Here is a 72,089-nt window from a genome sequence, read left to right as displayed (position 1 = left end):
CACTTTATGGATATCATCCACCGTCCATCAAATCATCTTTAAAAGAAAATTCTAGGCTTCAAGCAGTGGAAGATCACATCGAGCATCAACAACAATTTATCAAACTCTTAAAGGATAACCTCATTTTGGCATAGAATAGAATGAAACAACAGGCAGATCAACATCGCAGTGAAAGAATGTTTGATGTAGGTGACTGGGTATTTCTACAATTACAACCATACAAACAAATTTCCCTCAAGCAAGCTAATAAGGATAATAAATTATCACCAAATTATTATGGTACTTACAAGGTGTTACAAAATATTGGTACTATGGAATACAAATTGGAGCTTCCTGCATCTTCTCGAGTGCACCCTATGTTCCATGTTTCATGCTTAAAGAAGGTTTCAGGTGAGAAGATCCCAGCTCAAACAATATTGTCAGAACTTGACAAGGAAGGAAAAAACATATTGGAACTGGAAGCAATCACAAAAACAAGAAATCGATAGCTGTGGAATCGATCAATTTTAGAGCATCTCATCAAGTGGAAGAACTTACCTCCTAAATATTTTGCATGGGAGGATGAGAATTTTATACAGAAGCATCGATAAATACTCAAGCATTGAGGACAACACTTTTTGAAGGAGAGGGGCATGTTAGGTCCCTATACTACTAGTGTAACCCCTTATTGTTATTAGTGTAACCCCCTTATTGTATTATTGTGCTCATATAGTCCCCATGTTGTTATTATTATGCCCCATAGAAGCCCACTATTGTTATTGTTGTGCCCCTACAATATTATTGTTATGTAGGCTTTGATTGTATTAGGACCCCTTAGACTCCTATATATAGAAAGGAGGTATTGTCATTTGTATCATCCAAGAGATTTTCATTTGTGTAATGTAAAGGAGGTTTCCCCCTCAACGAGGCTGATTTTTAAGACGTTGATCTATCTTTTCTATGTTTCTGTGAGCTGGTTTCAAAACAGTATAACTAATGCATTGGTTGCATGTTGAGATGTGGTGACAAAGAAAAACTCCAGAAATGGGTCGAGAGGGATGATTTATTTGATGATCTTTTGGGAGCCCATATCTGCAAGAGAGAATATGTAACACCATATGGGATAAGGACATACTCAATCAACACTACATATGTCAATGGTTCCTTTGTATTGTATAGCTCTTGATGGATAGTTCTTGAGGGGTTATGGGACCATCCTGAGGAGGCCAAATGTGTATATTGTAGGCCAAGCGCCTGATATTGGATTGGGATGCCAAATTCTAGTGGGGGCGTAAGGAATTCGATGCCTAGAGTATTGAGTTGGGTGCCTACCTTGGGGGAGATGAGGTCTAAGTTGGGTGCAGGCCTTGGGGCCAGCCTTAGGCTATGGTAGAGACCAATGAATCTTTATGCCTGGTTCAAAAAGTTGGGAAAAAGGACAGAGATCCCTTGGGATTTCCTTGGCAATGTGAAAACTTCCGCTGCCTACCAGTTATACTAATTCAGCAGAGGGTGTAGGGAAAATGTGAAGTAATAAATAACTAAACAAGATAAAATGTTAAATGATTCAACTTAACGTTGGGATGAAGTTCTTTAAAGAGAGGGAGTATGTAATACCCCTAACAATAGTAATAAATAATATAGTATAATCTAATACTAAAATATAAGTAAATAAATAATAAACAATAATAATAAAAATATAATAATAGTAAATAATAAAAAAAGATAATGATAGTAAATAAATAATAAATAATGAAGATAATATAATAATGATAAATAAATAAAATAGTGAATAATAAACTAGAGTCCTAAATAAATAAATATATATAAGTAAGCTATAAAAATAGTATGAATAAGTAAAGTTAACAAAAATTAAAAAGGAATAAAATAAGAAAGAGTTGAATTAATAGAAATATTAAATTAAGTAAAACTTAAAATAAAGAAATAAAATTTGCATGCTGACATATGGAATGTGTGCATGCGGATCCCTTTCCACTTTTTGGTTCTTTTTAATGTACAATGAGGAGGATGAGATTCATCAATTCCTTCATTCATTTTCTTGGGAGAAAAGTTTCGTGAAACAAAGAATTCTTTGGCAGGTACATTGATTGAGGGCTCGGGGGTTGCCAACTATAGAAATATTATGTGCAGCTGAGCCTATGGTTGGGTGGAGAGTCGTCCCCCAAAACTTTGTTATGGTTAGTGATATTCAAAGAATATTCAACTCTGAAATCACAAGTAAGAAATATCGTCGATAGAGGTAAGTCATCTCTACTCGTATTATTCGAAAATTCTAAGTGGCAACCCACAATTAACTATACAACTAATTATATAAATTATGGGATTAATTATCATCACAGAAAATATTCAACTACTTAGCATAGAAATTTCAGAAAATACGAGTAGAGATGACTTCCCTATAGCGACAATATGCCTTACTTGTGATTTCAGAGTGAACATTATTTGAATCTCGCTAACTGCAACAAAATTTTGTACTTACTTCATGATTTACTTAGTTAACATAATAATTAAGCACTACTTACAATTATAAGAATATTACCGAGACATTATAGTTTACCATACGAAATTTGTAAGAATAAATATTTAAACAAATATCGATACCCAAGTTTACATTTTCTATAACTTGGTTATTTGGATAGAGGGCTACGTTGGCAGGATTTGGGAATTTTAACATTAAACCTTTCTTCTCCACGAACTCATATTTTTTTTTTATAATTTTTTTATTTTCAACTATTAATTATTTATTAAATTTTAAGAATCATATTACATTTTTAAAATAATAATTAATATATAATAACAACCGTATAACATTACCTTTTTTTAATTATCAATAATTTTTTTTTCAGAGTGAAAATCCATATATGGCCGCAGCCCTCATGATTACATTATGGCCGAAGCCAGACAGATACAGCCGAAGCCGGCAGATACGACAGAGCCGTCACAATGTGCCGAAAGGGGGACCTCCACAGGGTTCGAACTCGGCTGGGGGGAGTGAAAGCCATCCGCCCCAGCCGTCTCATCATCTCCAATGTGTAGTTCATTTTTAAAATTATAATTAATATATAATAACAATCCTATTACATTATTTTTTTAAATTATCAATAATATTGATTAGAGAAAATATCTGACGTGAATTTTTACAAGATTGTGGGAAGATTCTCCACACGTTAGGACTAAATTTATACAAATTAAAAACAGTCAACTATTTATCATTAGATTGAAAAATAAATAAATACAATCCATTCAATTCCCACTTTGATGGTACAAACATGATCACAAAAGTGATTTTGTGATAGTGATGTTTAAGAATTATGAAAATGGAAAATTTTTGATTTAAAGTTACCGAGTAGTGCCTCGTTGAAATATTAATCCTTCTGGTGATGCATAACAACTGAAATTTACAGCTCCATCACAAATTGAAGTTGGATAAGCACAGAAGTTTAATCGAAATAAGTACAAAAATTTGATGCCAACGGAGGAGTGTGAGAATAGTTTAATCGTAGTTGGTGGTATTTATTATTACCCTGAGTTTGAATAGCAGCAATGTGGAGAGCGAGGGGAAGGTGGGATGGAAGGCATGGTAAGAGGTTCAAATTGAAGGTGGCGGTGGTGATCGCTACAACACATGGCATAGGGTTCGCCATTGCAAAACAACCCTCCTAACCATGACCAACTTGGAATGATGATGGTTAATAGTGGAAAAAGTTATAGAAAGACACTCTAATGGAATGAGTGGAAGTTTCGCCACAAGTATAAGAAGTCAATGACAATTAGTAAACTATCCTACCACATAATAGAAGTTCTTTGTATTTTTATTTACTTATTTGTTATGATAATGATGTTGTATGCTCATGATGGGTATGATATGCATAGGGATTATGATGCTATGATATGAGGTTATATTGACATGTTGTTAGTTTCTTATGTGATGTCATGATATATATTTGATACTAATATGGTGATGTTGTAACTTATGAGGGTTAACCACAATTTATGAGTTAAATTTCTCTTTTTTATGACTTGAAGTATAATGTTGTGATGATTTTTCATGATATAATGATTTTATGACATGCATGAGCATGCAATTTGTTATTATTTAGAATGTGCTGATTAACAATGATGCTATGTTTTCATGATAAGATGCAAGAGTTTGCATGTGGATTATTCCATGTGATACTATGATTATAACTAATGAATTACATGTATTTTGAGATCTAGTGACTAACAAGAACTCTACAAATGGGTTGAGAGGGTCAACTTATTTGATGATCTCATGGGAACCCATACCTGTGAGGGATAATATGTAACACCATATGGGTTCGGGACTTACTCATTCAAAACTACATATGCCAGTGATTCCTTTGTCTTGTATAGATCTTTATGGATAGCTCTTGAAGGGCTATGGACCATCTTGAGGAGGCCAAGTGCCTGATATTATAGGCTAGGTGTCTAATAATGGATTGGGATGATGAATTCTGGTGGGCGTGTATGGACTTTAATGCCTGGGGTTGTGCACCTTAGTGAGTGTGGAGGGAGTGGGCGAACCTTTTGAGATACCTGGAGTACTATTGCATGGAGAACTAAGTAAGGTGCCTTCCTTGGGGAATATGAGGTCTAAGCCAGGTGCGAACCTTGGGGCTAGCCTTGGGCTTTGGTACAGACCGATGAGGCTTTATGCCTAGTACCAAAAGTTTGGAAAAAATATAGAGATTCCTTGAGATTTCTCAAGTGTTGTGGAAACTTTCGATCCCTGCTAGTTATACCAGTTCAACAGATGGTGTAGGGAAAACATGAAGTAATATTACATGATTCAACTTAACTTTGGGACAAAGTTCCTTAAAGAGGGGAGTATGTAATGCCCCCTAATAATAATAATAATAATAATAATAATAATAATAAAATATAAGTAAATAAATAATAAACAATAAAGGAAAGATAATAATAATGAATAAATAGTAAACCATAAAGAAAAGATAATAATAGTAAATCAATAATAAAGATAAATAAAATATAATAATAGTAAATAAATAATGAAGAGAATATAATAATAATAAACAAATAAAATAATAAATAACAAACTTGAGTTCTAAATAAATATATATAAAAGTAAAAAATAAAAATAGTAAGAATAAGTAAAGTTAACAAAAAATAAAAAGGAATAAAATAAGAAAGAATTAAATTAAGTAGAACATAAAATAAAGAAATAAACGTTGGCATGTTGACACATGGAATGTGCGCATGCGGATCCCTATCCATTTTTGGAATTGTTTCATCTATTTAATGCACAATGAGGAGGGTGAGATTCATTCATGGATTCATCCATTCTCTTGGAAGAAAAGTGTTGTGGGACAAAGGATTCCCTGGTAGTAGTATGTTGATTGAAGGCTGAAGGGTGGCCAACTGTAGAAAGATTATGTGTGGCTACGCCTACGGTTGGGTGGAGAGGTGTCCCCAAATATTTTGTTGACGTTAGCGGGATTCAAATAACATTCTCTTTGAAATCACAAGTAAGGAATATTGTCGCTATAGGGAAGTTGTCTCTACTTATGTTTTTCGAAATTTCTATGCTAATTAGTTGAATAATTTATGTGATGATTATTAAATCCATAATTGATAATTAGTTGTATATTTAATTGTGGTTCATTACATATGGTTTACTTATAGTTAACTAAGTAAGGAATATCATCAATATAGGTAAGTCATCTCTCCTCACATTTTTCAAAAGTTCTATGTTAAATAGTTGAATAATTGTGTGTTGTTTCTTAATCACATAAATTGATACAATAAGTTATATATTTTAATTTTGGGTTGTTACACATGAGGAATGAGGTTTTGGTAAGTTTCACATGTAGGTGAATCTAGGACAAAGACGTTAGCCTATTGTGGCATCTTCTACTGCGTCAACTGGCTGGAAATAGAAGAGATTGATATATATGGAGACTCTAAGGTGAACATCGATTGTGCAAATCAACGTTCTTCTTTGCAAGATCCTACCCTTTTCCACTCAATTGGATATATATTTATTTCCAATATTTCATAGAATCTTTGTCTCCCACTTTTATAGAGAATAAAATGTTGAAGCAAAATAGTTATTTAAAGAAGGTTGCAGAGCATCTTTGGATAGGATTCACTTCCACGGTTTTTCCAATGGCAACCTTATGAGGGATGGTCACCTGGAATGTGAGGGGAACTCCTTCTCTGGTTTGTTTTTGTACATTTTTTTAGGATTGAATTCCTTTTGTTAGTTGAAATTCCTTGATTTTTGTTTCATTTTTATGCATGTTACTATGTTTATTTTTTCGGTTGCAATTTTGATCATCATGACAGAAAATGGGACAAAGGATGTAATTATTTTCTTTGGGTTGAAGGAGTTTCACATCCACTTTGTTGTATCTTCCAGGTATCATGCTATCAAATATATTGTATAGGCACATGAAGGGATGTGGTCGTTATTATACCCATGCATATTGTAGAGTTTTCATACATGAATGGAAAAATCCATTGTATCTCTCTTGAAGAGGAGAAAAAAAAGGTAGATGAATTTGTTGTCCTAATGTGAGGTCAGGAATAATTTACTAACAAATAAGTTTATTTCGTTACTATAGAATGCATGTTATATAGTTTAAGATTTTTTGAAGAAAAAACATACTTTAATATTTCAACATCGATCATCCGTAGCTAAATGAACTTTATACTATTTTTGTTTTCTCGAATTTTGTCCACCTATTTCCTTTTTTGATCGATAATATTATTGTAGATATATGCTTTGTGTTAAAAAGTTTAATTGAGCCAACATATTCAATAAATTTATTTATTTTTCATTAATTAGTTGACATGTATTTTTTAAAATTTTCTATTTTTATGTTACAAGACAACATCTACCTCACATATTGAGTTGTAGAGTGAGTCTTAGCACAATTATTATTATTATTATTATTAAAAGAAATTATATATAAGTTAAACACATATGAACCAGATTCTTGTCCATTGATATTTATGTCCACTTTATCATAGAAATTCTTAATTTATAAATATACCTTGTTATATTATTATGTCTTATCAATACCACATGCCCAAAAGAACCATAACTCATTTCATATGGCACTTGCTCATATGACCTTTTCTTAATTAATCAATTGAATTAAAAGAGGAAAAATGGTATAACTACTTTGTAGATAAATCTCAACCTTCAGTTTGTCTATACTAGTAAGAATATTCTATGGAGGTTAAATCCCTCCAATCCACCTAATAATTATTGATAACTAAATTAAAATTCTTGAAGCTCTATTCCAAAATAGATATGATATAAATATATCTTTAAAAATGAATGATAAGACGATCTTTAAAAATTATTGTGATTAATAAATTTAGATTAATTAGCCTAAGGGTCGGTTTAGTTTGTTTAGTCACCATAGCTAAAGAACCTTTGTTATTGAGAGTTCCAAGTTAAACTCCATGGTAGTGATCCTTTTTAATAAATTTGTGTAATACAATATTCATAGAAAAAAAAAATTATATTAATTTATTAACTATAAAAACATTTCTAAATTATTTTTCTATATTTTTAATTTATTTTTATAAATATACCTATTTTACTAATAAAATTAAAGCATTCGTAAATTTGTTATACATAATAAAAATTTTGAGGTGACTACATTTTTTAAATATAATTATTCTTATAATAAAATGCAATAATTAAAAACACAACTTTATGTGAGACACAAATTCTCTTTTTAAAACTACTTTTATTAATATTATTATATATATTCTTGCATTCACTCACTTGGAAATAGAATTTTGGAGATCTCTTGAGAAAGAGTCTAAGGTTTTTGGAAACCCTCATTCTAGTTATTAGTATTGATGTTGAAACTATACACCCTAGATAGTGTTGGAAGGTAATCACTTAGATTTCATAGAAGAAGATGTGACCAAAAAGGAGTAAGTCAATGATGTTATCAATTGATTTTATAGATTAACTTTTGGTATTCTATATTCTTATACAGGTTTTTCTCACAATATCCAAGAGGTTGAGTTATACAGCTCCATGAAGGTTGAGTTTTGTCATATATAAGGGACTGAGTTTATCTATTGTGTTGTTTTAGGGGTCGAGTTACCTTCGGTATTTGCAGGTTGAATGTTGTTTTTTCTATTGGATGATTTTATTCTTTTTGGGGGTCGAGCTACAACCATATTGAGGAGGTTAAGTAGCTAACTTAAATAGGGTTGAGACCCTTCATCGTATCCATTTTTGTTGCATATTGAGTGTCCATTTAAATTTATGTGGTTATATAATATTGTTGTTGTGTAACGGAGTGATCTTAGGGTTGCTATCCATCACTTGGGTGAGTTGATATTCATTGGATTACAGACGGATTCTTATATTGTAATGTTGGTACATTTCTCGGTTGTCTTATCAGTCACCTACAACCATATATATATACATAACATGTATGTTGATATTTATCATTTTATTTCTCATATATATTATTGGAGTATCTCTACTAGTGGTATGTACCCTATCAAAGTATAATCTAAATTACATGTTGTTGGGTTGAAGCATTTTCATGGTGTCTGTTATCACCCCAAGAAACTCTCCTAGGTTGTATATCAGAGATGCTTAGGAACATTACAAACTCAACAAAAATGTTGGAAAAATGGTGGATGAATGAAAGAAATGTTGTATATTCAAGCCAGATAACCACTCCTACTATGCTTTACCCCAGACATGGGTGAACACCCCCAGACTACAAGGCTTTAGACCACCAATTACTCACAGTTTTAAGAAAACGTGAAGATGGAGAAGACTGATCACACTAGCAGATGCACAGGACCTTGTGATGGCCAACTGCAACCAGTTAAAAGGTCTGTAAATCTGTTTTCTAATACACAGACAGGATGACAGCTCTCTGGCATTAAAACAAAAGAAACCTGCAAACAAATTCAATGATACATGCTAAATCCTAACACAGAGGTGGGATGACAGCCCCTCTAATGCTAAACATTAACAGCACATGAATAAATGAAAAATAGGCACAACCTGGAACAAGAAGAAGAATTGGACAATGAGCAATTAACATCAAAAGAAGCTTGCATTAGCTAAAAATGAAGACCAGACATTGCAGGTATCACAACAGTTACAATCTCCAGAAGTTGAACCTTACAGCAAAATAACACTCATCAACCTCATTACATCTATTTCCTGAATATATATAGAGCTTGTTCACAAAAGTCTCTGCAGACCCATGCGTGGAGGGGTCATAACTGACCACTAACCGCATTTACAGTTAGATATGGATCCTCTGCTACAATCTGAATGTTTTAATGGACAGAATGAAATTTACTGGTACTTTGTTGTCCTTCACAAATAGATGAATTATTATCTGAATAAATTTCAATAACTGTTGCAGTCATTGAGCTGCTCGAGGATCATCCTTCTTGTCCTTGACCGTGTTGTTCTTTAACTATGGTTGCTAGGAATTCAATGCATAGTGTACCAGATGATCTCTTCCTTATTCATGCGCACAAACACAGGCCAAAAACACAACAAAATACATCAAATATGGACAAAGAGCCGAGGAAGAATGCTGGTCGTTGGATGGAAAAATGGATGGCCTAGATCTGATGGCAGGAGGTGATGGAAGACACAGAGGAACAGGGATCAATAGCATCCGTCGGATCATGAAAACAAACGGTACATATTGGATTGGAGGGTGTTATCGGGGTTTATGGACGGAGACAGACTTGGGTCGTCAGATCGCAGTGGGAAAGATCGGATAGCTATCAGGAATGGGAGCTACGCATAGGTTAACGACCGGTGGACCGTACTGGAAGGGCGGTAAGCAGTTTCCCCCGCACCACTCTTGGTGCTCGGCGATTTACGTACAGGGTGGTGCGATGCAGTAATATGACGACGCATGGCAGGTAGGTCAGCGAGAGAAACCACTTTCCTGCGGGCTAATGAACGAGCGGTTAATGGGGTGAGGGCTTGCGAACACTGTCAGATGATAAGGCGGGATGATCAGATGGTTGAGAGTTAGCACACATGTTTGGGGTGATGTGACAGGTACGGGTCCACCAGGTTATAATTTTTTATTATATGTGCGTGTTATAAATTATATTACATGGACTTTAGAATTAAGCGGAAAAAAGGCTTTAAACAAATAAAGGGATCCACATGGATTTAATAGTGTTAAAACAAAAATGCGCGGGGACTAAAGGGAAAAGGGGTAAATGGGGTTTTAATAGGTTTTAAACCAAAATAAGCCTGGGAGCCTGAAAAAGGGTTTATGAGAGGTTTTGAGACAAAAATAGGAATAAAGGAGTCTAAAAGGAAATAAGGGGAATGAGGAAAGGGAGTTGCGAGAGTTATAAGGAGAAAAGGGAAAATGAAGGAGAATGATAAAGTAAACAGCTGCAAACCCTCTGCAACCCAAACCAACACCGTTTGACCTAATTTAATCCATCAAATGTTGCAAACTGTAGCAGAGCTAACACTGGCTCCTTCTGGGGATGAGATCCTCCCTGTGAGGTCTCAAGAACCTGTAGATCAATGCTTTTCCAGCTGAAAACAAATTAGCCAAAATTCCTAGTGTTCCATTGGGCATGGAGTCTACTGCACCTATATTTAAAACTGATAAAAACACAATATTTACAACTTTTAAGGCCAAAGACCTTAAACAACATAAACTTTCAAAAACTGCCCATTAACTGGTCCATCAAAACTATCTCTCCTCCCATACTTTTCAGTATGAAGGTGTTTTTCCCTTGAATCTGTGAAATAATGAAAGGCCCTGTCCAAAAAGCATCAAATTTTCCATGATTTCCTTTCTTTTCTTTCAATGCATCCCATTTCAAAACCAAGTCACCAATCTGAAAACTATCTATTTTTTCCTTTTTGTCAAAGGCTTCCTTGATCTTTCTTTGATGTGCTGCAACTTTTTCAATGAGCTGTTCTCTAATATGATGTAATTCTGCTAGATCAGTGATTCCCTTTGCCATTTCTTCTTTCTCATTCTGCTCTTCTTGAAGGAATTTTGCCACAGGGAGAATTAATTGAATTGGGAATACAGCCTTAGTGCCATATACCAGCTTGAAAGGAGAATTGCCTATGGGTTTTTTAATGGTCACTCTATCAGCCCACAGTGCATACTTGAGCTTTGAATCCCAATTCTCTTTATTGTCCTCTAACAGATTTTTAATTATCCTGATCAGTCTTTTATTAGAGGATTCCGCTAGACCATTTCCCTATGGATAATATGAGGTGGAATGAACAAGTTTGATACCCATTGAATCACACATTTCCACCAGTTCTTTTGCTCTGAAAGCTGCTGCATTTTCAGTGATTAGTTTATGTGGACAACCAAATCTGTTGAAGATATTTTCTGTCAAAATTTTCATTACTACATTATGATCAGCCTTCCTTGTAGGGACTGCCTCAATCCACTTAGTGAAATAATCAGTAGCTACTAATATCCATCTGTGCTGGCCACTGGAATGTGGACTGATTTCTCCAATAAAATCCAAACCCCACTGCTGAAAGGTCCTTTTGCCTGAATTGGTTTTAGGGGCAGGGATTTCAACTCCTATTTTCCTTCAAATCTTTGGCACCTGTCACAATATTTAACAAAAACAAATACATCAGAAAATAAAGTGGGCCAATAGTACCCAGCTCTGAGAATTTTATGTGTTGTGGTTTTCCAATAATGGTGTCCTCCACACATGCTGTTATGAAACTACTGCATAACCTCTTTTGATTGTTCTTTGTCCAAACACCTTAAAAATACTCCAGATGGATCCCTCTAGTAGAGCAGATTTTCCATAATGCAATACTTTGCTACTCTGAGTTTTAAAGTTCTGGCCTGACTTTGAGTAAATCCTAAAGGGATCTCTAGCTTCAGTAAGAAATTAATTATTGCAGCTTACAAGAAACTAGACTCTCAGCCACCAACTGCTTCCTCTATGGTTCAACTGTTTCTTCCTTTTCTGCCTGACCATTTTCTGCATTTGCATATAGGAAATCAATGTCTAAAGACCTGCAATTTTCTTCAGCTAATAGTTTGGCAAGACCCTGACCTCTAACTAGCTTGGTGGGCTTTCGCTCTATATTAAATTCTATCATTTTTGCGATCCATTTCGCCCTTCTTCCATCAGCATCAAGTTGTGTTAAGACATCTTTTATTGCAGCAGAAGGCACATATGCAATTATTTTTGAATGCAAGATATAGACTCTGAAAGCCTTCAAGGAGTTAATAAGAGCATATGCCTGTTTTTCCATAATATCATACCTTAGTTCAACATCCCTCAAATTCTTGCTAAAAAATGCTACTGGATGTTCTGAACCTCTTCATCTACCTACAATAAAACTGTTGCAATGGTGTCTTCAGAGGCAAAAGAAAATATATGAAACTACTTGCTGTAATCAGGGTTGATTAGTGTGGGAGCCTCCATAATAGCTTTTTTGATGGAATCAAATGATTTTCTTGCTACATCGGTCCACTTAACCTCTGATCCTTTCTTCAACGTGGAGGTCACATGCTTAACCAATTTTGCAAAATTTGGAACAAACCTCTTGACAAAATTAATTTTGCCCAAAAAAGACTGAATATCCTTCTTTGATCTAGGGACAGACAAAGTCTAGATTTCTTTGACTCTTTCTGGATCAATCTGAACACCTGCAGAAGACAAAGTATGTCCTAACAGCTTGCCTTCATTTAAAGCAAATTGAGACTTTTTTGGATTGACTGAAATTCCAAACCTTCTGCACTTCAAGAATACTTTTTTCAAATGTTGTAAATGATTTTGATGGCTACTAGAGTAAATTGTTATATCATCAAGGTACATAAGCACAAATTTGTCCTTCTCTCCCACAAAAGCTATATCCATAGCTCTCTGAAAGGTGGCTCCAGCATTCATCAATCCAAATGGCATTTTGGCATATATAAAAGTGCCCCAAGGAGTGGTAAATGCAGTCTTTTCTTGATCATCTGGGTGCACAACAATCTGATTAAAGCTTGAAAATCCATCCAAGAAAAAAATTACTTTAGCTCCTGAGACCTTTTGCAGCAAATGCTCCATTTTCAGCAGAGGATAGTTGTCTTTCTTTGAGCATTTGTTCAAATTTCTGAAATCAACACACTATCTGATTTCACCACTTTTCTTCCTCACCGCCACTAGATTAGCTACCCATTTGCAATATCTGAGAGGGACTATAATCTTGGCAACCAGCAATTTTTTAATTTCTTTTTCAATCAAAGGAAGAAGCATAGGGTTTGTTGGTCTCAGCTTCTGTTTGAAAGGAATAGTGTCTTTCTCCAAAGGGATTTTATGCTGAATTATGTTCTTGTCATATGTTTTTAGATCACTATACTCCCGGGCAAACACATCAGCAAATTACTTCATTAAATTGCAGTATTCAGCACTTTGATCAGTAGAGAAATGAGTGGACAGATTTACATATCTAGGCTAACCTAGACTTCCTATGTCATACTTACAGACTGCAGATTGGTCTTCTTTTTCGGCAGCTTTGTAAGGCACAGCATTCTGGTCAAACAGTCTTTCTAGAGGAATTAGACCCTTTGGAATATGGTTACTAAGAAGTTGGACTATGTTCTCTTTACCAATTTTATTTCTAAGCTGGGATTGGGGGTTTTCTTCCAAGGCTTCATTCTCTTGGTCAATTTGCAATTCAAAAAACTCATCAATGACTTGCAAGAACCTATTCAACTCATTATCATCTTCAAAAACTTTCCAATGATGGACATTATTAGGCAAGGATGGCCTACACTTCATTTGCACTTCATAAACTAATTTGGGAGGCATGGGAGGGATAAATAGACTGTCAGACATAGCAAGGGAATCAACAAGCTGATTTTGGGCTCTAGGAATGTATGAAATATAGAAAAAATCAAAAGAGTTTCTAATTCTCCATACCTCATCTCTGTATGCTTTCAGCCTTGGGTGCTTTGCCTGAAATGTTTTATTAACTTGCTGAATGATCAGATCATCATCTCCAAATACCTTTATGCTTCTAATTCCTCTGTCTTTTGCTGCATTTAGGCCCAACAACAGCGCTTCATATTCTGCTATGTTGTTTGTGACTTGAAAAACCAGCTTAAAAGACAGTTGAATGCTTTCTTGTTGTGGAGATACTAGCACCACCCTTGCTCCTGCAGTCTCCCTGGAGCATGCTCCATCGAAGAACATCTCCCAAACCTAACTTCCTTGCTCTTCTTAGGCCTGAACTGTTGGTTTCCTGAGCTGCATTTCGACCTTATAAGATTCTTCTATTTGGAGAATACATGCTCCAAAATCACTGTCCACTACATAAATGGGATGATTTGTAGGATTCTTTTCATCACTAATGATATATGCCAACTGTGCTTCTCTATATAACCTCCTGCTTTCTCCTCCAAACACTGGGACAATGGCATAAGATAAACCATTCTGTAATGTCCCACCTAGTCTCTTAATCCACCCTCTAGACAGCAGCATGCCAAACTTAGGAGGGACGTCTGCTACCACAATATCCATCATCATACTCTTCATGGGCAGCTGAGTTAGGGTAATTGCAAGATCCTTAATCAATCCAAGAAATTTCACTTTCCTTGAATCAAAAGAAAATAAATCATGATAGGGTCTAGCGATATCAAGGCCTAACTCTTCCATGACAGCTTTAGGCATTAAATTGTGGCTAGCCCGTGTGTCTAGAAGGAAATTGTGGAGGATTTTGTCATGAATGGTCAATGAGACATAAAAAGATGGAGAATTATTATCAGTAGGTTCAATCATGGGGCTGAGCACAATGGCAGGTTTTTCATCTTGTAAATTAACAGAGTCAGTGGAGGTTTGTGTGATTTCTAGCTCAAGGGCTTCAAGGATAGGCTTTATAAATACTTTGACACTCTTTACCAACTCTACCAGAGGCACAAAGATTTTCAATTTCTGGACTTCTGACTCAATGCTGAAAGAAGAAGATGACTTATTATAACTTTTTACCTCTTGAACAGGAGCTTTGAGGATGACTAGATCAGCTGCTAGTCTTCTCTGCCCACTATTCTATGACTCTGTTTGGACAGCAGTTCTTTTGGCAGAATTTTCTTTGACATTCTTTGCATTTGATCTCAGGTTATATCTCTGTTGCTATTCAGTTTGTAGAACAGCTCCTCTGTCCCACTCCTGACTATTTTGTTCTTGCAACAAATATTCTTCATAAGCAGCCAAAGTAAAAAATGCAGCACTACCTTTATCTTCCATGCAGTGAATTTCATCCTCATCCTCTTCAAATTGTTCCTCCTCCATGACTACATTTTGAAAAGGAGCCTTAACTTTATGATCTTCTTTTGAATCTTCACCCCTCTGCATTATCTGTAACTACTCGTTTGCTCTTCTGAAAGGATTTGGATTTCTTGGAGCAAATGTGTTCTGCTGCCTTGTTTTCCCTGAATTCTGTTCAACTTTCAGCTTAGAAAATTCAGTAGCCAATGACTCTATCGTCTTGGTCATTTTATCTAATTTAGGCTCTGAAGATGATGCAGAAGAAGTAGAAGCCTAAGCTCTCTACCTCCTTCTGTCCGCTTGAATTTTTAGTTTCTCTGCAGTCATGATATTAGATTCTACTTCTAAGGCTGCATCCTGCATGTCTGCTAGAGTAGCACAGCTCCTTTCTCTCAATAACAAGCAGAAATCAGAGTCAAAAGCATTGGCATAAGTGAGTTTGGCAGAGGTGGGGGTAGGTTTTACCTCAGCTAGTATCTTACGATACATACGATTGAATCTTTTATTAAAATCAGGTATTGATTCCCCATTTTCCCTCTTCAAGTTACCAAACTCAGTATGATAATACAGCAAGTCCTTCTTATCTCGCCATTGCTTCAAAAGTGCATCATCTAATGCTTCAATGTCTGTTATAGATCTCTGGGGCAATTCTCTAAACCACTTCCTAGCCTCTCCATCAAGGCTCTGGACAAAAACTCTCATCCACACATCATTTTCACTAATATCTAAATTATCAGCATAACTGTAAAAAGCTTCAAGGTGTTCTTCTGCTGTTACTCCCTCTGTACCAGTGAATTTAGGAATATATTTCTGATATTCTCCCACAGGCATCGGATTTAAAGGCACGGGAAATGCCAATGGTCCATATCTAGCAGCTACAATCCTTTCTATCCTCGTAGGTGCTTGTTGTCCTGCCATGATTGGAATATTTGGAAGAATACTAGAAGATTGAATGGTGGGGAGTAGTGTGATGGATGGCAGAGATAAAGCGATGTTTTGGACTGAATGGGAAGCTTTCTTTGGACTGAGATTCAAAGGGGAACTAACTGCACAAGGGGCTGAACTAATCTATGAAGGTTTTACCTTATTATCAGTGTTGTGCTCTAAATCTTCAAACTGTAAATCTTCAGCAATAGCGTTATATTTCAGAGATGAATAAGACTTCTTAGGCTTATCTAATCCTGATGCCCCTTTCTGTGAAGCTTTCTTCGATTTAACAGTCCTCTTAGGTTCAGGTACTGGTTCAGCTGGTAATTTCTAAGGATTTCTTCGAGTGTGCCTCACAAACTGAGCCAGAACTTCAATGTGGAGTCGCCAAATGATGGTCTTCCTACATTGGAGTCGCCAGATAGATGATTACAACCAAAAATTGTGTTCAAACCTTGTCTATCATCAAAGCTTGAAGCTGTGTCATTCTCCCAGGGAAGCTGAGCTTCAATCTCCTGCCCCCAGTAATGGCGCCAATTAATGTTATCACCGCAAGAAACTCTCCTAGGTTGTATATCAGATATGCTCAGGAACATTACAAACTCAACAAAAATGTTGGAAAAATGGTGGATGAATGAAAGAAATGTTCCATATTCAAGCCAGATAACCACTCCTACTATGTTTGACCCTAGACATGGGTGAACACCCCCAGACTACAAGGCTTTAGACCACCAATTACTCATAGTTTTAAGAAAATGTGAAGATGGAGAAGACTGATCACACCAGTAGATGCACAGGACCCTGTGATGGCCAGCTGCAACCAGTTAAAAGATCTGTAAATCTGTTTCCTAATACACAGACAGGATGATAGCTCTCTGGCATTAAAACAATAGAAACCTGCAAAAAAATTCAATGATACATGCTAAATCCTAACACAAATGTGGGATGACAACCCCTCTAATGCTAAACATTAGCAGCACATGAATAAATGCAAAACAGGCACAGCCTGGAACAAGAAGAAGGAGTGGACAGTGAGCAATTAACAACAAAAGAAGCTTGTATTAGGTGAAAATGAAGACCAAATGTTGCAGGTATCACAGTATTTACAATCTCCAGAAGCTGAACCTTACAGCAAAATAACACTCATCAACCTCATTACATCTTTTTCCTGAATATATATAGAGTTTGTTCACAAAAAGTCTCTGTAGACCCATGTGTGGAGGGGTCATAAGTGACCACCAACCACATTTACAGTTAGATATGGGTCCTCTGCTACAATATGAATGTTTTAATGTATAGAATGACATTTACTGGTACTTTGTTGTCCTTCACAAGCAGATGAAGTATTATCTGAATAAATTTCAATAACTACTGCAGTCATTGAGCTACTCAAGGATCATCATTCTTATCCTTGACCGGGTTGTTCTTTAACTATGGTTGCTAGGAATTCAATGCACAGTGTACTAGATGATCTCTTTCTTCCTCATGTGCACAAAACAGGCCATAAACACAACAAAATACATTAAAGATGGACGAAGAGCTGAGGAAGAACGCTGGCCATTGGATGGCAAAATGGACGGCCTAGATCTGATGGCGGGAGGCGATGGAAGACACAGAGGCACAGGGATCAATAGAAGCCAACGGATCACAAAAACAAATCGTACAGATTGGATCGGAGGGCGTTATCGGGGTTTATGGGCGGAGACAGATTTTGGCCATCAGATCGCAGCGAGAAAGATCGGATGGCTATCGGGAGTGGGAGCTGCGCACAGGTTAACCAGCGGGGGACAGTACTGGAAGGGTGGCAAGCGGTTTCCCCGCATCGCTCTTGGTGCTCGGAGGTTGACGTACAGGGCAGTGCAATGCAGTAATATGGTGATGCATGGCAGGTAGGTTGGCGGGAGAAACCACTTTCCCATGGGCTAACAAATGAGCGGTTAACGGGGTGAGGGCTTGCGAACACCATCAGATGATAAGGCGGGATGATCGAATGGCCAAGAATTAGCACACATGTTTGGAGTGATGTGACAGGTACGGGCCCGCCGGGTTATAATTTTTTATTATATGTGCGCGTTATAAATTGTATTACATGGACTTTAGAATTAAGCGGAAAAAAGGCTTTAAACAAATAAAGGGACCCACACGGATTTAATAGTGTTGAAACAAAAATGCGTAGGGACTAAAGGGAAAAGGGGTAAATGGGGTTTTAATAGGTTTTAAAGCAAAAGAATCCCAGGAGCCCAAAAAAGGGTTTATGAGAGGTTTTGAGACAAAAACAGGGATAAAGGAGTCTAAAAGGAAATAAGGGGAATGAGGAAATGGAGGTGTGGGAGTTATAAGGAGAAAAGGGAAAATGAAGGAGAATGATAAAGCAAATAGCTACAAACCCTCTGCAACCCAAACCAGCACTGTTTGACCTAATTTAATCCATCAAATGTTGCAAAATGTAGTAGAGCTAACAGTGTCTATATGGTTCTATGTTTACCTTTATTGAAACGAATTATAAAAGTGCACCTAAAACCATATGTACACAAACTATTTGATTAAATACCATAGAGACAAACTCAAACAGGACTCAGAAATTTGGTGGGGATTTTAAGATATTCCTAAAGGGGTATCTTAAACAGGGACAAAACATTGCAGGTCTTCTAAGCACTGCATGACACAACTGTCGGAAAATTTTTGAGGCATAAATTTGAGGTTGTAATTTGGGGTTTGTAAATACCAATGTTTTGGGGATCACACCATGAATTTAGGGTTGGGCCTAGGGAGGTTGTGTGATGGTTTTGGAAAGTGTTTCCTTGATGTAAAAGACCAAATAGGGTTGTTCATTTTAGAACTTTTTCATTATATATAGGTTAATTTGGTTGTGAGGTTAACCACCCACTATATATTTGTCTTTTGCAATGTGTTTCATTTGCAATTATACATGTTTATGGATATTATATTAGTTGTATATTTGAAATTAGTTAACATATTATTTCACAAACACTTAACTAAGAATTATTATAAGGCATAGTGCAAGTCTAGTACTATTGACTTGGGTAACTCATTCAGAGGAATTATGTTGTTGTCATATGCCCTGAGAGTCCATTGTGCACCTTGATCTGTGCAGGTCCCCCTGGGGCTGTGACAACATTTTTTCAAAAAAATTATATTTTTTGAAGACTTGAGAATGACCAAAAATAAGATTAAAATCATAATTTCATATAAATGTATGTAATAGTATCCCATTATAGTATACTTGCCACATTGAGTGTGATATGATTTGAGAAAATAAAAAATATATATAAATAACACAAATTTTTAATAACTTATTTTTTCAATGGATAGAATATCACAATGCTAAATGATTTTAATAATACATTATATATTTATTAATATGACACCACCTTAAAACAAACAACAAATTTATGATTCATGAGATGCATTACATATTCTAGTGGCATAACTATTATGCAGCATTAACTCAAGAATATGCAAAGATGACTCAAAGGAAAATAATTTTTTAAAAAAGTTAAAGTTGTGTGCATTGTGATAATGACAAAACATTAGCACAAGATTGGCCCAAAAATTATGCAAATTACCATTGATAAAAGTTGACACTTACTAACTAAAAAAATTATCTAAAGGAGAATAATGGACCATAGGAATTCAAATTAGTGACACTATAAGTCCATAATGTAGTAGTGACAATTTCAAAAGTAGCAACATCAATTTTATGTATGAGGCCTATGAATTGCCACTTATGTGAGAAAACTACAATTCATGATCTATTGTGTATTTGGTAATAACTTCATGGAGTAGCTCATATATGTTGCATATATCTATGCTAGGTGGAGGGATTGGAAAGAAAAATTCATTAACTCATTTTTTATTATGTTGTTACATTTCTTCATGCAGTTTCAATGCGTAAATAATTTAGTTATGTAAATGTTCATCTATGCAAGAGAGAAAAATAGTTGAGATGTGCATGTACATATAAACATATTAAATAACAAATATGTAATAAAGTGCATGTAGATATGCATGGGCATATAAGGTGTTGCATATTGGTTCAATATGGTATGGTGCTATATCAAGTGTGACTTGATGACCAATTATGGTTGTTTCTTGTTCTGTAACCAAGGAAAAAATATTCACATTAAGAGGTTGAAACTATTTTGTAAATACCCATGATACATCAATTCTATAAGTAACATCATTAATTTTTATAGAAACCATACGTATATGAATTGAGTCATGTTAAAATTTCATATGTGATAGAAGAAATTTAGGTTATAATTCCTTCAACCGTGGTTGATATAATAAGTGATTTATTAATGATAAATATACTCATACATGTGGTGAGTAACCAAGTGGTGGTACAGTAAAGGTAAAATCCTAGCACATGTAAATATTGTTTAAAACAAAATAATACATTCATATTTAATAGAAGGTTATGCTAAAATGGTTATGAGGTAATAATGAAGGCAAAGGGAATGACATGTGAAACAATCATATGTGATATTTTTTTATGTGATATTGTTATGTTGTTGTATTTTGGAGATCTTACACCATTTCATAAGTATCCAATGACCTTCCTTCTTGTATCACTCTCTTGGATTATAACCTTTTTAACAACATTAAAGAGCATTAAAAGGAAAAGGATTGTGAGGAATTATCTAGTAGAGAAAGGAAAGGCTTTTCCTTGTGTTGTACTACACTAAAAATATGTTTAGATAGTCAAGTAATCACTATTGAAGTTGTCAAAAAATTGGCTAATCCCTCTAGAGTAAATTGAATTGGGGAACATGCATAGTCATGTTATATGCTATCTGTTGGTTGTGTGTAAATTGAATATTTTTGGACCCTATATTAGGTGGCTGGACCTACCTATGGTTTTGGACATGGATTTCGCACATCATTTTGGGCATGATGGTTTTCTTTCCATGGTATTTTGTAGATCCAGTCAAGGGAACTGTGATTATGTTCTAATCCACGGTTAATGGATTGGGGTTTATGGATGCTTATGCATGTATATATATGTATTGTAACATTGAAAGGAACATAATGAAAAATCAATCTGGTAGTCCCAGTTTTGGGATCCAGGGGAAAATATCTGTGTATATTTTTTTTATGTTCTATGCTCTCACCATTGTTTATTTTCTTTCTTGAAGAATTCATTTGCAGGTAAATTTTGTATGAGGTTAAAACCTACATTTGGTATCAGAGTTATTTTGGCTTCAAGGGGATTCATTTACTACTGATGGGTTTTTCTCGGCCTGTGGTAGACCTTGTTCAGTGGGAGATCTGTAGGATCGATTCTTGTGGTGAAAGAAGATGGAGAGTAGTGGAAATATAGAGATTGAAAAGTTTAATGGTCAGAGTTTTGAGTTGTGGGAACTCAAGATGGAGGATCTGCTAGTGGATAAAGATAAGTGGATCACGGTAGATCTGAGTACTAAAGCAAGAGCAATGTCAGCTGAAGACTCGACAAATTTGGATTAGAAGGCAAAGAGCACAATATGATTATGTGTCTCAGATTTAGTATTATTGAATGTATCAGGGGAAGCTTCAGCGAAGGCTTCGTGGGACAAGTTAGGGACTGTGTACCAATATAATTTTTTGGTGAATAAATTGTTCTTACAAAAAAATTTGTATAACTTGAGGATGAAAGTTGGAGACTCAGTGACAGAGCATCTAAATGCCTTTAACTCTATGGAAAGTCAGTTATTATTTGTTGATACTAAAATTTTAGATGAAGATAAGTGCATCAGTTTGTTGTGTTCTCTACCAGATTTGTGGGATGGTCTGGTTGTTGCAATAGGTAGCAATGTAATTGCCTTGAAGTTTGATGAAATAGTCTCATCCTTGATGTCAAAGGAGATGAGACAGAAAAATATGGAGGGCCAAAATGGTGATTCCTTGTCTATATGATGACGGTCCGAGAAATGTAACAAAAATAAGTCCTCAAGTGGGTGATCTAAATCTAGGGGGAGATCTAAATCTCCACGAAAACTTGTAAAGGTGTGATGGAAATGCGGAAAGGAAGGGAACTTCAAAAAAGATTGTAAATATAAAGTTCCTAAGTGAGGAAAGGGATCTAATGATGCTCCTTCTGCAGAAGTGAAAACCACCTTAGATGAAGGTGGGGATGTGTACATGGCTTCTTCTTCAAGTACACATGTAGATCATGAGCCATGGTTGATTGACTCAGGTGCATCTTTTCACTTTATTCCCCATAGAGAGTGGTTCTGCAATTATGAGAAATATGATGGTGGTGATGTCTTCTTAGGGGATGACAAGAAGGTTAGAATCATTGGTCAGGGAAAATTCAAGTTGAAGTTGCAAGGTGGAAGGATTAGAACACCTTTGGGTTTCTACATATTCCTGCATTAGCCAGAAATATGATTTTTGTAAGCAAGATGGATGATGCAGGTGTAAAAAAACTGTTTGAGAAAGATACCTGCAAGATGGTTCAGGGAGCACTGGTATTGATGCCGGGAGATTGGATTGGAACTCTATACAATCTTTAGGGTAGCATTGTTATTGATGGGTGCAACAGTTTTTATTTCCTAAAAGTGGAAAATAAAATCTATTGTTCTCTAGAGAAGATACCATGCTATGGCATCAAAGGCTTGGACATATCGGAGAGAAGAAAATTTGAATACTTGATGGTAATGGTATGGAAGAAGGTGTAACTAATTTCTCTCTAGATTTTGATTTCTGTGAAAATTGTGTATATGGGAAGCAGAATCGGGTGAGTTTCCCCTCTGGTGCTAATAGGGCGAAACAGATATTAGATCTTGTGTATAGTGATGTGTTTGGACCTATATTGATTCCATCACTGGGTAAGTCTTTGTACTCTGTATCATTTATAGATTACTTTTTAAGGAATACATGGATATATTTCCTCAAGAAGAAACCTAAAGTCTTTGACAAGTTTAAAGAATTTAAGGATTTGGTGAAAAGCCATATAGAGAAGAAGATAAAGGTGCTGAGGACAGATAACAGTGGAGAGTTTTGCAAAAAGGAATTTGAAAAGTTCTATAAGAAGTGTGCTATAGCACGATAGAAGAATACTCCATACACACCTTATAAAAATGGAGTTGCAAAAAGAATGAATAGGACGTTGATGGAAAACGAAAGAAGCATGCTTAGTAGTGTCGAGTTAATACAGGAATTTTGGTCAGAGGCGGTGGAGACTGCATGTTACTTGGTCGATAGATCACCTTCATCAACATTGGAGGATAAGACTCCACAAGAGTATCGACTAGTAAGAAACCTTCTCTTTCACGTCTGAGGGTATTTGGATGTGGTGCATATGTACATGATCCAAAGGAGAAAGGAACAAAGTTGGATAGTAAATCTTAAAGGTGCATCTTTATTGGCTATAAGGATGGTTTAAAAGGTTATAATATTTGGAATCTAGAAACAAGGAAGGTTGTGTACAACCAAGATGTGGTGTTTAGACAGGTGAAAGATGTTATTAAACATGAAGTCCTTCCAATGGAACATGCTAAGATAGAGTTTGAGCTAATGGAGGAAGAATCAGGCTCTACACCAGAAGATGAAGCAAAAGATGAAGAGCCACAAACTCTAGCTATGAGAAGATCATTTCAAGAAAGAAGGCATCTAGAAAGTTATAATCGATCTACTTTCTGTTCAAATTTTTTTTTTTTATCTATTCTTGATCATGATCCTAAAACTGTGAGGGAAACAATTTTTTCAGAGGATGGAGAACTCTGGAAAGAGGCCATAGTTGATGAAATGGCATCTTTCCACAAAAATGAGGCTTGGGATTTGGTGGAGTTACAAGCTGGAAGGAAACCCATTGGTAGCAAATGGGTGTTTAAGAAGAATATGAATGTAGAAGGCAAGGTGGAGAAATATAAAGCTCAGTTGGTAGAAAAAGGTTATTCCCAAGTCCCAAGAATTGATTTTGGTGATCTTTTTTTCTCCTGTTGCCAAGGTAGCTTCTATTAGATTACTTTTATTTGTTGATGTTTCTTTTGATTTTGAGGTAGTTCAGATGGATGTGAAGACAACATTTCTTCGTGGAGATCTGGAAGAAGATATCTACATGAAACAACCTTAAAGTTTTGCGGTGAAGGGTAAGAAAGAACTGGTATGCAAGTTAAACAAGTCTTTGTATGGGTTAAAACAGTCATCAAGGGTGTGGTATCAGAAATTTGATACATTCATACAGGGCTTGCCTTCACCATAACCAAAGCAAATCACTGTGTGTATTTTAAATTAATTGGTGACCATGTTATTTAGTGGATCTCGTATGTCAATGATATGTTGTTGGTTGGAAATGACAAAGAAAATATCTGGAATTTGAAAACCCTATTGTCCTCCAAATTCAACATGAAATATATTGGTGTTGCAAACTATATTTTGGGCATGGAAATTAAATGAGATTAGGTAAAGAAGAAACTTTGGTTAAACTAGAGGAAGTATTTCAAGACAATACTACAAAGGTTTGATGTGCAGGATAGTAAACCAGTGAAGGTTCCTATTCCTGTAGGTGTAAAATTATCTGTTGAACATTGTACCAAGACACAAGAAGAGGAATTGGACATGTCCCATGTTACATATGAAAGTGCAGTCATTAGCCTGATGTATGTAATGTTCTATACTAGATCAGACATTTCACATGTAGTGGGAGTATTGAGAAGGTTTATGTCAGAACCAAGAAACAAGCATCAGACAGTAGTGAAGTGGGTTTTCAAGTATTTGCATGGCACTAGTGATTATGGTGTGTGCTACCAAGGAAGACCAGGATTGGATATATTTTTGGACATCCATGACTTTGTTGATGCAGACTAGGCTGGAGATCTGGATCAGAGAAGATCTATAAGTGGGTATGTGCTTAACTATTTGGAGGTGCAGTCAGTTGGATGAGTAAGTGACAATTTGTAGTGCCACTTTCAACTACAAAGGCAGAATACATGATAGCCACTCATGCAAGCAAGGAAGCAGTTTGGTTGCAAAGATTGTGTTCAAGTATGGGGTTAGTATAGTGAGCAATAAGGATAGACTGTGATAGCCAAAGTACAATTTTCTTGGCAAATAAACCTTCTTATCATTCAAAGACAAAGCACACTGATGTTCAGTATCACTTTGTGAGGGATATGGTTGAGGACAAAAAGGTGTTGCTGGTAAAGGTGGACACTTTGAAGAATACTGCAAATGCATTGACAAAGTTTGTGAGAACTGAGAATTTCTCTTGGTTTAAAGAAACAATTGGCATTGCAGGGCTAGACCAATGACTAAGCTCTCCTATGCCCCCCTGTGGAAAGTAAACAACAAGTGGAATAATGTTGGGTGTGTGTTATATTATTTCCACAACTACCCCACGCGCATGGGGGTCATAAGGGGGGCAGTATCCTCTCTTGTACATTGCGTTGGGTGCAGTACAGGAGTCACAGCGGGGCCGGTTACCCCACCTATTGGGGGGTATGCAAGGGGGCGGTAACTCCCCTGCATGGGGTCTGGGACAACGCCCTAGGAAAAAATTTTATGGACCCTATATTAGGTGGGCAAACCTACCTATGGTTTTGTGCATGGATTCTGCACATGGTTTTGGGCATGATGGTTTTCTATCCATGGTATTTTGTAGATCCGGTTAAGGGAACTGTGGTTATGTTCTAATCGAGGGTTAATGGATTGAGGTTTATGGATGCTTCAACATCTATATATATGTATTGTAACATTGAAAGGAACATAATGAAAAGACAATCTGGTAGTCTCGGTTTTGGGATCCAAGGGAAAATCTTTGTGTATATCTATTTTATGTTTTATGTTTTATGCTCTTGCCATTGTTTATTTTCTTCTTTTAAGAATTCATTTGTAGTTAATTTTTGTACGAGGTTAAAACCTACACTATCATATATGAATCTTTTAAACATATTTTGATTGCATTGTGAGAGTGCACGCTTGTTCTAATAATGCATATTTGATGGACAATATATGATTGTAGATAAAATATTAATATCTAAAAATGATGATTTATTGATATGTCATTATTATATTATCATTTCATGTGTCATTTTGAATATCGTTATCAAAACCCTATATACATGAATACTCATGTGTTTGATTAGCTAAATGAGAGCTTAAAGAAAGAAATGTTGCAAGTAGAGTTTTCTTGGATATGGCCACAAGAGTAAGCATATAATGAGTATTGGTTACCACCACGTGTAGAGGCCAAGCATTATGAGAAGAATCTCATGCTGTGGGATCTAATTACTGTAATGAACATATTCAAAATTATGTTTGAGATTTTGATGATAGTATATATATGATACAGATGAGATGATGGATTTTTTTCATAAGCACAAATGGCAGCTATTGTAAGCTCTAATCTCTTTTCCACCATGTGCCTTAAGTGAATCCATCCACCTCCATGGAATTATAAACCAATAATTAAATGTATGTACAAAATTAAGGGGGAAATCTTCTCATGTAGTTATGTAAGTGTCAATTAAGTTCAATTATCATGAGGAAGTGTAGGAGTATTGTTGGGGGTGTGTTATATTCTTTCTATGACTAGTCACACATGTTGTATGATGCATCAGACACAGTGGGGGTATGGTGGGAGGGGGGGGGGGGGGGGGGGGGGGGGTGGTTGTGACAGTCTCCCCTGCTGGAGGTTTTGCAGGGGGTTGTAGCCCTCTTGCATAGGATTTGGGGTATTGCCCCGGGAAAAAAAAAATTATTATGCAGACCAAAGGATGGGGGGTAGACCCAAATATGATGGGTGAACCTACCCATGGTTTTGTCCATGGGTTTTGCGCATGGTTTTTGGCATGGTGGTTTTCTACCCATGGTATTTTGTAGATCTGGTCAAGGGAAATACAATTATGTTCTAATCGAGGGTTATTGGATTTGTTTTTATGAATGCTTCGGCATATATATATATGTATCGTAACATTGAAAGGAATATAATGAAAAATCAATCTAGTAGTCCCATTTTTGGGATCTAGGGGAAAATTTATGTGTTTATTTGTTTTATGTTCTTACCATTATTTACTTTTATGTTTGAAGAATTTATTTGTAGGTGATTTATGTACAGGGTTAAAACCTACAAGTAAATTCCTCTTATTATAAGTAATGTTGGGAATAATTCCCTCAAACCTCTAATTTCTTATCACTCTACTCATTCTAGGTTTCTCATATACATGCTCTAGACTTCCCATGTATTATTTTTCATTATTAACCAAATAGGAAATTACATAGTTTGGATGAAATATTCACGGTTTTAGGTGAGAATGAAGGTTAGGAAAGTTAGGAATCCTTTGAATCCACTATATATATGTTGCTTGTTGCCATGCTTGAGAGCCAAGTATTATTCCCACAATCAATTCTTATAAGTAATATAACAAATTAAGCTCTTTCCACCTACATCGAAGAGAATTAGAAGGAAGAATATCTGAAAGGAAACACTGAATGGAGATATGGAAGGAGTCCTTTGTGTTTTATGAGGCCTTGTAAGAGACTATCATAGTTGTTTGATGGCTTGATGGGATGATTTAAAGTACTTTGTACTAAGTATATTAACTAAGAATAAGAGTAGGTGGGTTGGAGTGAATGCGTTAGAAGATTGTACCTTAGCTTTGTTGCCTTTATGGCCTCATAGCCCAACACGAGGGTTCCCTTTATGCTTATACCTATGATTGGGTGGGAAAAGACTCGTACACAACTAATTTCTTGGAATTTATCTCCTATAAAATTTGTGCTATATCATTATTTATGAATATGAATCTAATGCTATCCTTTTTTAGGAAATATATGTATTTCATACATTATGTGCGATTATGCTAGATTTAGTCACAACCTCTATCATTCAATGCAAAGTTATTTCTTGGAATTTATCTCCTATAAAATTTGTGTTACATCATTATTTATGAATATGAATCTAATGCTACTTTTTTTTAGGAAATATATGTATTTCATACGTTATCTGTGATTATGCTAAATTTAGTCACAACCTCTATCATTCCATGCAAAGTTATATTTGTTTTTATTTATATTTTCATACAAATTGTATATTATAATATAGTTAGAGTTCAAATACAGTCTTATAAATTAGTTAATAAGATAAATCAATCACATTTTCCATGCTTGATAACTAAGGAACCCACGTGGGGATGTTATAATCCCCCATCTAATTACAGATCTAGTAAGCACAAAAAAAAATCAAATTTTCTGAGGTGCAAATTTCTTTTAGAATATAAAATTTGTAGAAAGGTTTGCACCTCTCTTTAGGAGTTCTCTCTCCTAGTATAATTTTTCATTATTTAAATTGCATTTTTTAATTTATAAATAGATTCAACTCCTTGAAAAACACCAGTGAGCACTTGGATTGTGTAGATTACACAATTTAAAGTTACAATTCCAAGAAGACTTTGCTAGTTTTCAGATGACCTAAAACTAATCACTTGAAATGTTTTAACCATATGCATTTTTTTTCAATTGCTTTATATAATATACATAGTTTTCTTTGTAAATCCTAGTTAACATTGAAATCTCACATTGAAAATGCTTTTTCAATTATTAATATATTTTGAGATAGATATCAATATTACTTAACTCTACATATTTAAATGTTATATTTGTGGTGCCTATTTAATTGTTTATCACCGTCCTAGATTCATATTATCTCTCCATCTACCAAGGGGCAAGAGGGATTAAATCCATTGAGATCCAAAACTCTTTTGGAGTGAAAAAATATTTGATCCCTTTAGCTACTTGATAAATCTAAAATTAAAATAGATTGAGATAATTATAATAAATCTAAAAATATACGCTGATTATATAACATATTATAATTATAATGTCTAATTATCTCACCTTTTTTTTACGAAATTTTCAAAATAAAATAATATAAAAATTATGTTAACTATTTGATTGATATGTATTCAATCCAATTCTCGTTTCCTCATAATTAAAACTGTTAATACTTCATCTTACTGCAATTTGTTATTACAATCTCCACTTAACAATACTTTTAATTTATTATTAATATCACTACATCATATATAATCCTCTACTGCCATTACATGCATCCAAGCATATTTAATTATAATGAGTTGTTCGGTTATTCTGCGTATAGTTATCCTATGAATAGAGTTACATATTGTAAATGGTTGTAATACTATAAAATAGAGATTGTATCACGGTACTCCAATACAATTATAATGCAACTGACCATCTCAATTGTAATGAATGTATAATACCTTTATTGGATGAATCTATAGTACCGCATCAACCCCATTTAATAATGGGATTAAGATATTTGATATAATAATATATCATAACCTTTAAGGCTTATAACTAGATTATTATAATATTGTATTATAGATGACATTGTATTAATGGAATTAAGATATTTGATATTGAAGGATGCATATTATTAAAGATCATATCATGTAGTATTAATATAATGGACACTGGTCGATATTATATAGATATGGGTTTATGATTATTTAATTTACATATATAATTGCAATATTGTTACAATATTGCGTAATCAATATTAAGCGATAGGTGATGAGATAGTTATAAAGTTATATTGATTTTTTTATTATTGAAATTTATTTAATAAATTTGAATACATACCGGAGAAGGATAAATACGAAAACTTGTAATGAATTTGATTAGATTATCTGATTCAAATTTCTGATTTTTATATTTTATTTATATATTAGGGTTAACATTATATTAATTTTACAATGTTTTACATCTACACATTTTTCTATACAAAATTGTAGACTGCTTCTTGGCATAATTATTAATATTTTATAAATATCATATGTTAATTTTATATTAAAAATAGAACGAATTATACATATTTCTCTTATTATTTTTATTAAGAAATAATTAATTTATTTTTACCTTCAATTACTTTTTGGCTTTCTACATTATGGTCTATATATAACTTTTTCTCTATAAAAACATATATAAATAAAGTTGACATTGAAATAAATTACTTAATATAGATATCCAACTTGTTCATTTAAGTCCTATATTAAAATATACATTTTCGTTATATTCAAAAGTGAAAATATAAGATTTATTTATTTACTTTATCTCTTTTTAAATTGGATATGCAACCATATAAATTAAATAGCTAATAGTAATATCAATCTATAATAAGCATCAAAACTAACTAAATTATAATTTTCTTTCAAATTATTATTATTATTATTAACATATATGTTAAACATGTATACATTTAAAAAAATGGAATAAGATTTACTTCCACTTTATTATGGAGATTCCCAATCTATAAATAGGACTTGTCACAATATCACGGACCAATACCATGGCTTATCAATACCACATGCCAAAAAAACTTATAACTCACACTTGTTCATATGACATTTTTTTAATTAATCAATTTAACTAACAAATGAAAATAACATAACTATTTTGAAAATAAATAAATTTTAATCATTAATTTATGTGTACTACCATAAATATTTTGTAATATTTCAAAATATTTAAATTTTTATAATCCATTTAATAATTATTAATAATTAAATTATATTATTTCACATACAAATTCTATTTTTTCTTCGTCATATTTTTTCTTCGTCATATATATAATTAAAGAAATATGTCTAATAAATAAATATGGTTAATCTACATAAATAAATATGAGTGTATACCACATTATAATTAATGAAATATGTTTAATAAATAAATATGATTGATCTACATAAATGAATATTAGTGTATACCACATTACAAACCTGTGATATAGATACACTATAAAACTAAAAGCTCTAATATAATGTATTAGAAATTGGGCATCCTTATTCCAACATATTCCGGAATCCAATCGACTTAAACTCAAGGTTGTTGGAATTAAGCCAATAACCACATATGCCAAACACACATTTTTCGTGTTTAGTGCAGCTGTTGAAGCAATTCCCACAACGCATAGGATCATTCTTGATGTCAACGCAGAAGCCTGAGCAGCAAGCAAATCCACAGGGGCAGGGGAAGCCGCATTTCCCACAGTGCAGCGTATCGCTGGTGAAATCTTTGCAGAGGGTGTCGAAGCAGCAGGTGGATCCCTCATTGGGATTCTTGAGGGGATCAGAGCATATGCTAGCGTTCCATGCACACCCAATAAAACGCCCAGCATTGTAATTGGCCTTGAGGAACTGCACATGAGATTTAAACTGTGCGCAATCCCCTCCATTAATGGCCGAAAGAATGCAGCAGCCAGCTATAAGGACTGAGAGTAGAAAAGGGCGCCGAACGAATGATAATGGTGTATTACCATTATCGAAGACAGTTTGTACTCTGATTCTACATCAAACGGAGGCTTGTGATTCACGAGTTTCGAGGGTTTTTCAAAGGCGACAAATGATGGGAACATCAGCTTAGATTCTAGTATTTAACTTCAAGTCGTCGTATTAATCAATGCTAATGGTGATAGTTTTCAGCCCAGTTAATTTATGATTTATTATTGTGATAATGAAGTGTTACGTATTTGAGATTGGAATATGTGTATGTGTTTGAGATTGAAGATTAAAATTCAAGTTCAAATTTTTGGATTTATTTGTCTTTGTAAAAAGAACGAGCTGATATAAATATTTAAAGTTGTGTTTGTATAAAAAGTTAACTAATATAAACATTTAAAATTTATATAGTGGCACATTGGAGATATAAATCTTCATATTTAAATTTACTTGTGTTTGTAGAAAGAGCTAGTTGATATAAACATTTAATATTATTATGTTGAAATCCCTGAGCTTATCTCAATTGCTGATTGAAAATATAAATCTTTACATTTAAATTTATTTGTGTTTGTAGAAAAAACTAGTTGATATAAAGATTTAAAAATTATAATGATAGTAGTCTATATCCTTGAGCTTATCTCAATTGTTGATGGGCAAAACATTTGGCAATCAAACCGATATGGTAAAATAATTAACTGTGCCCATGTCAATCTGATGTCAATCAGCAATCAAGATAAGATGCCCAGTCAAAATAAACTCACATTAAAAATTTAAATATCTAAATTTATTTATATTTGCCCCGGCTTTTAAAGATATGTAACATTTAATAATTATAGTGATATGCATCAAAATAAAACACTAGTTATAATATATCAATCAAAATCGACCCCAGAAACACTGAGGACAATTTCTTCTTTATAATGAGTGGCCGTGATAGTTTTTTAATTATAAGTTTTGATCGTTGAAACTGGTGTTCCCATAAAAAATAATAACACAAAAAACCATAAAATTTACTAAATCATATATTTATTATGAATTCTTAAATTTGCAGTCCATCAAAGGCTTCGCTTCTGCATTCACCATGTGTTTGTTGGATTTTAACAGAATCAACATTGAAGTTTAATGAACGTCGCGGAGCAATTGTATTTCCGTCGTGGAATCCAGCCGGCATCTGCAGATTAAACAAAACAAAGGGTGATTGTCTTAGCTCTGTTGTATGGAATTTTAGGGTAAAAGGTATCATAGCATATTAGCATATGTGTGGCTGTATTCTTTATAATTTTTTCAATTTAAAAAGTGTTGATAATTTAATTTAGTGTTGATAATTTAATTTATTGGTGATTAGATTATTAATGTGTATAAAATTGTATATATTTTATGTTTTATTTCGAATATATATTCTTTGGAGAAAGAAATATAGTTATTTTATATATTTAAACATAAAATTTTGTACATATTTTTTATAATAAAAATGGCTTTTTTTTTTAATGTAATAGTAAAATTAATTTTAACTATAAATTAATTTAATTAAAAAATAATAATATTGTTGTAACATTATAAATTAAATAGTCAACAAATACAGGTGGGTTTTAATTCTTAATAAACATCAAAACACTTACTTCATAATACATCACAAGTTGGCAAACTTAAAAAATCATAAAACTAACTAAATTATAACTTCATTATTACTAGCCTAGATCTAGAATCTAGGTTCTTGATAGATCGATGTTCGAGATGAATTTAGGCTAGTTTAAATTATCTAATATTTTGTGAGTGTGTTTTATATTTAAATTATTATTCTTCATTTGTTTTTAGTTTTTGTTTTAAAAAATTACAATTTGCAAATGTGAATAGATAGATCCACGTTTAAGATGGATCTTAGCTAGTTTAAATTATCTAAAATATTGCAAGAGTGTTTTATATTTAAATTATTCTTCATTTGTTTTCAGTTTTTCTTATAATAGATTAAGATTTGCAAATGTGAATATTTTGAGTTCAATTAAATTATACACCCATATTCTCCAGTCATATTTATAATAATAATCTAAATATAAATCACATTAAAATCATCACCTAGAAATTAAATTTTTATATATCTTAAATACTTATTAATTTTTATTTTGATAAAAATTACATCACACAAACACATTTTAACTATAATATTGATTTATGTAATTTATACCATTATTTCCATTTAAACTATTATTATCATTAAACATTTGTCTTTACTTTAAACAAAAATATTTCAATTATATAAATATATAATTTTTCCCTTTATTAAAACTTAACTTAGAAAAGCGTGTGCGCGAGCGCGCGCACACACACACACACATATATATATATATATATATATATTACTTGCATAAAGTTTACCTCACACAAAAATATTTCAATTATGATATCCATTTTAGTAATTTATATATAAGAAATACTTATGGTTTTGTATTTGTCTAAATTTCACTTCACACAAAAACAATGTTAACTATGATATCAATTTACATAATTTATATATATGAAATATCTATTAATTTTTACTTTGATAAATTTTACCTTGAACAAAATTATTTTAACTATCATACCAATTTATGTGATTTATATCTTAGACATATTTATGGTTTTTACTTTAAGAAAATTTAATTCACAATTTATTTCTTTTATTATTATATTAATTTACTTAATTTATATATCTGAAATATGAATTATTTTTTACATAAAAAAAATTTAACTCATACAAACACATTTTAACTATAATGTTAATTTTTGTAATTTTTACAATAGTCTCGAGGAATGAAGTGTTAATAAGTTAAATAGTAAGTGAATCTAGGAAACAAATGCTAGCTTATTAGAGCATCCTCTATTGCATCAGGTGGTTGGAAATAGAAGAGATATATATATTTAGAGACTCTAAGGTGAACATCTATTCAATTGGATCGAGTCTTTATTTTCAACATTTCATAAAGTCTTTATCTCCCACCTTTAAAGAGAACGAAATGTTGAAGCAGACTCGTTTTCTAAACAACGTTGCACAACATCTTTGGATAAGATTCACCACCAGGTTTTTTTCCAATGGCACCCTTATAAAGGATGGTGACTTGGAAATGTGAGGGCATCTCCTTCTTTGTTTTGTTTTTGTACAATTTTTGAGGATTGACTTTCTTTTTTAGTTGAACTTCTTTGGTTTTTGTTTCATTGCTATGTATGTTACTATGTTTACCTTTTGGGTTGTAATTTTGGTTATCATGATAGAAAATGAGACACCGGAGATAATTATTTTCTTTGGGTTGAAGGAGTTTCACATCCACTTTGTTTTATCATCCAAGTATCATGTTATCAAATATATTGTATAGGCACTTCAAGCGATATATTGTAAATTTTTCATACATGAATGGATTTTTTTTGTCTTGTGAAAAAAAAGGTAAATGAGTTTGTTGTCCTAAGTTTATTTCATTACTATAGGATACAGATTATATACTTTAAGAAATTTTGAAGAAGAAACATACTTTAGTAGCTAAATGAAATTATACTATTCTTGTTTTCTTGAATTTTGTCTACCTTTTTTCCTTTTTTGAATGATAATATTATTGTGGATATATGTTTTTTGTTAAAAAATTTAATTTAGCCAACATATTCAATATTTTTCTTTATTTTCATTAATTAGTTGACATGTATTTTTTAAATTTTTGTATTGTAATTTTACATGACAACATCTACCTGGCACCTCTTAGCATAATTATTATTATTATTAGTACTACTACTATAATTATTATTAAAAGAACTAATATATAAGTTAAACACATATGAACCAAATTCTTGTCCATGGATATTTATGTCGACTTTATTATGGAGATTCTTAATTTATAAATAGACTTTGTTACAATATTATGCCTTATCAATACCACATGCCCAAAATAACCATAGCTCATTTCATATGACACTTGTTGACATGACCTTTTTTTAAATAATCAATTCAATTGAAAGAGGAAAATGGTATAACTACTTTGTAGATAAATCTCAACCTTCAGTTTGTCTATACTACTAAGAATATTCTATGGAGGTTAATTCCATCCAATCCACTTAATAATTATTTATAATTATATTAAAACTAGCAATTTCACCACATGTTGCAAAGGAAACGTCCTAAGGCGGTAGCGTGGCAAACAATAGCATAGAGGAAAGATGTTAATTTTTTATGTGATGTGATTTTGTCATTTGTGATGCAAATGAGAGAAGCAACACCACTCAAAATCTATTGAAATAGTTTATTGCATTAACATCATTTAAAAAAACAAGGTTTAGGTGGTTTTATTGGTAGTTAAAAATCCAAGGCTTTCAACTTCGGCATGTTGAAGCAACAAAAAATAAATAGCATATCAAATCAATAGGAGGGAGGAAGAATGATCAATTAAGATGAAAATATACAAAAATATTTGGATATGACATGGACATTATATATATTTCGAAAAATTATATTATTTTCTCACCATTTATTCCAATTGTTTTGGCTTGTATGGTGTATTATTGTATTCTTTATGCCATCACTTCTTAACATTTTCAGCAAATATGGTTTCCGTAATATGTTTAGAGATGGAGTCCATCAAATAGTATGGTCTCTGAATCAAGGCCAAATACATTTATTCAATGAACAAATTTTCCCTAAACTACATTAATCCTTGCTACTAGTGCAAGGTTAGGGAAAAGTCATTGGAATTGTTATTATATAATCCTATGCTTTTAGCTTGCTTCAGTTAGTGTCACCAATCCAAGGCCATGTTTATAAGGTTGTTCAACTAATATATCAAGTAATCAACACCAAAAAGGTCTCCATCCTTTAAATAATGGTAATTGTTGACATCTCTGGAAAGAATTTCTCATTTAAGTATCTAGAAGATGATTTTGGTTCCAGAGTTGCAGTCACCATGCACATTAATGTTCTTGATAACTTACAAATCTCTTCTACATAGCTTATTTAACATTGCTAACTCATTACTATGGTGCCAAATAATTTTCCACTCATTATCCAACACAAATCTCAACAACATACCCTATCACATTTATCTCCCAAGATAAACTATTCAAGTTTACATTGATCGTTGGTGTTTCTCGATGTGACTTGTATTCGATACAGAAAGATTGGACCTAGTTATTGATTTCAATGCAAATGCATCTAGGAGTACTATTTACTTCTTTTTCTTTCATCAATTTTTGTATCCTTTCAATGTCATCCCACCTTTCAGCGACAACATATATGTTTGACAAAAGGATATAAGGTGCACACATGCCATTTGCACCTGGGAAGCATGCACACACATTGTTTCCACTGACATTTCTGTATTTCTATTTCTAATGGTGCAAACATGCCATCCCTCAACTACCCATTTTGCATTTCCCTTTCTAGTGCAAATGGTCCAGTCAGTTTTATAGAGATAATGTTGTATGGGTAGTCATGAGATGCTTTTTCCAATCATAGAAATCAATATTGCATTGCATCAAAAAAACCATCCATGCGATAGCATACCCATGTATTCATAGGTTCTACTTCTTACTTCTCTTTGGACTTCTAAATGCCTATAATTTATGATCACACCTTTGCAGTTTCTCCTCCTTCCATCTTCTACTCTATTGTCCACTATTAATGGCCAATGTAATTTTCACATAGATAACAAAGTTTATATAGCCAATTGTTGGTTTTTTTTCTTATTTTAAAAATATGTCCTTATATGATCCAAGTCTCTACAATTAATAGGTAGTCATATATCGTTTCCACCAAAAGGGTCGAGTATCTACTATCTTTGGTTCACTTATTTATTGATTGTGTGCTTGATGATGTTCATAGGAATTCCTAGTATTCTACATGGTTCTTGACATACAAATTAAATCTAGGAGAAACAAACTACACAAGTGGTGAGAGATCATGTAGCCAATCACTCCAGTTCCATGATGAATGTACTGCAGGAATATCCCATAAAATGAGCACAAATTATGGAACAATACTTATAGCTACACTAGATATGTGCACCAGCAGCAACAAGGTGACCTATAAGAGATGGGAGCAATCTATGTAAAATACATAGTGGCATAGATTATGTAATATAAAAATCCTTTTACTCATAAAAAAATTTCAAGAGAAGAGTAACCAGTATATTAAATAATGCTCTGATTAGTAGAAAAACAGTGGCAAAAAAGAAATCCTTACAAAGTCATGAATAAATACAAGAACTTCGTAAGACTTTGGTAGGCCATATAACTACAATTATGCATACAACTCAATGCTCTGATTAGTAGAAAAACAATGGAAAAATAGAAATCCTTACAAAGTCATGAATAAATACAACAAATGCCTAAGAGTTTGGTAGGCCATATAGCTACAATTATGCATACAAATCAATCTAAATCCTAGTATATGGAGCAATATGGCATCATACATGAACACATAAATTTAAGTCACAACCAACCATGGCCTATTCTCCATGCCAAAAATAGGTATGCCAAGATACAAGTCTATATTACAAGTCTTATGCCCCTATCAATGCCTCAAGTTGGGGATAATCTTACATTTTCTCCACTGACATTTCTAACATTTCTCAAATGGAATTTGTGCACCAAACATGCTCACCTACCAACTCCCATTCAATAACCGTTGTCCCCATGTGACATTCAACAATATCTATTTTATTTCATATTTGAAGTTTCTAAACCAAAAAACTTAAGTTTCATTCAAAATGATGTTACAAGTCCAAGTTTGTTTAGAAACTTCTACAACAAAGGGTTTGTGATAAAAAAATACTTTACAATGAAAACTAGAGAAGGAACATTGAGCATAGTCTATTGAAATATTTTATGGCATTAACATGAGTTTTAAAAAAAAGAAGATTTACATGGTTTAATTAGCAGTTAAAAATCCAAGGCTTTCAACTTCAACACATCAAAGCAATAAAAAATAAATATCATATCAAATCAATAGGAAGAAGGAAGAATGAGCAATTAAGATGAAAATATACAAACATATTTTGATATGACGTGGACATGGTATATCTTTTGAAAACTTATATTGTTTTCTCACAATTTCTTCCAATTTTTTTGGCTTGTATGGTGTATTATTGTATTTTTTATGCCATCACATTTTTGAGATTATGTAATATATACAACTTGTTACTCATAAAAGGTTTTCAAGTGAATATTAATCAATATATTAAAATAATACTTTGATTAGTAGAAAAAAATAAATAAATAAAAATCAATCCTTACAAAGTCATGAATAAATACAACAAATTCCTAAGACTTCGGTAGGTCATATAACTACAATTATACATACAGATAAATCCTATGATTAGTATAAAAACAATGGAAGAAAAGAAATCCTTACAAAGTCATGAATATATACAATAAATGCCTAAGACTTCGTTAGGCCATACATCTACAATTATGCATAAAACTCAATCTAAATCCTGGTATCCGTAGCAAGATGGCATCACACATGAATTCATAAATTTAACTCACAACCAACCTAGGCCTATTCTCCATGCCAAAAAAAGGTACATCAACAAGTCCTCACAGGCCCCAAGATCGATTCAACTGCAATTTATTTACCTTGTCTTTCCTCTTTAAATGAATCATAGTAGTCTTTGTTACATATCTTAAATTTTAATATCATTGACCTATCTTCACACAAGAAATATTGTGCTGTGCAACGAGCAACTCCATCCCATTTGTTGTTTGGTTCTCTATTGTCTTCAATCCAATCTCCATAGTCCATCCTACAAGAAGTTTTTCTTGTTAGATTGGTAGGAAACCTCCTATGTTATTCTAGTGATTATGTGTGGATGAACATTGATAAAAGAAAATACGGACAACAAAAAAGGCATAGTCATCAAAGTGATAACTTTGCACAATTGTATCACTATTTTGTAGAATGATTTCCATGAATCCTCTATAGGTGTCATTAATTATTGACGTATCAAGCTTTGGTGTCTTGTGCATTGGTCTATATGGTAAATCAAGTTTGAATACTCCAATTAGATTAAAATGATCATCCAACTTGAGTGGAGTTGCAAGAGCTTGATAAGAGATCCCATTCAAAGTGCAACTTTGTTTTCGATTGACTTTTCCATATTTAAAAGACCCTTCTTGTGTTTTGGAACAAGAAACACTATCCCATTTGTTGTAAGTTACTCTCCTATATTTGGTCAAATCTCCATAGTCTATCCTGTAAGAAGTGTTAAGAAAAGGGAATAACCTCCAATTATCTGCAAGCATATCAACAAGATATCTATTGTTTTTTATAATTAGCATTTCCTATAAAAACACTTGTTCACCTCATCATCACAACCAACATTTGAGACTTTAGTGTTTATCTATTCCACAATTTTTAAGATGGAATAATGTTTCATACCTGGTTGGAATGTTGGGATCTGATGCACTGCTCTGAGACCAGAGGTTCATCACATACAAATTAAATCTAGCAAATATTAAAGGAATTGGAAGTTTAAAAAAATTTAATATGAACAATGTGATTCATAAAAATATATCTTACTAAAGTAAAATATTTCAATGTTAATTATGTATGTATTGAAAACTACAATTAAACGATGTCTGTGAATATGTATTCTACACAATCCAAGGGGATGTTCAAGGAATTCAATCTATTTGTGCATTAAAAACTACAATTAAACAATGTGTGTTTGCAAAGAACATACATCATTCTTAAACACAAATATATGAAGTGGTGAGATAGACAAATTCTCTTGAAGTGATCTATTTTTCAAGTTTTGTACTCTAAAAAACACAAAAGATTTAATCCTTATAAGTCTTTGCTAAATCTTTGGTTGAAATGAATCTATACTAATGATCAATACAATATAGTAAATGTCCACATACATATGCTTACCTTAAGGACATAAAGGAGACTTAAAGTTTGAACAATTTTGTAATGATATCTTCTTATTTCTTTATATAGGATATTGATTGAACTTATATATCAATTCTAATTCATAATTAGCATGTATGATTGTTATTGTCCTTTTATAAGGTAATGTTGCAATTCATGAATAATTTGTTGTGAGAAAAATAGAGTTAATGCAAGAAAATAGAAATACCACGAACATATTGAATAGTTTGCCTAACATTTCTTCCTAGAAAATACGTTTTATAAGTTTTTAATTATAACATAAAAATACTATTGAAGCATAATTTAAGAAAGCAAGGATTATGAAAAATTTGCCTGTCGAAATGCTAATAAGAATTGTTTTACATTTTTATTACTTTATTCATCCTTTTGTAGTTTGCTAGGTTATTGTGAGTCCTCATATGGTTGTCAGACCTAACACGTGGCTTCAATAGCATTTCTAAGCCATACTAAGCTATCAAAATGTCTAGGCATCACCATTAGCTCTTAAAATGACTCAAATTTTTCACAAAGAGTTTTGAACAAACTGCCCAAATGTCTAGGCATCACCATTAGCTCTTAAAATGACTCAATTTTTTCACACAAATTTTTGAACTGGTGACGTATTTATAGTTGAGAGTGAACCTAAAATATTTTTAATGCATATTCATAGTTGCTTGTAATGTGAACAACAAACTAAGAAAGCACTATGAGTGTGGGACTATATATTTTTTATAATGATTTTAATTATAATCAACCAAACATATATATTCATATTTGATTTTTCTTATAAAAAGACATTGCTTTTTATACAGAGAATACTTTATTCTTGTTTTTAAAAGGTCACCACTCAACTTGATTTTGAAAATATTAGACATCTCACTCATAAAGAAGTCACAGGGGGTAACTCAATTGGTGATAGAAATGATGTGAAATCCTACAAACCGAGAGATCCAAAATTCAGGCTATTAGATCTACCAAAGGTTTAGGAATTATAGAGGGGTGTCTAGGATTGTAGAGGGATCCCAAGGTGTTTCTTAATTCTCATCTGCCTAAGACCTCTCCTTGTTCCTGAGTTTCCAATAGCCTATGCCCAAAAAGAACTCCATTTTCCAATAAAAAATTATTACCCACATGTACTAATTTGCACATATTACAATACAAATCTATTGCTTGCATGTTATTATTATATAATTTTAGCCTTTCTTTTATTCTAAATTATAAATATTGTGATTAATATATAATTAATTTTTATTTATTTTAAATATTACTCCTAATTTTTCAAAGAAAAAAAAAATCTATATCCTTATAAATAATGTATATTTAATTTTAAAAATATTATTCTTAAAACTAAACTCTAAAACCTTATTCCTAAAACTAAAATCTAAATTATAAATAATACTTACTCAATTTAAATGATACCATTGTGATTTTTTCTTTAGCCATTTTGCAAATTTTAATTCAACTCATTATATTTAAGAAATATCACATGTTAAGATATTTAATATTTAATTATCAATAAATCCGAAAATAAAATAACTCTAAACATATGAAAGAACAAAGAAATTTAATTCGCCCCCATCTAGTTTCTCATTGCATCATAACTACGTTCACGATTTTCAGTGAGTCGCCTTATTTCCCCTGGACTTCTACCCATGGCATTATCTGCCCAATGGCCTGATCTGCGATGATCACTTCGGTTTTGATCACTTTCTCTTTACCAATCTCAATATATATTATTATTATAATTAACATATAAATTAAATATATATATTTAAAAAAATAACAAGATTTATTTTTACTTTATTATGGAGATTTCTAAGCTATAAATAAGACTTGTTATAATATCATGAACTAATATTATAGCTTATCAATACCACGTGTCAAAAAACTTATAACTCACAATTGTTCATATAACATTTTTTTTAATTAATCAATCTAATTAACAAATAAAAATAACATAACTATTTTGAAAATAAATAATTTCAACTATTAATTTATGTATATTGCTATAAATATTCTAAAATATTTCAAAGTGTTTAAATCTTTACTATCCATTTAATAATTATTGATAATTAAATTATATTATTTCACATAGTATAATCTAATAATGATGAAATTATATTAAATATGATCTACTATTTTTTCTTCTTCATATATATAATTAACGAAATATGTTTAATAAATAAATATTATTTATGTACATAAAATGAATATTAGTATATACCACATTACAAACCTGTGATATAGATACATTATAAAGCTAAAAGCTGTAATATAATGTATTAGAAATTGGGCATCCTTATTCCAACATATTCCGGAATCCAATCGACTTAAACTCGAGGTTGTTGGAATTAAGCCAATAACCACATATGCCAAACACACATTTTTCGTGTTTAGTGCAGCTGTAGAAGCAATTCCCACAATGCATAGGACCATTCTTTCTTTCGATCTGACTATTTTCATTACGAAATTTTCTAAGTGAGATTGACCATTTCTTGATCTCAACGCAGAAGCCTGAGCAGCAAGTCAATCCAGAGGGGCAGGGGAAGCCGCATTTCCCACAGTGCAACGTATCGCTGGTGAGATCTTTGCAGAGGGTGTCGAAGCAGCAGGTGGATCCCCCATTGGGATTCTTCAGGGGATCAGAGCATATGCTGGCGTTCCATGCACACCCAACAAAACGCCCACCATTTTAATTGACCTTGAGGAACTGCACATGAAATTTCAGCTGTGCGCAATCCCCTCCATTAATGATTGAAAGAATGCAGCAGCCAGCAACAAGGACTGAGAGTAGACAATTTCTTCTATATAATGAGTGGCCGTGATAGTTTTTTTAATTAAATCTTAGAATCATAAGTTTTGATCGTTGAAACTGGTGTTCCCATAAAAAATAATAACCCAAGAATCCATAAAATTTACTAAATCATAATATTTATTGTGAATTCTTAAATTTGTAGTCCATCACAGGCTTGGCTTCTGCATTCATCATGTGTTTGTAGGATTTTTGTGAAGCCCAAAGATAGCGCCGATAAATAATCTGCCACGTGGGCCATAAAAACAGAATCAACGTTCAAGTTTAATGGACGTCGCAGAGCAATTGTATTTTCCCTCGTGGAATCCGGCCGGCATCTGCAGATTAAACAAAACAAAGGGTGATTGTATTATCTCTGTTTATGGAATTTGAGGGTAAAAGGTATCATAGCATATTAGCATATGTGTGGCTGTATTCTTTATTATTTTTTCAATTTAAAAAGTGTTAATAATTTAAGCTATTGGTAATTAGATTATTAAAGTTTATAAAATGGTATATATTTTATGTTTTATTTCGAATATATATTCTTTAAGACATATGATGATGATGATGATGATGATGATGATGATGATGATGATGATGATGATGATGATGATGATGATGATGATGATGATGATGATGATGATGATGATGATGATGATGATGATGATGGTGGTGGTGGTGGTGGTGGTTACCGTCCACTGAGACCAAATAATGATCTATTGGACCTAAAAAGACAGAGTATTTATTTTGATTTAAGATTTTATTCCTATGCTCAAAAAGCTTGGAGAGAAGCCTCCTGAGTTCACTATAATTTTGGCATTGTAAAAGGCTAGGAAGGTTAGTATTGTAACAAAGGTTGTGAAATTGAGATCTAATGTGGTTGTATGCAGGGCACTCTAAGAGGAAGTGGTTTTCATCCTGGATGCTCCTATTCTCACAAATATGGCAGATCCTTTCCATCCATGGCGTTTTAGGAACTGCCCAGCGGCCAGTTTCACTATGGAGCTCATGAGAATTCGTTCTAATCTTTGCTATATTAATTTTCTTCTTTGAGCTAGTTAGAATAGAGAGATACTTTTGATCTTCAAGGGTGGGGTTGATGACCTTCTTATAATAACTTAATTTTCTTTTAGACGCTAAATCTTTCTCACACCACAATTTTTCTTTGAATTTAGAAGTAACAATATCTTTAATGTTATTTATGTTTTGCAAAGCATCATTCTCATTGATCTCCCAATAGTTTAACCAGGCCCTTGTGTCCTTATGCCATCCTCGGTTAAGCCTTAGGTGGTTTTGGCTGGAATTTAAAGCTAGGTTAGGAAGTCTATGATTGTCTATGTTATTGAGCTTGTGCTTGTACAACAGAAACCTGAGCATAGCTAGGCTCTCAATAGGAGAAAGACCCGCTTCTATAAGGATAAAGACCCGCTTATATATATTTAAACATAAAATTTTGTACATACTTTTTATAATAAAAATGGTTTTCTATTTAATATTAAAATTAATTTTAATAATAAATAAATTTAATTAAAAAATAATAATATTAGTGTAACAATATAAATTAAATGGTCGATAAATATAGGTGGGCATTAATTTATAATAAACATCAAAACATTTAGTTCATAACTTGGTAAACTTAAAAAATCATAAAACTAACTAAATTATAACTTTATTATTACCAGCCTAGATCCAGAATCTAGGCTCTTGATAGATCAAGTTTAAGATGAATTTAGGCTAGTTTAAATTATCTAAAATATTGTAAGTGTGTTTTATATTTAAATTATTATTCTTCATTTGTTCTCGTTTTTGTTATAAAAAATTACAATTTGCAAACGTGAATAGATAGATCTAGGTTTAAGTTAGATCTAGGCTAGTTTAAATTATCTAAAATATTGTGTGAATGTTTTATATTTAAATTATATTCTTTACTTTAAACAAAAATATTTCAATTATATAAATATATAATTTTTCTCTTTGTTAAAATTTAACTCAGAAAAGCACAACCCGCACACACACACACACAATTTTTTTTTTTTATTATCTTATCAATTTACTTAATTTATATATCTGAAATATGAATTATTTTTTATTTCAATAAATTTAACTCATACAAACACATTTTAACTATGATATTAGTTTATGTAATTTTTGCGAGCCTCATAAGAAATGAAAGGTTGGTAAGTTGAATAGTAAGTGGATCTAGGACACAAATATTAGAACATCCTCTACTACATCGAATGGCTAGAAATAGAAGAAATCAATATATTTGGAGACTCTAAGGTGAATATCTATTGATTTGGATTGAGTCTTTATTTTCAACATTTCATAGAGTCTTTATCTCCAAGAACGAAACGTTGAAGCAAACTCATTTTCTAAATAAAGTTGCACAGCATCTTTGGATAAGATTCACCACCAGGTTTTTTCCATTGGCACCCTTATGAAGGATGGTCACTTGGAAATGTGAGGGGATCTCATTATTTGTTTTGTTTTTGCACATTTTTTTTTTAGGATTGACTTCCATTTTGTAGTTGAACTTCCTTGGTTTTTGTTTCATTGCTATGCATGTTACTATGTTTATTTCTTGGGTTGCAACTTTAGTTATCATGATAAAAAATGAGACACAGGAGATAATTATTTTCTTTGGGTTGAAGGAGTTTCACATCCACTTTGTTGTATCTTCCAAGTATCATGTTATCAGATATATTGTATACTCACTTGAAGGGATATATTGTAAATTTTTCATACATGAATGGGATTTTTTGTCTCTTGAAAAAAAAAGGTAAATGAGTTTGTTGTCCTAAGTTAAGTTTATTTCATTACTATATAGGGTAAGATAATTATTTTCTTTGGGTTGAAGGAGTTTCACATCCACTTTGTTGTATCTTACAAGTATCATGTTATCAGATATATTGTATACGCACTTGAAGGGATATATTGTAAATATTGTATATGCACTTGAAGGGATATATTGTAAACTTTTCATACATGAATGGATTTTTTTGTCTCTTGAAAAAAAAGGTAAATGAGTTTGTTGTCCTAAGTTTATTTCATTACTATATAGGATACAGTTTATATAGTTTAAGAAATTTTGAAGAACAAAAGTACTTTAAGATTTCAATATTAGTAGCTAAATGAAATTTATACTAATTTTGTTTTCTTGAATTTTGTCTACCTTATTTCTTTTTTAAAATGATAATATTATTGTGGATATATGTTTTTTTATTAAAAAGTATAATTGAGCCAACATATTCAATATTTTTCTTCATTTTCATTAATTAGTTGACATGTATTTTTTAAATTTTTGTATTGTAATATTACATGACAACAACTACCTGGAGCCTATTAGCATTATTATTTACCTTCTAGGAATATTAATTTAACTAAAATACTATTTATTGTTTTTTAATATTATTAGAACTATAAATTATTAAGAAAATATGGATTAGTGGTTAGTACTTATTAATTTAATTTCGAATGGGCCTTTACAAATATAAAATTTTAAATTAAAATGATTTTTTGGTTTAAACTTTTACCTATTATAACTTGATTCTAAAAACAATAGTAATTTATTACCATTTAGAGTTAAATAATTTGGGAATATTAATATAATTTATTAATGACCATTATAGGTAGTTTACCATTATGAATTTACCATAATTTATTAACTATTATATCTTTACCATTGGATCCTTAGGTATAATCAATTTTTAAATACCAATTACCATTGTAACTAAATTCTAAAGATTAATAGTATTTTAATACTATTTATTTGGAATTAATTAATTTAAGAATAATAATAAATATAGATTTTTAATAAATATAATGACCATTATATTTAAACATTATATTTATTATATTCAATTAACTAATAATAGTAGGTTTCGGTTAATAATAAAATTATTAGTTTGACTTAGTTAAAATTAGCCGTTGCAATATAACCGTTGGGATCTCTGCACACTCTATTTAATCAAGCTTAGCCAGATCAGTCCTTCAGCTTGTCCTGACGATGAACCACACTGGTTGGTTCGAAACGCGTAGACAAAAGATTGATTATGTGATTTTGCCGAAGATTTTCTAAACATCATTATTATTATTATTATTATTATTATTAAAAGAACTAATATATAAGTTAAACACATATGAACCAAATTCTTGTCCATGGATATTTATGCCCACTTTATTATGGACATTCTTAATTTATAAATAGACTTTGTTACAATATTATGCCTTATCAATACCAAATTCCCAAAAGAACCATAACTCATTTCATATGACACTTGTTCACATGACCTTTTTTTAAATAATCAATTCAATTAAAAGAGGAAAAATGGTATAACTACTTTGTAGATAAATCTCAACCTTCAGTTTGTCTATACTACTAAGAATATTCTATGGAGGTTAACTCCCTCCAATCCACCTAATAATTACTGATAATTATATTAAAACTAGCAATTTCACCAAATGTTACAAAGGAAACAGGGTGGTGTGGGAAACAATAGCATAGAAGAAGGATGTTCATTTTTTATGTGATTTTGTCATTTGTGATTAAAATGAGAGAAGCAACACCACTCAGAGTCTATTGAAATAATTTATTGCATTAACATCATTTAAAAAAAAGCAAGGTTTAGGTGGTTTGATTAGTAGTTAAAAAAACCAAGGCTTTCAACTTCGGCATGTTGAAGCAAGAAAAAATAAATAACATATCAAATCAATAGGAGGGAGGAAGAATGATCAATTAAGATGAAAAGATACAAACATATTTGGATATGATGTGGACATTATATATATTTCAAAAAATTATATTGTTTTCTCACCATTTCTTTGAATTGTTTTGGCTTGTATGGTGTATTATTGTATTCTTTATGCCATCTCTTTTTAACATTTTCAACAAATATGGCTACCATAATATGTTTAGAGATGGTTTCCATCAAATAGTATGGTCTCCCAATCAAGGCTAGATACATTTAGTCAATGAACATATTTTCCCTAAACTACATTTATCATAAAGTGGAAATAAGCCTAATTCTTACTACTAAAGTCATTGGAATTGCTATTATATAAGCCTATGCTTTTAGCTTCCTTCAGTGAGTGTCACCAATCCAAGGCCATGTTTATAAGGTTGTTAAACTAGTATATCATGTAATCCCCACCAAAAAGCTCTCCATCCTTTAAATAATAGTAATGATCAACATCTATGGAAAGAATTTCTCATTTAACTATCAGGAAGATGAAGCTGATTCCAGAGCTGAAGTCACCATGCACATTAATGTTCTTGATGACTTACAAATATCTTCTACATAACTTATTTAACATTGCTAACTCATTAATATGTTGCCAAATAATTTTGCACTCATTATTTAGCACAAATCTCAACAACATTTCCTGCCACATTTATCTCCCAAGATAAACTATTCAATTTTACATTGATCGTTTGTATTTCTCGATGTGACTTGCCTTCTATACAGAAAGATTTGACCTGGTTATTGATTTCAATGCAAATGCATCTAGGAGTACTATTTACTTCTTTGTCTTTCATCAATTTTTGTATCCTTTCAATGTCATCCCACCTCTCAGTGACAACATATATGTTTGACAAAAGGATATAAGGCGCACACATGCCATTTGCACCTAGGAAACATGCACACACGTTGTTTCCACTAACATTTCTATATTTCTATTTCTAATGGTGCAAACATGCCATTCCTCAACTACCCATTTTTCATTTACCTGTCTAGTGCAAATGGTCCAGTTAATTTTAGAGAGATAATGTTGTGTGGGTAGTCATCATATGCATTTTCCAATCATAGAAATCAATCTGGAATTGCATCAAAAAAACCATCCATGCGATAGCATACCCATGTATGCATAGGTTCTTACTTCTCTTTGGACTTCTAAATGCCTATAATTTGTGATCACACCTTTGCAATTTCTCCTCCTTCCATCTTTTACTCTGTATTCCACTATTAATGGCCATTGCAATTTTCACATAGATAATGAAGTTTATATAACCAATTGTTGGTTTTTTTCTTATTTTCTAAATTATATACTTATATGATCCAATTCTCTACAATTAATAGGTAGTCATATATCATTTCCCCCAAATGGGGCAAGTATCTACTATCTTTGGTTCACTTATTTATTGATTGTGTGCTTGTTGATGTTCATGGGAATTCCTAGTATTCTACATGGTTCTTGACATACAAATTAAATCTAGGAGAAACAAACTACACAAGTGGTGAGAGATCATGTAGCCAATCACTCCAGTTCCATGATGAATGTATTGTAGGAATATCCCATAAAATGAGCACAAATTCTAGAATAAAACTTACAACTACACTAGATATGTGCACTAACAGCAACAAGGTGACCTATAAGAGATGGGGGAAATCTCTGTAAAATACATGGTGGCGTAGATTGTGTAATATATATATCCTTCTACTCATAAGAAAATTCAAGAGAAGAGTAACCAGTATATGAAAATAATGCTCTCATTAGTAGAAAAACTATGGAAAAAAAGAAATCCTTACAAAGTCATGAATAAATAAAAAAACTTCATAAGGCTTTGGTATGCCATATAACTACAATTATGCATGCAACTCAATGCTCTAATTAGTAGAAAAATGATGGCATAAAAGAAATCCTTACAAAGTCTTGAATAAATACAACAAATGCCTAAGAGTTTGGTAGGCCATATAGCTACAGTTATGCATACAAATCAATTTAAATCCTAGTATCTGGAGCAATATATACAACACTTTTTTGGCTTGTATGTGTATTATTGTATTTTTTATGCCACCACTTTTTGATATTGTGTAATATATACAACCTGTTACTCATAAAAAGTTTTCAAGTGAAGATTAATTAATATATTAAAATAATACTTTGATTAGTACAAAAACAATGGAAAAAGAAAACACTTACAAAGTCGTGAATAAATACAACAAATGCTTAAGACTTCGGTAGGACATATAGCTACAATTTTGCATACAAACCAATGCTCTGATTAATATAAAAACAATGGAAGAAAAGAAATCCTTACAAAGTCATGAACAAATACAACAAACACCTAAGACTTCGGTAGACCATATAGCTACAATTATGCATAAAACTCAATCTAAATCCCAGTATCTGGAGCAAGATGGCATCACACATGAATGCATAAATTTAAGTCACAGCCAACCTAGGCCTATTCTCCATGCCAAAAGAAGGTACATCAGCAAGTCCTCATAGGCCCCAAGATGGATTCAACTGTAATTATTCACCTTGTCGTTCCTCTTTAAATGAATCATAGTAGTCTTTTCTACATATCTTAAATTTTAATATCATTGACCTATCTTCACATAAGCAATATTGTGTTGTGCAACGAGCAACTCCATCCCATTTGTTAGTTTCTTTGTTTTCTTCGATCCAATCTCCATAGTCCATCCTACATGAAGTTTTTCTTGTTAGATTGGTAGGAAACCTCCTATGTTATGGAGATTATGTGTGGATGAACATTTATAAAAGAAAATTTGGGACAAAAAAAAATGCATTGTCATCCAAGTGATAACTTTGCACAATTGTATCATTATTGTGTAGAATGATTTCCATGAATCCTGTATAGGTGTCATTAATTATTGACATATCAAGATTTGGTGTCTTTTTTATTGGTCTATATGGTAAATCAAGTTTGAATACTCCAATTAGATTAAAATTATCATCCAACTTGAGTGGAGTTGCAAGAGCTTGATAAGAGATCCCATTCAAAGTGTAACTTTGATTTTCATTGATTTTTCCATATTTAAAAGATCCTTCTTGTGTTTTGGAACAAGAAACTCCATCCCATTTGTTGTAAATTTTGTTGAAAATAGCAACAAGAAATTCTAAAAATAGAAGTATTAAAACTATCACTGCTATAAATAGCATTTGAGGATACATTCCAATTTTAGTTAGTCCCTAAACTAACATTGTGAATTAAAATTCAAATTTGATCTCAGCAACTATTTGTAAAATAATTAATTAATTCATCTTGAGTTAATTAGTTGTAGAAAATCAAACATGAAGTCTATGTAAAGACATGCAACAGTTTCCCCTTTGATTGAGGAAGTTATCCCTTGATTAAGGAGATCAGGATGAGTTGTACTTTGCGTTGTAATTAGTTAACTCAATTAACTGATTTAAGTCTAGTTAGGTTAGTTCCAATAGTTTGTGGAACTGATTGTGAGTTCAGTTAGTTAATGCATGCATGCATGTAACTTCTCCACTTCAGATAATTGAATATTCTCTCATAAATAACTCATGCATGTTAGTTTAGTCAGAGACCCAGCTGAGATCATATGATGGGACAGTGTACTATCAGTTGTAGGAATATTCCATTGAGGATATCTCTTGCATGTAGAAGGAATTCATTCCTTGGAGATTGTGCAGTTACTTCTGAGTTTGGTGAGTTGTGTGAGAGGCCAATTCACACAGGTGGCAGCATTAGACCCCAGGAGAAACTGCACAAGGAAATAGGAGGCTTGGAGGATTGGAGGAAGACATATGTTGTGTCTACTTAGTCTATCAGTTGTATTGAGGGAATGTACTGAGAGCTGGATAGCTTGTGAGCTAAAGCTTTGTGTAATCTTGATATATTTCTACTTGTATGATAATACAGAGATCGAGGTTTTTAGCTGAGGCTTTCCCCAGAGTATTCTTCTGTGTTCATGTGTGATTGATTTCTCATTCTCTGTTATATGTGTTCTATTTGATATTTCTCATAATCAACTAAGCTTCCGCAAGTTTGTTTGTAGAAGTAGATCAAGTGTTTTGCTTTAGTATATTACATTATCTGGTGATCTACAATGGGAAATTCTACATGGTATCAGAGCAAAGGTGATCAAAGTGAAGAATAGTATACAAAAAAGGGAGAAGTTCGAAGTTTCAAGTTCATGATTATAAAATTCAAATTCTTATCAAATCTCAAATTTCACCAATGGCATTCAACGGTTTAAGACTCGAGTATGCCCTTGATGGTAGCTCAAATTATATAGCCTGGAAGGATCGCATGGAAGTAGTATTAGAGGACAACGGTTTGAAGGACTTCATTGATCAAGAAGTCCTCAAGCCAGTAGCAGCTAATGCTACAGAATTAGTGGAATGGGAGAAATGTGTGGCTAGAGTGAGTAGAATCCTTCTAGAGGGAGTTCGAGACCACATAGTCTCGAGTCTCCATGGGAAGGAGACACCATTTTCAATGTGGAAAATAGTGAAAGATCTATATTAGAATAATAGCGATCAGAGGAAGCTGGCACTGAAAGACAAGCTTTGGAAAATCAAGTGTGAAAAGGACAACATGATCTCTACATATCTGAACAAGCTCACGACCTGCAGGGAGGAGCTTGGAAGTGTAGGGATCATGACAGTCAATGATGACATGGTGAGTCTTGCTCTCCTCGATCTTCCTAAGAGCTGGCATAGCTACCAAGACTCAGTAAATGGAAGAGAGAAATTGCCGGATTGGGAACGACTTTGGTCAGATCTGATGCAGGAGGAGATAAGAAGAAGCAACAGAGATGGATCTTCATTAAAGCAAGATGATGAAGAAAATATAGCCTTAGCGAGTAAGGCAAGGAAAGGGAAAGGGAAGGCATCCCATTCCAAATCCAGTTCTTCCCATGGTAGGAAGAAGCTTGACAAATCGAAAGTGATATGCTTTCATTGTCACGAGGTGGTCCATTATGCTACAAATTGACCACAGAAGAAATCCAAGAAGGGATCCTCGAAGGGATTAGATGGTGGGGCACTGGCCTCACAATTCAAATTGGATTTCTCTCTCATCGAATGCATGGTTTCATCCATGGTGGGATGTGTTTGGTACCTGGACAGTGGAGATTCATTCCACATGATGGTGACAAGAATATTTTCAGTACTTTGGAGGAGAAGGATCTCCATATGTGGATCGAGATGGGTGATGATGGAAAGTACCATGTTTCAAGTGAAGGTAGGGTTGTGTTTCAGAGGGAGCATGGAGCTCCTCTCACCCTGAATGATGTAAAGTATGTACCGGCTTTAAAGAAGAATCTTGTGTCCATCACTATGCTAGAATACAAAGGCTATGATGTAGTCTTTAGTAAAGGAAAGGTATCCCTGAGGCATATCGGCACTGGTCACATCAAGAGGATATGGATTCGAGTAAAGAATCTCTACAAGCTGGAGGTAGACAACTATTTTGCATTGAGTTCCAAAGTAGAGTTGGTGTAGAGCCAAGATGTTGGCGAGCTATGGCATAGAAGATTGGGCCACTTGCACCATGGGGCCTTGAAGATTATGCAGCAGATTTCTACCAAAATTCCCAAGGGAAAACTAGAGCAGACAGATACATGTAAAGTTTGTACCTTGGGTAGGTATGTGAAATATTCCTTTCAGGATCAAGACAATAGAGCTGGAGCAATCCTGGAGCGAGTTCACACAGATGTGTGTGGACCATTCTCTATAGTCTCCACTGCTAAACAAAGGTACTATGTTATTTTTATTGATGATTTTTCTCATAGATTTTGGATCTACTTTATGCAGAAGAACGATCAGACCTTATCAAGGCTCTTTGTGTTTAAAGCCTTGGCAAAGAAAGAATATGGAAAGAAAATAAGGGCCTTGTGTAGCGAAAATGGTGGAGAGTATGTCTCCGAATAGTTTAAGGACTTCTATGCAGTAGAAGGAATTAAACGGGAGTTGACGGCACCCCATAACCCATAGTAGAATGGGGTGGCCGAAAGGAAGAACAGATCGATTGTGGGAGCAACTTGAGGAATGTTGCATAACCAAAGCCTACCACTTCATTTGTGGGCTGAGGCATGCAATACAGTAGTATACGTGCAGAACAAAAGCCCGCATCGTACACTAGGAATGAAGACACCAATGGAAGCCCTTTCTGGGAAGCGACCAAATGTGAGTCACTTTAGGATCTTTGGATCATAGGTCTATTGCCATGTGACCAAAGATGCCGAGAAGAAGCTAGATCCAGGAGTTGAGTTGGGGATACTTGTGGGGTACACGGATACACCCCACAACTATCGGGTGTTCCTGCCTACCAGTCAGAGGACAGTGGTATGCAGAGATCTGAAGTTCAATGAGCAGAAATCCATGCGAGTATCACTTGAGAGTGAGATCATGTTGCATACAGAGGAGGAATTTTCAGTTCCTAAGGAGGAGGAGCCTTAGACTGATGTGGAGCAGCCGCATGCAGAGGATCCAGGAGTGGAGGCATCCACTCATGGTAAGTCTTCCAAAGATGGGCAGAAACGCTCAAGGGAAGCTACCAGGTTGATGATGGATGTATGAGAGAATGTGGGACAACCATCTTCTTAGTGCAAATAAAGGAGGTCACTCGAGCAATACACTGTTTACGTGGCCCTGGTTGGGGAGTGTGTAGAGACCGAACCTTCTTCATTCAAGGAAGTAGTGCAGCAGCCAGCCTGAATTGATGATATGGTGGAGGAGTACGACTCCATCATTCAGAACTGTGTTTGGGATGCTGTCCCAAGACCTCAGGACAAGTCAGTGGTGAGTTCCCGATGGCTTTACAAGGTAAAGCAGGCAGCTGATGGTAGTGTTGAGAAACATAAGGCAAGGTTTGTTGCCCGTGGTTTCTCACAGGTTAAGGGAATCGACTACGATGAGACTTTTTCTCCTATAGGAAGCTACTCATCTATCAGATCGATGTTAGCACTATCAGCTCAGATGGGTTGGAAGATTGATCAGATGGATGTGAAAACTGCTTTCCTCAATGTGAAGATTGAGGAAGAGGTGTACATTGAGTAGTCGGAAGGTTTTGAGACCTTCGATTGTGAGTAGCATGTGTGTCAACTCAAGAGGGCTTTGTACAAGATGAAGCAAGCACCTCGTGCTTGGTACACTAGGATTGACAGATATTTCACTGGGTTGAGCTTCACCAAGAGTGAAGCAGATGCGAACCTTTACCACATCATGGTAGAAGGTAAGCCATTGATCATTGTTCTTTATGTGGATGATCTAATTTTGACAGGTGATGATCAGTTGATCAAGTCTTGTAAGGAGGACCTTGCAAGAGAGTTCGAGATGAAAGACATGGGTCTTATGCATTACTTTCTAGGCATGGAAGTGCGGCAGAAAGATTGGGAAGTATTTGTGTCTCAAGGCAAGTATGTCAATGAGATACTCAGGCGATTCCACATGGATAAGTGCAAGCCCATGCAGACTCCTCTATCTGGTAACTGGAGGAAGGAGGATGCTACTTCAGGTGAGGTAGTAGATGCTACTGTTTATCGGCAACTTGTGGGTTCATTGATGTATCTAGTGAACACATGACCAAATTTATGCCTTGCAGTGAACTAGCTGAGTCAAGATATGGTTTAACCTACCAAGTTATTTTGGAAGGCAGCGAAGCATGTGCTGAGATACCTCAGAGGCACATCTCAATATGGATTGTGGTACAGACGGATAGAGGGAGTGAAGCTTCAGGGCTTCATAGATGCAGATTGGGCAGGGAGTCCATCATACCGGAAGAGCACTTCTTGAGGAATCTTCAACCTTGGTTCAGTTGTAGTTTCCTAGTAAAATAGGAAACAAAGGTTAGTTGCACTTAGCTCAACAGAGGCTGAATACATGGCTACCAGTCAGGCAACATGCGAGGCCATTTGGATGCAGAAGATTCTAGTGGGATTGTTTTGTCAGAGGATGGATCCAACTATGATCTATTGTGATAATCATAGTTGTATCAAACTCTATGAGAATCTAGTATTTCATGACAGGTCCAAGCACATAGATATCTAGTATCATCATCTTCAAGACTGTGTGATGAAGAGGATCATGTTGTTGATGCATGTTTTGACCGAGGAACAGGATGAAGATATTTTGACTAAGGCATTGTCAAAATGCAAGTTCAAGTTCCACAGAGACAGGATTGGGGTGATTGATAATCCCTTTCTTGTTGAGAGGGAGTGTTTAAAATAGCAACAATAAGTGATAAAAATAGAAGTGCTAAAAATAGCACTGCTATAAATAGCATTTTGAGATACATTCCAATTTTAGTTAGTCCCTAAACTAAAATTGAGAATTAAAATTCGAATTTGATCTTAGCAGCTGTTTGTAAAATAATTAATTAATTCATCTTGAGTTAATTAGTTGTAGAAAATCAAACATGAAGTCTATGTGAAGACATGCAACAGTTTCCCCTTTGATTGAGGAAGTTATCCCTCGATAAAGGAGATCGGGATGAGTTGTACTTTGAGTTGTAATTAGTTAGCTCAGTTAACTGAGTTATTCTAGTTAGATTAGTTCCAATAGTTTGTGGAACTGATTGTGAGTTCAGTTAGTTAATGCACGCATGCATGTAACTGCTGCACTTCAGATAACTGAATATTATCTCATAAATAACTCATGCATGTCAATTCAGTTAGAGACCCAGTTGAGATCAGATGATGGGACAATGTATTATATCAGTTGTAGGAATATTCCACTGAGGATATCTCTTGCATGCAGAAGGAATTCATTCCTTCGAGATTGTGCAATTACTTCCGAGTTTGGTGAGTTGTGTGAGAGGCCAATTCACATAGGTGGCAGCATTGGACCCTAGGAGAAACTACGCAAGGAAATAGGAGGCTTAGAGGATTGGAGGAAGACATATGTTGTGTCTATTAAGTCTATGAGCTATATTGAGGGATTGTACTGAGCGCTGGATAGCTTGTGAGCTAAAGCTTTGTTTAATCCGGACATATTTCCACTTGTATGATAATATAGAGATCGGGGTTTTTAGCTAAGGCTTTCCCTAGAGTATTCTTGTGTGTTCTTGTGTCATTGATTTCTCATTCTCTGTTATATGTGTTCTATTTGATCTTGCTCATAATCGATTAAGCTTCTGCAATTTTGTTTGTAGAAGTAGATCAAGTAATTTTCTTTATTATATTGCATTATCTGGTGATCTACAGTGGGAAATTCTACACCTCTCCTATATTCGGTCAAATCTCCATAGTCTATCCCGAAAGAAGTGTGAGGAAAAGGGAATAAGCTCCAATTATCAACAAGCATTCTATTGTTTTTTATAATTAGCATTTCCTATAAAAACACTTGTTCACCTCATCATCACAACCAACATTTGAGACTTTAGTGCTTATCTATTCCACAATTTTTAAGATGGATTAATGTTCATACTTGGTTGGAATGTTAGGATCTGAAGCACCACTCTAAGACCATAGGTTCATCACATACAAATTGAATCTAGAAAATATTAAAGGAATTGCAAGTGTAAAAAAAACTAATATGAACAATGTGATTCATAAAAAAATATCTTACTAAAGTAAAATATTTCAATGTTAATTATCTATATATTGAAAACTACAATTAAACAATGTGTGTGAATATGTATTCTACACACTCCAAGGGGATATTCAAGGCATTCAATCTATTTGTGCATTAAAAACTACAATTAAATAATGTGTGTCTGTAAATAACATACATCATTCTTAAACACAAATATAAGAAGTGGTGAGATAGACAAATTCTCTTGAAGTGATCTATTTTTCAAGTTTGCACTCTAAAAAGATGTTTACACAAAATATTTAATCCATGTAAGTCTTTGCTAAATCATTGGTTAAAATGAATCTATACTAATAATCAATACAATATAGTAAATGTCCAAATAAATATGCTTACCTTAAGGACATAAAGGAGACTTAAAGTTTGAACAATGTTGTAATGATATCTTCCTATTTCTTTATATAGGATATTGTTTGAACTTATATATCAATTCTAATTCATAATTAGCATGTATGATTGTTATTGTGCTTTTCTAGGTAATGTTGCAATTCATAAATAATTTGTTGTGAGAAAAAAGAGTTATTGCGAGAAAACAGAAAATAGAAAATACCACGAAGATATTGAATATTTTGCCTAACATACGTTTTATAAGTTTTCAATTATAATATAAAAATACCATTGAAACATAATTTATTATAAGTTTTCAATTATAATATAAAAATACCATTGAAACATAATTTAAGAAAGCAAGGTTTATGACAAATTTGCATGTCGAATGCTAATAAGAATTGTTTTATTTTTTTATTACTTTATCCATTTTTTTTGTAGTTTGCTAGGTTATTGTGAGTCTTGATGATTTTCAGACCTAACACGTGGCTTCAATAGCATCTCTAAGTCATACTAAGTTATCAAAATGTCTAGGCATCACCATTAGCTCTTAAAATGAATGAACTTTTTCACACAAAGTTTTGAACAAGCTGTCCAAATGTCTAGACATCACTATTAGCTCTTAAAATGACTAAATTTTTTCACACAAAGTTTTGAACCGGTGACTTACTTATAGTTGAGAGTGAGCCTCAAATATTTTTAAGACATCTTCATAGTTGCTTGTAATGTGAAGAACAAACTAAGAAAGCACTATGAGTGTGGGATTATGTATTTTTTATAATGGTTTCAATTATAATCAACCAAACATATATATTCATTTTTGTTTTTTCTTATAAAAAGACATTGTTTTTTATACAGAGAATATTTTATATAGACATATTTTTTCTAATGATTTTAATTATAATCAACCAAACATATATATTCATTTTTTCTTTTTCTTATAAAAGGACATTGTTTTTTATACAGAGAATATTGTGATAGAACTGATGTGAAATCCTACAGACCTAGAGATCCAAAGTTCAGACTGTTACATCTACCAAAGGTCTAGGAATTGTAGAGGACTATCTAAGAATTGTAGAGGGATCCCAAGGTGTTTCTTAATTCTCACCGGCCTACGACCCATCATTTCTAATTCTCTCCTTGTTCCTGATTTTCCATTGGACTATGTCCAAAAAAACTCCATTTTCCAATAAAAAATTATTACCCACATATACTAATTTATAGGTCTTACAATACAAATCTATTACTTACATGTTATTATTGTATAAATTTACCCTTTTATTTTAAATTATAAATATTGTGATTGATATATAATTAATTTTTTTAAATTTTAAATGTTACTTCTAATTTTTCAGCAAAAAAAAAATAATAAACAAATAAATAAATATCCTTATAAATAATGTATATTTAATTTTAAAAATATTATTCTTAAAACTAAACTCTAAAACATTATTCCTAAAACTAAACTCTAAATTATAAATAATACTTACTAAATTTAAAGGATACCATTGTGATTTTTTGTTTTGCCATTTTGCAAATTTTAATTCAACTCATTATATTTAAGAAATATTACATGTTAAGATATTTAATATTTAATTATCAATGAATCCGAAAATAAAATAACTCTAAACATATGAAAGAATAAAGAAATTTAGTTCGTCCCCATCTAGTGTCCCATTGCATCATAACTAGTTCACGATTTTCACTATTTTCAGTTGCGTTCCAATGATCTGAAAGGAGTCGCCTTATTTCCCCTGGACTTCTACCCATGGCATTATCTGCCCAATGGTCTGACCTGCGATGATCACTCAAGTCTTTATCACCTTCTCTCCACCGATCTTTCCTCTTCTCACAACATTCAGGTTCAAACATTTTTCCTCTTCTCACAACATTCAGGTTCAAACATCTTTCCTCTTCTCTGTATCAATGGTCTCATCCGCATTCCCAGAAACTTTAGCAATGAAATCACAGCGATTGCCATGTGTAGGACTAAAGTGAATAGGGGGGTCCTGCAATAACACTGCATGCATCAGAAATTGATACAACAAATAATCCTGCAGTACAACTGTATGCACCACGAAGTTCATACAACAAATACATTTGAATAATGACCATATGGGGTTTTCTCTATGCATCAAGACTTTTACATGCGATCTGCACTATAAAATCATTCCATTGATGAAAATCGATGATGCTGAGGAACTGTAGATAGTTTTTCCCTGCAAAACATTACCAGTGCCTCTTATTGATGTACGATATATAAGAATAACCATTTAGCAAGATTGCAATTAATGCTAAAATATATGGAAGGGTGATATTGCATGAAAGATTGTGGATAACTCATAATGCTTGATCGAAAATATATCTGCACAAAGAATCCAGAAAGATACTTTAATTTCGCAAACTCTATTAAATCGACTTACTAAATTTTTTAAGATTTTGACAAGTTCCATAATAAATTAAAGTGATTTGTCCATAGAAGTCGACTTGGTCAAAGAAGATGTTCCATAAATTTTATCAAAGAATTTTCCAGTGTGCGTGACAAAGCGCGATTGCTCTCGTGGTTTGAATCTGAAAAGAATTTTTTAGTCTGCGTGAAAAAGCACAATTTCTCTTGTGGTTTGAATCTGACAAAGATTCTTTTGGAAGATATGTAAATTTAAAAAACTGCTATTGGATAAATTCAAATTGAGAATGCAAATATCAATATAGAATGCGGTAGATTTCCATAAAAAATAAGGTGAATATACAAGGGAGAAGGTCATACCCCTGTAGTTGTTGATTTATTCTCACCGGGCTTTGGAAGCAACCACTGTGGAGAGACGGGAATGGGATTTTCAGGGCCATGTAAATCTACAAACATTTCAAAAGTAAATATATGTGCACAACTTTTTCAGAATGAAATATCTCACAAACATGATAATGGCCTCAACCTTAACCTTATCAAACTGGCACCTGAAGATAAAACTAAAAAGAAAAAAAAAAAAAAAAATTCTATGTCCACTAGATGCTCACCCCTGTCCCGTTGGGGTGAGCTTAAGTGGATTGCAGATTCCCGGAATATTTGGGAATCTGAGGGACATGGGTGTGGTAAAAAAATTGACCGCGCCCATGTCTGTCGGATTTCCGAATATTCTGGAAATCTACAATCAACTTAAAGATGATTGTCCCGTTGAGCACCTTTTATTTGTCAGTGACTTCGGCCATCCCTCCCCTCCATCCCGCGAACATGCTCCAGCATATGTAGTAGAGGCAGGCAGTTTCGAACGAAGTAGTAAGAGATGATCCCCACCTCGCTCACCTCCGTATCATCGTGTTTTCTAACTTCCACACCTGTATCGTGGATAGAAAGCAACCCTATCCAATTCATTATTCTAGCCAGCAAGCATAAAGTAGCTGCCCTTTCCTTTTTTCTGCCCACCTGCCTATAATCAATAAGCAGTGAGGTTCCCAACCTCAAAGTAATTGAATCTGTCGTGCCCAACATAGAAAAACTTTGTGAGTTGTAACACTTAGTCAAAGCTTTTGGGTGTATATGTAAAAAGAATGAGAAAATTGTTAGGGTTTAAACTTTCCTTTCGAATAACTTCGCCTTGATCATCTAACATATGATATATTGATCAGTGAAAAACAAGGAAGTTTTTATGAAAGGCTTCAATAATTTTTACTCATACTTGTTCAGCATAAACAACCATTGTATACACTTCAGATCCTATAATTTAGGCCTAGAATAAGGAAAACTGATACAATCACAGGAGTCTGTACAGCCATTTTTTTAGGAGTGATTCTTGTCTATCTATACAGCTAGTGGCAGAGACAAATCAGGAATCAGCCAGTGTCAGAGACAAATCAGGAACTTGAATTATGGAGAACCAACTTGGAGATAATTGCTCCCAATTGTCAACACTGCCCCTCAAGTTGGTAAGTAGATGTCACTCATGCCAAGTTTGTTGAAACAATCATTAAATGCTTGGTTTGACACTGCTTTGGTCAGCACATCAGCAAGTTGGTCTTGAGATCGAACATGAGGAACTTCAATCAACTTTGCGTCTAGTTTCTCCTTTGACAAAATCCATATCAACCTCAACATGCCTAGTTCGATCATGTTGAACTAGATTATGAGCAATATCACATGTTGCCTTGTTATCATAGTATACCTTCATAGGACCGACTTGCTTCATATGTAAATCTTGCAACAGATTTCTGATCCACAACAATTCACATATTGCCTTAGTCATTCCTCTGTATTCGGCCTCAACACTGGATCTAGAAACTACCTCTTGTTTTTTACTTCGCCAAGTAACCAGATTTCCTCCTATAAAAGTGAAGTAGCCTGATGTAGAACGTCTATCCTCAATTGACCTAGCCTAATCAGCATATGTATAACCTTTAACATCCAAGCTATCACCTTTTGTGAGTAAAATTCCCTTTACTGGAGATGACTTCAAATAGCATAAGATCTTGATAATAGCATTCATATGTTCTTCACTTGGAGAGTGCATGAATTGACTGACAACACTTAGTGCATAGGCTAAATCCAACCGAGTATGTGCAAGATACATTAATCTTACAACCAATCTCTGATAGCACTCCTTGTTAGCAGGAACTTGGTTTGGGTGCACACCTAGCTTCAGATTTTCTTCCATAGGGCTACTAGCTGGACTACATCCTGTCATGCTAGTTTCCTTCAATAAGTCTAAGACATATTTCCGTTGTGACAGAAAAATACCTTTGTTTGACCTTGACACTTCAATTCCAAGGAAATACTTCAATTTCCCAAGATCCTTCATTTCAAACTCATGGGCAAGCTGCTCTTGCAGTGATTTCCTTTCTTCAAGATCATCTCTAGTTACTATCATATCATCAACGTACACAATGAGGTTTGTGATTTGTTCTCCATTATGTTTCAAGAAGAGAGTGTGATCTGAGTTACTTTGCTTGTAACCAATAGACCTCATAAAGCTAGTGAACCTTCCAAACCACGCTCTAGGAGACTGCTTCAAGCCATATAAAGATTTTTTCAATCTACAGACCTGTTTATTGCCTTTAGTCTGCAGCTTACAGCCAGGGGGAAACTCCATATATACTTCTTCTTGGAGATCTCCGTGAAAAAATGCATTCTTTACATCGAATTGATGTAAAGGCCAGTCAAAATTCACCGCAAGAGATGGTAAAATACGGACTGCATTAATTTTGGCCACTGGTTCGAATGTATCCATATAATCAATTCCATATGTTTGAGTATATCCCTTGGTGATAAGTCTTGCTTTGAACCGTTCTATGGTTCCATCAACTTTGTATTTAATGGAGAATACCCACCTACATCCAACAGGTATCTTCCCTTCAAGCAAGTCAACAACTTCCCATGTTGAATTCTTTTGAAGAGACTTCATTTCTTCATTCATCACCTCCTCCATCTAGGATCTTTCAAAGCTTCCTACACACTGTTAGGAATAACTACAACAAATAGTTGATTCACAAATACCTTACTCTCATTTGACAGTCTATGGTAGGATACATAATTTCTTATGGGATACTTAGATTTAGAGTTGAGAACAGGTTCATAGCTAACTTTGGGTTTCCCTCTTGTGACTCAATCTGGTAACTTTTTTAATTGAGGTTCAGATTCAGAGTTTACCTGAGACTCGGGCATGGAATCGACTGGAGAAGACAATTGGTTTGGTGGTACATCGTGAGAGGAGGAAGACAGAGACAACACTTCCACTTCCACTTCCACTTCCATTTGATTCGGAACCTCATTCTCCATAACTTGCTGCCCATCTGGACAATCACCTCTATGAGTTACAACATCACCATCACTTGTTTCCAAATGGTCAGATTTACCCCTAGTGTCCAAATGATCTCCACTTATAAGATCAAGGTCCAAAGAACGATGCAAAGTCTTCATTTCATCTCTATTCTCCCCCTGAAGTGGAGACGCAGAGGCAGAATAATACATATCATCTTCATGAAAGACCACATCACGAGTAACATAAATTTTACGAGAAGGGGGGTGATAACACCGATAACCTTTTTGATGCAAGGCATAGCCAACAAAGACGCAGCAAAGGGCACAGGGTTCTAGCTTATTTCTCAAGGGTTTGTGAAGGTGCACAAAGGCTACACACCCAAAAACTTTAGGGAACAGATTTGGTATGGTAGGGGCACTCACAGTATTATGGAGAACATCAAAGGGGGTCTGAAATTGTAGTGAACTAGAGGGTACATGGTTAATGAGATAAGTTGCGGCCGTAATGGCTTCTCCCCAATAACTAACAAGCATATGAGCCCCAAACAAGGAAGCACAAACAACTTCAAGAAGGTGACGATTTTTCCGTTCTGCTATCCCGTTTTGTTGAGGGGAGTAAGGGCAAGTCGTCTGATGAACAATGCCATGTAAATTCAGGTATTGTTTGAAGTCTTGATTAACAAACTCTCCACTATTATCAGTACGAAGAACCTGAATATTTGATTTATATTGGGTGGCTATTATTTTGTGAAATTGCTGAAACAGGGAACTAACTTCATTCTTTGATTTCATTAAACAAACCCAAGTCATGCGAGTATGATCATCAATAAAAGAAACAAACCAACATGCTCCACTCAAAGAAGAAGTTTTTGTAGGTCCCCAGACATCAGAGTGAATAACCATAAAAGGTGCAGGACTTTTATGCATACTAATGGGAAATGGTACATGGTGACTTTTAGCTAGTTCACAAATGTCACACTTAAAATCCGAAACATTTAATTGAGAAAAGAGCTTTGGAAACAACTTCTGTAAATATCTAAAAGATAGATGGCCAAAACGCCTGTGCCATAACCAGGCTTCTGAATGCTGATGTGTGTCAGACTTATTAGCTAAGAAAACTTGAGCCAACTGATTGGAGCTTGCCGGTAGTAGATCAAGATAGTAGAGCTTTCCTCTCCTAATACCATAACCAATTGTCTTTCGAGTCCAAATGTCCTTAAAAACACAAAGGTTAGGCCAAAATATCATAATATAGTTCAAAGTGAGGGTTATTTGGGCAACAGACAATAAGTTATGATTAAGAGAAGGAACAACTAGAACAGACTCCAAATTCAAATTTTGGGTAAGAGGAACTGAAACTTCTCCAACCACGGGAGAGGGAGTACCATTGGCTGTGGACACTATATGGTGGTTTGAGTATTTCATGGACTAAATATGTTTACGTCAAAGGTCATGTGATCTGTGTCACCTGAATCAATTATCCATTCACTATGACTAATAGGGACAGAGCTATGAAGAGACTTACCAACATTCCCAGCAGTAGCAATGAAAGAAGAGGCTTCCTCAGTAGTACTGGTGTTGGCAGAGGGCTCAACAACAACAACAGAAGCATGATGATTTGACTTTGAATTTCTCTTGCGATGTTCCCTAGCAGGATCCCACCATTCTGGATATCCTATTAATTCATAGCAACGTGACTTTGTATGCTCGGTTTCTCCACAGTGGTACATATACGTTCTGATTTTGCAGCTCTTATTTCATAGCTATGATTTTGTGATCCAGATGACCGATTTTGGTCAGTTGTGTGATTCAGTGAACCAGAAGCGTGATGTGTTTTTTGCGATTGGTAAGGCTTGCCCCGACGAGCCACCATAGTAGCAGATTCAGAGTGTGTAGGTTCACCTTGAAGTGCAGCTTCGCAAACGACATCACAACGAACATATGCATAAGTTCCTTAAAGATCAAGTGTAGGATCCTTTCTAAGAATCTCACCTCGAATTTGTTCAAAGTTTGCATCTAGTCCATTCAAGAAGATATGCACCCGCAGTCTCTCAACTGATTTTTTATAGGCGACAACATCTTCAGGATCCTTCATGACAATCCTATCACGATGATCTAGTTCTTGAAAGATTTCTACTAGATCACCATAATAGGTGGAAAGAGAACGACCAACCTGTTTGGTGGAGAATGCCCGTTGATTCAGTGCAAAGAGTTGTGATTCATCTGATCCATCATAGAAAGCTTTAGCAAGAGCAGTCCAGATTTCACGTGCAGTAGACAGTCTAAGATAGCGCTTCATAATCTCTGGTGACATAGAAGTCAGCAACCATCCTTTGACCTTTTGATTTTCAGCATACCACTTTGCATAGGCAGCATCAGTAACCTGCGGAATAGGTGTTTTACCTATGAGGTATTCAAGCTTCTCATGCCCTGTGATCTACATTTCCATGATTTGGGACCAGAAATCATAATTAACTTCGGTAAGGATGATATTGGTGGTGAAACTAGGGTTTTCTGATTGAACATGAATGACTGGTACAAAAGATGATTCGGGTCGATCCTTAGTCATGATGCGAGGAGTAAATGAGAATTCAGGCATAGAGGTGAAGAACTCTGCTCTGATACCAAGTAAAAAACAAGGAAGTTTTTATGAAAGGCTTCAATAATTTTTACTCATTGTTCAGCATAAATAGCCATTGTATACACTTCAGACCCTATAGTTTAGGCCTAGAATAAGGAAAACTGATACAATCACAAGAGTCTATACAGTCAATTTTTCAGGACTAATTCCCGTCTATCTGTACAGCCAGTGGTAGAGACAAATCAGGAATTGGCCAGTGGCAGAGACAAATCAAGAACTTGAATTACGGAGAACCAACTTGGAGATAATTGCTCCCAATTGTCAATATGATCCAAAGTGATGACATATGATATAATGATCCAAAGTGATAACAGGTGGGCTTGAGGAAGTTCTTTTTAAGGGAAACGCATAATTATTGAAGTTCTTTTCCTAAATAGATAAGACCATCCATATAAATATATATAATTTAAAAAAGAATGATAAGATGATTTTTATAACATATGATATAATGATCCAAAGTGATGACAGGTGGACTTGAGGGGAAACACGTAATTATTGAAATTCATTTCCCAAATAGATATGACCATCCATATAAATATATATAATTTTAAAAAGAATGACAAGATGATGATTGATAAATTTATATTTATTAGCTTAATAGTTAGTTCAATTTGTTAAGTCTTTATAATTAAAGCATATTTATTATTGAAAGGTCCAAATTAAATTCCACAATAGTGATCCGTGTTGATAAATCTTTTTAAAAAATATTTATAGAAAAAAAAAATTATATTAATTTACCAACTATAAAAAAAATTCTAAATTTTTTATAAATATACTTATTTTAATAATAAAATTGAAACATCCCTGAATTTGTTAGGTGATTACATTTTTTAAATATAATTATTCTTATAATAAAATGTAATAATGAAAAACATGACTTTTTGTGAGAGACGAATTCTTAAAAAAAAAAATGAAAAGAAACATTATTATTATAAATATTAAAACAAAAATTATATATATAATTTTAAATTTATAAAATTTTAAAACATTTTTTAATTATTTAATATTTTGAATATTTTAAATATTTTTAGTTATTTAATAATAATAATAATTTAAATTTAAAATTATAATTAATTACTGAATTAATATTTAAATTTATGATTTAAAAAAAAAACATATATGATTTAAAAAAAAAACATATATTTTTAATCATTACGTATCATATTTTAACAAGAAGAAAAAAAAGAAAGAAGGAAGAAGAAGATGTATGCCCTGCGTTGATTGCATGCTATTGTAACTGTGTCATCGTCAACTTCACATACCTCTCCCCAATTGACAAATAGATGATGTACCATTATCAAGCTCGTAACATACAGTGAATAAAATTGGTTATGGACATTCAAGATTCAAGTTTCATTCGAATCTGTGACGGTAAGCAATTTGGTTTTTCAGTTTGCTATTCCGTTCCGTCGACACTTTAGGTAAGATTGCTAAGCACTTTAGGGTTATTTTTTGTTTATCTATCTGTGAACAATATCTTTATTCTAGGAAAAAAAATATTAGATTTATTATTATCAACATAATATTTTTGACAAAAACCTCATATCTTTGTTATTAATGTAGTTTTCTCAATAACAAGTCAATAATTATTATTATGTATATTTTTAGTTTGAATTATATTTTCTTAACTAAAAAATATATAAGCATTATTTTGATTGACATCTAGTTTTGATGATGAAGTACTTGTGGTTCAAAATGTGTCAGCTAAAAATTTCTCTTATATAATTTTTACAGAAAAATATTGCTTAAATCTTTTTAATATTTATTTAAAATATATTAAATATATTATAAAATGTTTTTTATGAGAAAATATTTTCACTTTCATTTTATTAACTATTTTTAATAATAATATTTCTAATTTTAATTATTGTAAATATGTATATAAAATTTTTATTTACTTAAAATAAAAATTCAAATTCATTGAATAATATTTCTTATTATTGATTTGCATCTTCACATAAAATATGTTTTTGTCATTATTATTTTTATATGATATTTTATTTATAATATGTTGTCAATACCATGGTGATAAATTAATACCAATAATAGTTTATATTCAAGCTATTTTATTAGAACAGGTAGGGAGTATAGTACCATCAACCCTTTTGTATTAGTTCTTGCACAAAAATTAAAGCATTAAATTTAAGGTTTGAAGCTCAATGTATTAGTCTAGAAATCAAAGCATTCAACTTAAGGTTTGAAGTTAAATATTTTAGTATATTTTTTCTTTAACTAAATAAATATCGACAACGCATTATTTTTTAGTCAATGAAGAGCTATGAAGGCTTATTTGGCCTCTTCCGAATGCCGAGAGGCAAATACTGTGACAAAAGCTTAGTTGAAGAAACAATAATTTCAACAAATATTTCATAATCAAGTTATGCTAGAATTAATCTAGCATTATTGGTTAACATTAAATGTTTGGTGTAAAGAGTAAAATTCTATATGGGCTTATTTGGCCTCTTCTCGATTCTGAGAAGCAAATATTGTGCCAAAAGCTTAGTTTATAAAATGATAATCTCAACAAATATTTTTCATAATCAAGTAATGCTAGCATTAATCTAGCATTATTGCTTAACATTAAATGTTTGGTGTAAAGAGTAAATTTCTATATGGCCCTAATGTGTAGCCACGTGTTCTCTTTGTGGCATTGTGTTGACATGTGGTGTTTTCTTTGTGGCTATGAGTTGCTATGTTTTTTCATTTGCATGCTAATATCTGGAATAGGCTCTGTAGGTTTTAACAAAAGTAAGTTGGGCTCACTGAGGATCCTTGAGTGGATCCTTTTTCTTTCCATTCTAGAGCAACAAAAAACATGTGAGAAACAACAAAGAACATGTGAACAACATGTAAACAACCAACATTATTTTATATATTTCTCTTAATGCATAGTATAGATATTGATTAAATATATAAACATATATGCACTACAAAATAGTATAGAGCCTCCTTGATATTCAACTGAAGAAACCTTCTCAGCTCGGTCTGCATCCTCCTTTTCTCATGTTGATTGTCTTCTGAATGCACGATATTCTTATTCTCTATCAATTCATTCTTGTGCTCTTTTTCTTTTTCAACTTATTTATCTTTATATTCATCCTTATATCCCTGCATACTAGGCCATGGCTAGACTTCATACATTTTTTGCACTTCATTCGTTCATTTATGTGCATTTTACAGGCAGTCTTTTACCGTCGCATAGATGGGTGCCAGGTAATTTTCTAGCTATAAATGACCCTGATCCAAACTTAAACAAGAACGCAACATCTTACATATATAATCATAAACACAGAGATGCAGTAGAAAAACACTCCATTTCATTAATAGAAAAATATTGAACTATGCTTACGAACAAAATGGAAATAAGATAGCTCGGGTGATGGTAGCTTATCTCTAAGAAGAGATGTGGCAGCTGCATGCCTCTAAACTGTGTAACAATGAGGCTAAAGGGCCTATTTATTATTAGAGAACATGAAAAAACCCTAAACAACCAAAACCCTAACCCCAGGAGATGTAACACCAAGAGTTTGTTGGCCCCATTGGGGTTAATTAGGCAGCCAACTTCCCGGGGTTGTAACTTGGTCATATTATCTATGTGTGGTGCATATGTTATCTTGTTGGAAATATCTCGCCGAGTACTGCAAGTCTCGCCAAGTATTGCAGGTGTCACATACCCCAAAAAAAATGTCATTTAGGGGGTCAAAAATCCTCCAGAAGTTTAGGACCCAAAAAATTGCTAAAAATAGTAAATGCTGAGATGAACAAGGAAACATATGAAAATGACTTGGGGGTATAGGTGGAATAGGTAGGTGGCCACCAATATCCACCTAGATCATTCCTCCCCCCTTAGGAAGAAATGGTTCCCATTGTGTACAAAGCCTCCATGAGGTGAGGAAATTTTTGTTGAATGTGGTCCCTCGTGAACCACTTGCCCTGGTGAAGGAATTTCCCTTCTTTGACAACTCGATATAACTGTATCCTCTATTGGCGAGTGTTCTTGATCTATGTATCCATGATCTGATCAGTTCTGGCATGTTCCATGTAGTCTGGGTTGAGCTCTATTGGTGTGAGTTATTCTACAATATCAGATGTGTCCAACAATGGTTGAAAGCATGGCCAAAGGTGATCTACATTGTAAACTGGGTGCATACCAAGGAACAATGGGATGCTGAGCTCGAAAAAAATTTCATCGACGGCCTTGGTGATGGTGGATGTGTTAGGATATTCTGACACATAGTAAATAATTAAGTATAACTTGGTCTAGCGTATCATTAGATAAAGTGTGTTTTCTTTAGTATGTACTTTTTGTAACTTACAATCTGATGGTCATGATATGTTCTAGACATGAAGTGATCCGACAGTTCATTCACTCCTCAATATTACCGACACTTGATCCATGGCTTAATACTCGATTGGTCCATGATCTATATTTAAAGAGCATGGAGGGTTATTTGTTAGGTGACCATTCATGAGAGAAGCTTATGTAAATTTTCTTTCTTTGACATTGATAAATTTCCTGAAGTAGCTGTGTTGGCTCGGGCTGTGGACTGTTTCCCTTTTTGAGTGTTTTAACCACGTCAAGAATATTGTTGTATTGATCTGTGATAGTTTTATGAGCAGTGTCCTTTGGTGTTCTATCTAAGGAACTTACCCTGCAAATTCCTACATGGTATCAGAGCTATTTGAGGGTCACATCTGTTGGTGATCCAAATCCGAAGCCAGCATAACTGCATCTAATTGTCGATTCCTAGATTTATTTTTTTGACCAATTTCAGGCCATGAGGACTACTCTATTGTGTTATGAGCATCTATTCAAGACACGAACCCCTTTCATTTCACGCGGAATGGTTTCTGATAGCCCTAGCTACGTCATTTTTAAGATCTTGAGGTATATAGTCTTTATTTGCAGTTATAGTTATTTATATATCAATTTATTTTGGTTTATAGTCATCTATATTTTTTTTATATTACCGGATCTATACCTTCCATTTATGTGTATGCTCTTTGCCCCACAACTCTATGTGATCTGGGCAAACCAGAAACAGAAAGAAAGGATTTTTCTCATGTGTATGCTCTTTTCCGCTGGGCCTTAGTGTGATCTCAGAAAATCAGAAACCTTGAGGAAAATATTTAGTTTTTGTCAAAATCCAACTTTAAGTCATAAGGTTTAGATATGTTTTCTTGTTCGTTTGGTTTGTGTGGGATTTTTTTGTTTTGCAGAAAAAAAGGGGTTTTTCAAGTAAACACGCACCCCAAAGCTTCAGTGAGGAAAAAAAAATAGCTCCCTTCCTCCTTTCCAAAAATTACTAACATTTTAAACTAGCCCACTTGGTCTAAATAGAGTCAACTCCTTGAAAAAACTAGTAAGCACTTGGATTGTGTAGATTAAACAATTTAAAGTTACAATTCCAAGAAGACTTTGCTAGTTTTCAAATGACCTAAAACTAATCACCTGAAATGTTTTAACCATATGCATTTTTTTTCAATTGCTTTATATAATGTACATAGTTTTCTATAAATCCTAGTTAACATTGAAATCTCACATTGAAAATGTTTTTTCAATTATTAATATTTTTTTAGATAGATATCAATATTACTTAACTCTACATATTTAAATATGATATTTGTGGTGCGCATTGAATTGTTTATCACCATCCTAGATCCATATTATCTCTCGATCTACCAAGCGACGAGGGGGATTAAATCCCTTGAGATCCAAAACTCTTTTGGAGTCAAAAGAGATTTGATCTCTTTCACTACATGGTAAATCTAGAGTTTAGATAAATCTGAAATAGTTATAATAAATCTAAAAATAAAAATTTTCAATTATCATTTTATTTATACTCCTGATTATGTAACATGTCATAATTATAAGTGTCTAATTGTTACACAATTTTTTTTAATTTTCCACTTACAAAATTTTTAAAATCAAATAATATAAA

Source organism: Pinus tabuliformis, chromosome 2_2 (assembly GCF_031772625.1).
Source record: "Pinus tabuliformis cultivar Carrire ecotype Pingquan chromosome 2_2, CPIR1, whole genome shotgun sequence".
Classification (NCBI taxonomy): domain Eukaryota; kingdom Viridiplantae; phylum Streptophyta; class Pinopsida; order Pinales; family Pinaceae; genus Pinus; species Pinus tabuliformis.
Note: the sequence above shows the minus strand (reverse complement) of the source record.